This window comes from Trichosurus vulpecula, chromosome 6, assembly GCF_011100635.1.
Source record: "Trichosurus vulpecula isolate mTriVul1 chromosome 6, mTriVul1.pri, whole genome shotgun sequence".
Taxonomy (NCBI): domain Eukaryota; kingdom Metazoa; phylum Chordata; class Mammalia; order Diprotodontia; family Phalangeridae; genus Trichosurus; species Trichosurus vulpecula.
Window position 1 is genome coordinate 270,640,993 of NC_050578.1, and position 71,635 is coordinate 270,712,627.

At 44.1% G+C, this 71,635-nt stretch overlaps 3 protein-coding genes across 3 annotated transcripts in view; all 3 read left to right on the top strand.

The window, feature by feature from the left end:
* Positions 1–278, top strand: part of MS4A13 (membrane spanning 4-domains A13) — a gene marked incomplete at its 3' end in the record, with an annotated part of 10,473 nt that extends 10,195 nt beyond the window's left edge. Inside the window, exon 6 of the mRNA XM_036762660.1 lies at positions 120–278. Coding sequence (XP_036618555.1) covers positions 120–278 — 159 coding nt within the window. The remainder of the gene's footprint in view (positions 1–119) is intronic.
* A 28,042-nt stretch (positions 279–28,320) lies between these two features.
* Positions 28,321–46,267, top strand: LOC118852701 (membrane-spanning 4-domains subfamily A member 8-like). The gene is made up of 7 exons (XM_036762384.1): positions 28,321–28,361; positions 30,593–30,804; positions 36,918–37,040; positions 38,507–38,566; positions 43,550–43,690; positions 45,435–45,548; positions 45,693–46,267. Exons 2-7 carry the CDS (start codon positions 30,604–30,606, stop codon positions 45,852–45,854), a joined length of 801 nt encoding a protein of 266 aa, XP_036618279.1. The 5' UTR covers positions 28,321–28,361; positions 30,593–30,603; the 3' UTR covers positions 45,855–46,267.
* Positions 46,268–49,057: 2,790 nt separating this feature from the next.
* LOC118852943 (membrane-spanning 4-domains subfamily A member 18-like) lies at positions 49,058–54,907 on the top strand. The gene is made up of 3 exons (XM_036762694.1): positions 49,058–49,085; positions 51,089–51,592; positions 54,617–54,907. The coding sequence occupies exons 2-3, from the start codon at positions 51,101–51,103 to the stop codon at positions 54,701–54,703; spliced, it is 579 nt and encodes a 192-aa protein (XP_036618589.1). The 5' UTR covers positions 49,058–49,085; positions 51,089–51,100; the 3' UTR covers positions 54,704–54,907.
* The last annotated feature ends 16,728 nt before the right edge of the window (positions 54,908–71,635 follow it).

A 71,635-nucleotide genomic window follows, 5' to 3' on the forward strand; every position in this document is an offset into this window, starting at 1 on the left:
GCCACCAAGAGTGCCCTGCAGCCTTGGCTGGGAGGCCTGTGGGCCCCATTGGCCACAGGCCTCTTGGACTTTTCTTTTGCCTGTGCTCAACTCTGATAGGCCCTTGCCTTTTTTCCTAGGATAGCCTCATGAAAGAGAACACAGCAGAGATGGGCACGCACTTTGATGTCAAAGAGCTAGAATATGGTGAGGAAGTGAAGGAGGAAGAAGAGGAGAAAGAAGAGGAGGAGGAGGAAGAAGATGATGATGAAAATAAGGAGATAATGGAGGAGGAGGAGGAGGAGGTAGCAAAGGACAGAAAGAAAAAAGGAGTGAAAAAGAGGTGGCCTTTTAAAGAGCTTGGCCTTGTGGGGAATCCCATGCTCACAGACAGGACCACAGGAGTGGCCAGTGTGATGCCTCCTCCAGAAGAAAATGCAAACTCTTCCATTTAGCCATAGGTGCCCAGGAAGCCCAGGCTTCGAGGTGGCAAATTGGCACCCAGCCACGGCTCTGGTGTGTCTACAAAAGCCTGTCACTGTACAGCCCTAGACAGAAAAAGGCAGTTCTCAAAGGGTCTGACTGACCCCCAGGTCTTCTGGCAGAACACTGGGCAGGCGTGGCCTTCCAAAATTTCTCCCCCGTCAAGCCCCTCACTCTGGTCCTGGATCCACCCCCAAAGTGGATCAGGCTGGGAGTCTGTGAAATGTCACCCACCCTGACCTCACTGGGTCTTCTGCTATGAAGGTTTCACTTCTGCTGGTCCCATTCCCCTCATTCCTCAATCACCTGTTTCATTGGTCTTAGAGCAGCCAATTCATTACTTCTCCCATGGATCTGGGCTCAGTTTAGATGGTTCCCCGTCCCTCTGAATGGCTCAGTCCCCCAGGAAGCCTTGGGTCAGGCACATAAATCATGTTAATGGGCTCACCTCACTGGCTGATTGTGCTTTCTCCTTCCTCGTTATTTCTTCCTTTCTTCTGGCTCTCTCCCGGTGGCAGAATGGGGCAGCAGATAGTCCTGGATCTGGATGGAGGCAGCAAGGCCTGCTTCCAGTCACACCTCAGACCCAAACAAGCTCTGGGGGCTCTCTGTGCCTCAGTTTTCCCATCTGTAAAATAACAAGGTTAAGACCCGATCACCTCTAAAGTCCTGTCTGACTCCAAAACCTCACGATTGCTGAGGCTACCAGTGAAGCTCTCTCAGTTCTAAACAACGCTGTTTTCAGCTAGAGCTAAAAGGGACTTTTGAGGCCACCTAGTCACGGGTCATCGAGCTAGACCTCCCATGGACCTCAGAAGTCCTCTCTAGTCCAACCCTCTCTTCTCTTAGATGGGAAAACCAAGATCCGAGTTCCCAAAGAAAGTGTGACTTGAACTCAAGGACTGACTCCAGAGTCAATGGTTTTGGTTTCTTTGCTTTTCCCTATGTACTACACCTTCTGTATATTATAGATGAAGGAAATAGACCCTAGAGTGGAGAAATGGACCATCCAGGGTCACACAGGCAAGACCGCAGGCCTTCTGACTCCCGCCACCTGCCCTGATTAGCTCTTGGAAATTCAAAACCACCTCGGCCCTCATTCTTCTCAGCATCATTCCCCATTTCCTCTGTGGTCAAATCGCTCCACAAACATTGAAGGCATTGTGTTTATTTAATCCATTAATAGAAAAAGCACATGACTAGTGAATAAGATATCTAAGGTTACTGGGACAGTGGGTGCTCCACAGGCTGTTGGACATTAGGAAACACAAATACAAGGTAATGTGAGGAGAAGAGAGCCATGGGGAGGGGGAAGGGAAGGACTCTGAGGAGCAGGGGGAGGACCTTCCAGACACTGGGGAGAAGGACTGGAGTGGCCAAAAACAGTTCAGAGTTCAGGAATTGTAGAAGATAATACTATGTCCCAGACACCGTGCCAAGCAAGATAATCACCTCTTTCAAGGAGCTCAGAATGGAATGGGGAGACAACATGCAAATAATTAGGTAGCAACAAGCTATAGAGGGGATAAATTGGAAACTAACCGAGGGAAAGCACTGGAATTAAGAGGGTTTGGGGAAGGCTTCCTAGAAGGTGGGATTGTAGTTGGGACTTAAAGGAAGCCAGTAGTCAGGTCAGTAGTTGGAGCTGAGGAGGCATGAGGACAGCCAAGGAGTTGGAGGGTCTTGTTCTTGAAACAGCTAGGAGGCCAGGGGAGGTCACTGGATTGAAGGGTATATTTGGGGAGTAAGAGGGAAGAAGACTGGGAAGCTTGGAGGGGGCTAGGTTATAAAGGGCTTTGAATGCCAAGCAAAGGATTCTGTTTGAGGCAATAGGAAGCCACTGGAGTTTGGGGGGGGGGGAGGGGTGGGGGGAGGAGTGACATCAGACTTGCACGTTAGGAAAATCATATTGGTGAATTAGAGTGGGGAGGGACTTGAGGCAGACAGGACCCCGCCCCCCCCAGCAGCTTTTGCAGTAGTCCCTGCGTGAGGTAAGGATGGGTCTGGGGGAGTGGGGTGACAGAGGAGAGGAGGAGTGTTTGGGTGATGCTGCAGGAGAAATCCACAAGAGATGTTGCAAAGGTTGCTTGGACAGGGCTTGGCAACACTCTGGATATAGGCGTTAAGAGAGCTCGGGGGTCCAGGATTACTCCTAGAATTGAATCTGAGGGATTGGGAGAATAGCATTGCTTTCTACAGTAAATAGGGAAGGTAGGAGTGGGGAAACAGAGGGAAACATACTGAATTCTGTTTTGGACTTAAGGACTTTAGGCAGTTGGAAATTCAAGGTTGGAGGTCAGCAGAGGTTGGAGCAAGAAAGGTGTATTTGGGAATCATCGGCTCAGATATGATAATTAAATCCATGGGAGCTGGCGAGAGCACCGAGTGAAGTGGTAGAGAGGGAGAAACCAGGACCAAACCCTGAGGGACACCTAGAGGAAGCAGCAAAGGAAACGGAGGAGCAGAGAGGGAGGAGAGAAGGGTGGGTGCCCAGAAAACAAAGACAAGAGAGTATCCAGGAGGAGAGAGTGATGAAGTGTCAGAGGCTGCAGAGACGAGAATGCGAATGAGGGTTTTGAAAAGCCGCTGGATTGGACAATAAAAGATGATTAGTAACTTTGGAGAAAGCAGTTTCTGTAGAATGATGAGGTCAGAAGCCAGACTAAGGATTTATGCAGAGTGTGAGAGGAGAGAAAGTGAAGGCACTTTTTCAAGAAGTATACTTTCAAAGAAAGGACAGAAGAGAGGAGATTAGCGGGGGTGGAACGCATAGGATTAGAATAACAGATTGGAGCCAGACGGTAGAGTGTTTTACAATCTAAACTAAGGAGTTTGCCGTTTGTCCAAGATGCAGTAGTATGTGACTCCTTAAAATGAGAAGGGGCGTGGTCAGAAGCCCTGGGCTGAGATAAATGGGTGGGATGTTCTAGGCAGCCTGAGGACTTTCCAGAAGAGCAGGGGCTGAGCCAGGCCCTGGGGGCAGTGGCTCCCTAGTCAGCTAGGGCTTGCGGAGGTTTCCATTGAACAGATTTTTAGACTTTGAAGCAATCTCAGAAATTCAACACCCTTAATTTTACAGATACGAAAATTAAAACCTGGGCCAACCTGAAGCCACAAGGATAGGAAGAGGCAGAATTGGAATCCAGATTCCGCAGGACTCAGTCGTCCTCCGTGCCTGCTGCTAACTCCACGTGGCGCTATTAGAGGGCTGCAGGGGGGATGCCAAGTGTTAGTAAGACCTGGCTCGGGTGAGAGCCCCCAGAGAGGTGTGCACTTGTCCCTGCCTGGGCCGAGGAGCGGGGAGCGGGTGCAGACAGCTCCCCAGATCACCCAGGACCCTGAGGCGTCACATCACCTGTCATTGGGTGGGCGCTCTTGGCTTGGTGGAGCCCCTCCCCACCCGGCGCTCCCACGAGGGATGTGCTCGCGCTCTCCTTGCGTTCCGGGGTTTCCTGCGGGACTTTGTGGTGATGGTGGCGGTTGGTTAGTGGGGCAGCGTTAACACCCCCCACCTCCCCGCCCCGTCCCAGGCTTTGCCCCGAGGGATTTTTTAGCTCCCGGACTAACGTGGAGACTCTGGGACAGGGAACAAGCAGGGTGCCCCCAAATTCCTGATAACTGGCTCTGAACATCTTTGATTCTCTTCCATCCTGCCCCCCCCGTTGGGTCCCCGCTAAGGCAGTCTGGTCCGCCTCCTCATTTTACAGAAGCGGAAACTGAGACCTAGAGAGGTTGTGACTTGCCTGGGGTCACACAGGTGTTAATTTGAACTCAGGTCTGCTGACTTCTTTATCCATTTCAACATTTTGACTATAGGACCGGATGACAGCGTTTAGAGCTGGACGGGAACCTTAGAGATAATCTAGAGCAGTCTCGGTCACACTGCTAGTGTCTGATTCGAAACCTGAGTCACGATTATGCCCGAAGCAGTGGACCACCCAGCTGGCCGGAAGAGCCGCAGGATATGCCCCAGGCTGTTTATGGAGCCCTCCACTTGCCCAGAGCCAAACATCCTCTTCTTCCTTATTTTTTGGAGGGGGGAAGGCAAGGCAATCGGGGTTAAGTGACTTGTCACACAGCTAGTGTCAAGAGGCAGAGGTCGCATTTGAACTCGGGTCCTCCTAACTCCTCGCTGCCCCCCAAACACTCTCTTCTCAAAGGCTCATCTTTCTTTCCTTTCAGGTCCCAGTCTTTGAAAACCAGCCGAAGGTTACGATGCCAAACGGATCAAAGCATTCCCCTTTGAAGTCCTTCTTGGTTTTGGTTGGGGTCCCAGTAGAAGCTGTCTCCATTCCGGATGCGTGGATACACAGGAAGTCTAAAGGACAGACCTCAGGCTAGAGCACCCAGGTTTTCCCTGCGCTCTGTGTAGCCCCAACGTGGTAAGGTATGAATTGTTGAAGGAAGGCCAGACTTCACTAACCCCCTGTTTATTCTTGATTTGGGTGGATCTTCATCCTTAAAATAATATTCACGTTATGCCATGTTGCATTTCAAATTGTGTTTCTGCTCAGTAAAAACACTTTGGACATTATCTGATCAATTTTGAGACTGGCTTTGAATTTAAGGACCCATTTTTTGTAATGCCTCTTTCAGGCAGATTGTTTTGGGTTCCTCTAGAATGGCCTAGAATCCACTTTCCAAATTTACTCCCCCCACCCCAACCCAGGTTCGGTCTGGATATTTCCTTGGATGCCCAAAGTCTCTGGTTTAAGGGCAAGGACTATTCTTTTTTTTTTTTTTATCTTTGTATTCTTCCTTTCTGGCAATGGAGTTTTGCCCCCTTATTTATTTATGTAATTACATATGTATGTATGTATTTGTTTGTTTGTTTTTACTGGACCCACTAATTTCACTGAAGTAGGGAACACCTCCCAGTGAGTCATTATCAGTGCTATCTTTGCTCCTTTATTAGAGAGTTGCTCCCCCAGGGAACACCTCTTGTTAGCCATAGTGGCCCTTAAAAGTAAGAGAACCACATTCTCTTTTCTGAAATCCAAGTGTTAATCATTCTGGAATTTCACTTCCCACTTCACCTTCCTTACCACCTCAACACCTAATTAATCATAATTAATTTGTGATGCTTGACTATATAAGGGATACCCTGGCATGGTATTGTGGACAAAGAGCTGGCCTTGGAGTCAGACAGACTGGGGTCACTTCCTGCCTCAGTCACATGCTGGCTTCGAGAACCTGGGCGAGTCTCTTCCCCTAGCAATGACCATCAACTCCCTAAGACTACAAATTGCAGAATGGATGTTGACCTGCATTGGCTTTACCCGTAGCAGTTCTTCACTGACTTTGCCCTCAGGTTTAGTCCTAAAACAAATCAAAAGTACATGCTATCCAGCATACAGGCAGCCAATGTGTGAACAGTGGATGTTTAAGCTGAAAAAGAGAAGTCTGGAGTGGGGAGTGGGGGACAGGAGAGCTGCTTTCAGATGTCCCGGGGTTTCTCATGCAGATGGACAGGGAAGCTGCCTTCAGGTATCCAGAGGCCTATGATGTGGATGAGCAGGAGAGCTGCATTCAGATATCCGAGGATTTCTCATGCAGATGGACAGGTGAGTTGTCTTCAGATATCCAGAGGCCTATGATATGGCAGAGGCTTTTTCTGCTCTGGTAAAACTGGAAGCAGATTTCAGCTCAAATTTTCATTGTAATTCAGCAAAGCAGACATTTAAATGCCTCCTCTGTGTTTGTCAGGAAGCTAGACAGAACTGCCCCCTCCCCCACCCTGTTCCCAGAGTTCTCAGAAGAAGCCTGGAGTTAGGAAAGGTCTGGAGCTGAACCTCCAAGGTAGGGAGGGCTTTTCAGGAATGGTGCAGAGGCAAAGGTGGGAGATTGCATAGTGATCACTGCAATGCTCAGAGTTCTGGGCCTGAAGTCAGGAAGACCTGAGTTCAAACGGTGACACTACCTGTGTAAGTGAGCAAGTCACTTAATCACTAGACTCATTTTCACTGTTGACTCATTTTTAGTCATGTCTGACTCTTCGTGACCCCATTCGGGGTTTTCTTGGCAAAGATACTAGAGTGGTTCGCCACTTCCTTTTCCAGCTCATTTTACAAATGAGGAAACTGAGGCAAACAGGGTGAAGTGACTTGCCCAAGGCCACACATCTAGGAAGTTTCCGAGGCCAGATTTGAACTCAGGTCCTCTTCACTCCAGGACCAGCACTCTATCCATTGCACCACCTAGATGCCCCTAGCTGCCTCAGTTTCTTCAAATGTAAAATGGAGATGGTAACAGCACCTGCCTTGCAGAGCTGTTGAGATGATTGAATGAGATAATATTTTTAAAAAGCACTTAGCTCAGTGCTTGGCACCTAGTAGGCACTTTCTTATCCCTCTCTGGTGTTTAGGGAATATGAAAGAGGCTCATGGGCTAGAAGGTAGCATGTGTGTGTGAGAGAGTAATCCCTAAAGTTGTCAGTGGAAAGAGAAGAGTTTGAGGAGCAGGACTTTCCTGGGAACTGCCTACAGGTACAAAGTGGGGAGAAAGAAAGGGAGAGAGAGAAGGCAAGGGTGGGGGGAGAGAGAGAGAGAGAGAGAGAGAGAGAGAGATTGAGAGACAGAAGGAAGAAGCCTCTAGAAACAGGAAGCGTAATGTCAGGAAATCAAGCAGGCAAGCCATGCACAGGAGATACAAAAATAAAATCGTTCCTGCCCTCAAGGAGCTCACCTTTCAATCACAGGAAAGGTGAGGTGCATAGACCATGCAACACAATGTGTGGCACAGATTTACCAATTAAAGAATTAAAGCAGAGGCATCTCAAGGTGAAAGTAGAAAGGACCTTTTATTATGATTCCCGCAGGAAAGGGCAACTCAGGCACCAAGGGTCCTCTCAGTGTCAGAGCGCACTGGACACAGAAAATTTGGGTGTTTATATAGGTCCCTAACTGCAATTCCCCCTCCCAACCTCCTTCCTCTCAGCTTGAAGACACAAGCTTTGAGGGTACAATCTGGATGCGATAAATCTATCCAGTGACGATGGCAAAGAACAAATAGTATGGTTATTTTTGACAAGCAGGTGACACACCATTCTTACATCTCAAGTGATAAATCTACCTCAGTGACAGTGACAATGAACAAATGGTTTATCTGTGACAAGCAGATTGTTGGTTACCTCATCTTCACATCTGTGGCAAACTAGCCTTCCCTACCATTCTTGCCTCTGCAATGGATGCCGTCCATCAACCTTACGTCTGTGACGGATATCCCCCAGCACCCTTGCATTTGTTTCTCATCATTCTTACACCTAACTGGTCTTTCCAACCAGGTCTTACACGGCTACACTGCACCTGGCTTTCCAGCTTTTCATCTATTCTTCTTCTGAGCCGTGGGTCCCTCATCCTGGGGTCAATACACAGGAGGTGAGCATCCTGTGTCCTTATTCTCAGAGGATTTTATGGTTGCTGACTTATTATATTAGGAAGGCAGAATTTATGATTTCAAAGAGAATCTCATATGTGCCTAAAAGGTCCGGAGCCGTAGGATATAAGGAATTCTCTAGCCAGAAGGGAGGAGAACTAAAGCATGTATTTACACTCCACAATAACAAGCCCACAAACCAGCGTCCCCATTTTGATATTTTCATCAAAAGCTTCCAGGCCCAATAAGTCCGCCTCACAAGGGCAACCAGGAGGCCACAGAGAAGCGAGATGGTATAAGGCAAAATCGTATACATGCTTCCCCTCTACGGTAAGAAGATTACCCACTAGCCTCCAGTCAGCTCTGCTACCGGCAGCTCAGCTTCGGCTGTAGGCGTCTCTGGCTCCAACCGGAAAAGGAAAGGAGGATCTTCAAGCTGTCCTCTCCCCTCTTATAGAGTTTTTGACATCATCAAGCGCCACCTGAACAACCAGGGCCTATTGGTTCTTGACTTGGCCCCTCCCCCAGCGTAGACCACGTTAACACAACTCCCCTCAGCCAGCGCCACGACTCATCACACAGGAAGCTCTGGTCCTGCCCCGGAAGAGCAAGCCCCAGCGTCCAGGGAAGCTCAACGAGGTGAGCTGAGTCATTCAAAGAAAACAAAGTCCATTCTGGCTACACTTATTCACCTCTACCCTTCTTTCTTTCGGGCCTCTCGCCCTTAGGTAAATACACAGGATGTGACCATCCTGTGTCCTATTTTTATTCTCGTGGGATCCTACAGTTACTAACTTGTCTTCCCGTGGTCACTAACTTGTCTCACAGAAAAAGCTTAAGTAGAAAGCTGAAATTTAGATTTCATGAGAGGCCTTACTATCTTACTTATTCCTATTTATTCAATTTGTCCTTTTTATGAGAAGTCTTCACTCGTTCCACTCAAGAACAGCCTAAGTATCTAGTTTATATAGAGCTCCTACCAGACCAGGCACCAGAAGAAATATTAAGTTTGGATAAGACAGCGTTGCACCTGCCCTCATGAGATTTACAATCTATTTAGGGAAACAAGAAACCAATAAAGGTAACTATAAGAAATGCCAGTGGCCAAGCACAGTCAGCCCGTGACTGTGGGAAACGGCTGGCAAAGATCTCAGCTTCCAGGAGGAGGCTTTGATAACTATTTCAATACAATTGGCTTCCTTTGTCTCCCTACGTATTTTATTGGATGTATTTAAAGACATGATTCTGAGAAGGGGCACTGGGGCCAACAAATATTAAGAACCCCTGCTTTACAGGACAGATAAGAATTCATCAGTCCAGGAGAGGAACAGGAGAGAGGAGTGGTTTCTAGGAAACAGGATCGAGTCAGAGACTGTTTAGGAATCCATTTTTCCATTCTGAAAGCATTTGTTGAACCTATGTATAAGGCACAGTGTTGGGAGGACTCTCGCAAAGGTCAAGATGAGGGAGGACAGTGGGATTTGGCCAAGGGGAATTCAGCAGAACCCTCAGAGTGATGTCAGGGGATTGGCACAAAAGCCAGTTTGAAGCGAATTCAAAGATGGTGAAAACTGGGGGCGGGGGGGGGGGGCACAGAAATGGACGGTAGCGATAGAATTCTCAGTATTTTGCCTAGAATTGTCCAGAATTCAGGACTTTGTTTATTCTAACACATCTGTTCAGTTGCTGCTTAAAAAAAAAGAGTGCTTATTCTGCTTGGAACTTAATGTATGTAATACATGGCAAATGTTTTGATTTAAAATGTGCTTTACTAGTTTCAATCCAGTGAAAAACGTCAGTTACATTGCTCCATTTCAGTCACTGTCCTTCTCTCCTGCTTTCCTTGCTTCTCAGATTCAGCGGAAGCTTGTAACTACATCGATATAAAAGAAGAAAGTCGGATTTTGGGGGTAAGTGAGGACAAAGATCTTGTGATGATTGTGCCCAGGATGGAGGAGGTGGAGGGCAGAGTCAAGGCCTTCAGAACATTCATGACTTCCAAAAGCATTTAGAGTGCCTGGTGTCCCTGGCTGGCTGATGGAAATGGGAAATGCCTTTTGTAGCTTATGGCTAAAATAGACAGGCTGTACAGACATATATACAATACATACATGAATGTATACATATACATGTGCATACCTATAAAGAAATATATACCTATGTGTGTGTAACACACAAAAATATTCTAAGAAAATCAGACAGGTAGTCTCTATGGGGTCTGTCATCCTAGGAAAAGCCCTCATGGTTGTGTTATGTATTTGAAAAGGAAAAAAAATGGGTTGAGATCCCCTCCCTGTTCCCAGGGAAAATTTATGCTGGAAAAGAGACTGATTTTACTATATGTCATTTATCCTGGGATGGGGATGGGTAGCAAAAGGAAAATCTTAGAAAATAGGTTTTAGAAATAGAGAGAAACTTGGAGCTTACCAGTCCAAGGCTTCTTAATCTGAAGTCCGTGACCTTGCTTTATTTATGTGTGTGTACATATATACATACACACACATATACACAGCTAAATATATATATTAAAATATATAAATACAGCTATCAAATATATGTACGTATAAATGTGTATATATGTATGTGTGTATATATGTATTTACTAAATACTATATATATATATACTATACAGATATACTAGTGTATATTTGATAGCTGTATTTCAAAATAATTGGCTTCCTTTGGAATCTTACGTATTTTACTTTTATCCACTTTAAACCTCATTCTGTGAAGGGCTGCCAAGAGGCCAGCGACACACACCAAAGCATTTCAACCCCGGCTCCCTCCCTCCGCCTCCACACAGCCACCTCACTCTACAGGTGAGGAAAGGCCAGAAGGCCTTGGTTTGTTCAGCAGATCCTGGTCCCATTCAGGATCACAAGCAACATGGCCAACCCTACCCACTGCCCCACCGCCAGCAGATCCTGGGGGCTAGTGTCCTCCCTACTCCAATCACCTTGTGTATAATCATAGGTTTGTGTCATCTCTTTGATAGGCTAGGTTCCTGGAGCGGGGGGGGGGGGGGGGGGGGGGGGGGGGGCGGGGGGGAAGGGAACCAGCATTGATTATACCCCTACTGTGTGCCTTTACCCATGTAATCTGTCCCCATCCTCATGACAACTCTGCGCAGTAGGTGCCATTATCGTCTCCATCTTACAGTTGAAGACACTGAGGCACAGAGGTGAAGTGATTTGCCCAGTGTCAAACAGTCAGTAAACATTGATTAAGCCCCTGCTGTATGCTGGGCACCATACTAATCACTGGGATTACAAATATGAAAAAAAAGAAAGACAGTCCGTGCCTGCAAAGAGCTTCAGATCTAATGGGGGAAGGCCAAGGGCAAAAGGAAACTGAAAGAGGGGACAGGAAAAGCCCCTGATCCTAGGGCAAAGCGGAGAACTCCAGGGTGTGCCAGAGGGGCACAGCCAGGTGAGAATAAGAAGTCCCAAACTGGGCTCTCTCCTGAAAGGGAGGTTTGGGATCGGAGAGGCAGAGAGGAGTGAGGAGGTGCACTATCGAGGCTGGTGGGACCGCATGGGGTGAGGAGGCTTTCCTTAATGAGCTTCCTGTGTCTGAAGCTGGATTGGAACTCGGGTCTTTCTGACTCCAGGGCCAACGCTGCACTGGTAGTTCTTCAGATCCTCCTTTGTGCAACGAGAGCACTGAGGCTGATGGTCTCTACTGCCATCCCATACTGCTCTCCAGGTCCAGCATCCTCTGAAGTCCATGCCCTTTCCACGCCCCTAAAGAACAAGTACGCATCCAAGGTTGTGGAAGGAGGACAGAATCTCTGAGCGGGGAGGGACCTTCCAGTTCACAGGCCATCTGGCCCAGGCAGCACCTGTGAGAAAAATACTTAGCCTAGGAATAAACAATACTCGTTGGAAAACCAGGAAGGTTCTCATTATATTTTACGTTTATTCTCTCCAAATGAATGGGTGCATCCCGTATGGAGAGTACAGGAGAGTACAATTTGTTCAGACAAACGCCAGTCTTTTTATACTATTGGAAATTCCTGCCTGCCTCTTATTGGTTAGGTGCACTTAAGAGTTCACAATCTGAAAAATACCCAGACCCCACCCCCCACCCCCACGTGGGTCTCCACTCCTGTTTACTTTTAGATTTCTTCAAAGGAATCCCCCAGTGGGTAAGAGGCCCATCCAGGAGGTTTCAGACTTCCTTGGTCATTAACATAAGAAGAGGAAAGAAATTCTCCTCTGGCCTTTGTGGTGGATTTTGTCCAAAGCACAAAGCAGGAGTTGTTTGCCTATAGATACGCGAATAACCATACCCACATCCTCCACATCACCTTCCAAGACTTCCTAATCCATTCACTTTCCTGCCTTCCCCAACAAACACAAGATTTTCTGGTCTAGGACACTTTCTGTGGAAACAAAAGCTCAATTGGTCTCTTACACACCTGATCAGTTACCCCAGAGACAACAACCTTGGCAAATGGCCCTCAGACCTTGGCGGTGGAGCCCCCTTGAAGAATGAAGGAACAGACCCACCTTTATGGAAAGGGCAGCCCACACAGTGGCCCCTCCCTGTCCACCCTTGGGCTATCTTCTTTCTCTCTGAGCTGGGCCAGCATCCTGGCCTTCTGGCCCAGACTGATGACTGATTCTTTTCCCACAGGCTCTCCAAATCAACATCGGCGTATTTCACCTGCTCTTGGGCAGCCTGTGGTACCACATCCAATTGACCCAGTTAATGGGTGTTTATCGAAGTTACAAAACTTTTATTTTGAATCCATTAATTTCAGCACTTATTGTGAGTAGCCCAAGTCCTTGATGTTATCAACAGATGCTTGGTTAGACCATAATGGTTCTATCTCTAGGGGAAGAACTTGGCAAGCCCCCAGAAAAAGAGGGACTAGATTTGTTCTCCTTGACCCAGGTCACAGAACTATGAATAAGGAGTACAGGTTGCAAAAATGTTGGCTCAGTGTCAGAAAGAACTTCCTAATACCGAGAGCTATCTGGGGGAAAATGGGACAGCCTGCCTCTGGAGGTTGCACGTCCCTGAAGGTCTTGAAGCCAAAGCCGAATGATGGCTTGTCGGGAGCAATATAAAAGACGTGCTTGTTCAGGGGCAGTGTGGGGTGGTCGAGAGCCATTTTGGAAGCCAAGAAGGCCTACCTTCCAGGGCAACCTGAGTTCAAAGGCTGCCTCTGGGTGACCCTGGCAAGTGAGTTCACTGGTCATCACTCTGAGCAGCTCTGTGAGGTTAGAAATTGCAAAGAAGGTCGAGACCAGTAGAGGGAGTTTATTCAGCTGGGGTTTCCCAGTACCAGTGAGATCACAGGTCCAGAGCAGAGCCTGGTCCTGTTCTCCTGGAAGGTAGTCATGAAATTCTCTTATTCTGGGCCGTCAGAAGCCTGGTGTCCAGATCCCAGCTCTGACACTTACCAGCTGTGTGACACCGGGAAAGTCACTTCATCTCTGTGTCAGTCTCCTGACATGTGACATAAGGATAAATAATAGCACCTCCCTCCCAGGGTGGTTGTGAGTCTCAAATGATATAAGATTTGCAAAAAACACCTGTTGTTAGTTCTAGTAGGCATTGTATAAATGCTCACACCTCCCACCCTCCAGCCTCACACCTTGGTCTCTCCCTTTATTTTTTTTTTTTAACAAAAACAGCAAATCTGATTTTCCCATGTCCTTGGAGCCCCCTTGGAAAAGATCTGCTCCAAAGCAGTGACCCTCCCCCCAACCTGTGAAAGAGGCATCTCTTAAGCTGTGTGAACCCAAAACTTCTAGTGCCTGAGCTACAAACTGGATTCCAAGTTACTGTGGGCCGTGTCCTGGCTTCCAAAACTCAATCAATTTGACAAGCATTTGTGCATGGGCTCAGGATTCAGAAGATCTGGATTTAAATCTCTCCTATAAATAAAACCAATATGACCCTGAACCTTGGACCTTGGATCCTCTGTGAAAATGTTGGGTCTGACCTAGATGACCTCTGAGGTCCCTTAGAGCACTTGATAGATGGTCCTTTTCTCCTTTGAACATTTGTCTATGTCCCTACTAAGCCTACTAGCTGGCCAGGCATTGGGCCAGGCTCTGGGGATTCAGAAAAAGAATCCCCCCTCCCTCAAAAAAGAAAAGTTTGCCTTCAAAAAAGCATAAAGCCACTGGTGAGTTAAGGCTGAGTCACTGAAAGTTCTCAGGCTTCTGTTCTGAGTTCCCCTTGCACACTGGGGATGCATCCTACCCCTCTCCCACAACAGTATTTCCCATGGCAACTAAAAAGAATTGTTGTTTTGTGTGTTCTTTTTTAATGTGGGCTGGCTTTATTAGGTGTGCAGACTAGCAAGGGCCTAGATCTGGATTCAGGGACTGAATCCTAGCTCACCTACCTGCTACCTGTATGACCTAGAACATGCTACTTTTCTTCTCTGGGCCTCAGTTTCCTCACCTGTAAAATTAAGGAGTTGGCCCAAATGACCTCTAAGATCTTATATGGCTCTAAACCCTCCAGTCCAGTGAATTTTGCATTGCCCCTTCCCATGCCATAATGTGCCTGCCTTCGGTAAAGACAAGTGAAGAAGGAAAATCTACAGGTGACACATGCATGTGCCTCTGTGTGTATGTGTGTGTGTGCTCACACGCGCACACACACACATGCACATGTATGTTTTCTACCTAGCACTTCATTTCGGGAACCTTTGCCATAATCACAGAGAAAAGGCGACAGTGTTCTCTGGTAAGTCCAGATGTTTATCCTTAAAAAGCCCTTCTCCGCCCAGCTCTGACCTACACCTCTGGGAGGGAGACCCGCCTCCAGGGCAGTTGTGGGAAAAGCCAGCTGCTGATGAGTCTGAAGTCTCCAAGAGGGGAGAGTCTCTTCTCGAAAGGCTGAGAAGGCTGGGCAGGGGCTGCCCCAAAGCCACTCATGCCCCCCATGGTCAATGTCCCCTTTGTCATATCTGTTTCAGGCAAAGGTCACAGTGGGGATTAACATCATTGGCATCATTTATTCCATCTACGGGCTGATCACGCTAGTCATGGTGTTTCTTAGTTATGATTCTGAGAGTTGGCCTGAGGTAAGTAAGCTGGTAAACTGGGCAGGCCTCCATTTCTGAAGATGTGTTTGAAGATGGAATGAGCCTGGCAGGTGGCTATCTACCCCAGGGAGCCCACCAGGGGGATTTCCTCTGCTTAGTTAGTTTAGTTTCTGGGCTCTCCTCCTTCCTAAGGATCTAGGTTCATTTGACGCTCACTTCTGGGAGGAATAGTGACAAAGAAAGTAGGAATGGCTTGTGGGCCACCGGACCTCTGAGCTCTTCCTGCCCATTGGGAATTTGAACTCATTACTCCTAGGACTGTCCTGGAGGTCAAGCATAACGAATCTTCTTCTTGCGTGGGGTAGCCCTGGATACAGCTATCCTGTTCCCCACCCTACCCCTGAACCCCAAGTCTTTTCTGCTCCAAGATAAACATCCCTGGTTCTTTCTATGGATTCTCATATGATATGAGCTCCAGCACTTTCAGAATCCTGGTGATGGTGACTGTCTCCAACGAATCAAAATCCTTTCACGAACAGAGTGCCCAGGACTGAACCTGATACTCCCACTGTGGTCTGGTGAGGTCAGAGGGCAGCGGGACTATCACCTTCCTAGTCAATCTATCAAACAAGCATTGCTGGGCTTGGCGCTAAAGACCTAAACCCCAAAGACTGCCCTGCTCCTCCTCCTCATGGAGTTTCCATCCTCTGAGGGCAGACGCCATGTCCACATATAGGTGTGTGGAGAATAAATGTAAGGGAGTTAAGGAGGGTGGGGGAAGAAGCAAGGGGGAAGGGGAAGTACCTACATGGAAGGGCTGCTTGATTATTCCTCTACGGAATCCAGAGATCCCATTCCTTTTCACAAATGCCATTCCACAAGCCTGACTCCTAGTATGTTTAGAGTCCATGAGGACCCTGGCTCCTTTTTTCAGACAAACTGCCTCTTCGTGAAGTTGGTTGTTTGCACCCAAGTCCAGTGTTCTAAATTCATCCCTCCCAACCCTTACCCCCTTTGGCCCAGCACTCCATCAGGATTCCTGACCCTATTCTTCAGCACATCAACTATCCTTCTTGGCTTTGGATCACCTGCAGAACTTGATAAGCATGCCTCCACCCACCAGGGAAAAGTGGAAGGGTAAACAGTACCTAGGTGGCACCACAGTGCAGAGAATGCTGGGTCTGGAATCAGGAAGACTTGAGTTCAAATCCAGTCTCAAGACATTTATTAGCTGGGTGATCCTGGGTAAAATGAGATAATCATAGCACCTACCTCCCAGGGTGATTGTGGGGATCACCTGAGATCACATTTGTCAACAGTACTTCTCGAAGCACCTGGGATGTGGTAGCTGCTTATTCCCTGTCTCCCTTCCCTTCCCTTCCCCCTTAAAAAAAAGAAACCCCTCATTTTCGGAAACTGATTAGAGTTCTCGCATAACATCTTATCAAAAATATTTTTTAAACCCGTATTTCTCTGTCATTCCAAGACTCACAGTGGTTCCCTGTTGCCTGTGATATCAGAGGCCCTGGGCACACAGAAAAGAAAGATGTGGATTATGTGGCAAGTGTCCAGAGGACAATGACCAGCCTGGTGAAGGGCCCCAAGCTCATGCCATAGGAGGGTGGCCCAGAGGAACTGGGAACTTGTAGGGTGACGTGATGGCTGCCCCCAAATACCAGAAGGGCTGGTGCAAGAAAGAGATTGGTCCTGTTTGGCTCCAGAGGGGAAGGAGAGGAGCAGGGGGCGGACGTGGAAAAGACAGTCATTTTCTGATTCTCCAAGTGTCACTTCTGTTACTGACTGTGTGGCCTTGGAAAAGTCACTTGCCCTCTCCACTTGCCCCAGTCTCCTCATCAGTAAAGCCTCTGGGGTTGGTTCCCCCCCCTTGACCTGTGACCTGAGAGATCCCAAGTCCTCCAGTGAGGCGGTCTGGCACAGTAGAAGAAGCACTGGCTTGCCTCTGTCCTTCCCGGCAAGTAGGAAGTGCTTAATCGATTCTGTCTCTGATTTCTCACACGACTTGTGTGATCTTGGGGAAAATAAGTGAATTTCTCTGGGCCTCAGTTTAACCATTTGTAAAATTAGGGGATTCACCCAGTGAATCATGCGCAGGGACACAGAGACTCAGACCTGGTTATCCTGGAGCGGATGGTCCAATCTGGGAGACAAAACATAAACATGTCAACAGACAGGTGGTGACCGGAGGGGCAGGTTTGCTAAAGATGGTGGTTCCGGAGAGCTGTCCAGCCATGCTCCCCAGTGGCTCCCCATTGGCTCCGTAAGACAAGACGCTCGGGTCACCAACGTGCCTTCCAGCTTGGCCGCCCTGGCCAACAGGCCGAAGGCACTCTGCCAGCCCTTGGTGATCACTGAGCAATGTACAGACACTTACAAGAAATGTGTTCTTTCTTTCCATTTTTCAGAGCTCCAGTAAGTTACTTTCAGAATATCTGTTCATCTACAGCGTCTTCTATGTCCTCGTCTCATGGACCATCCTCAGATGGAACCACAAAGCCATCTTTTACTCCTTACATTGAATGAATGTGTCATCCCTCTCTGGCAAGTAAGGTTGGGGGAAGAGCAGGGAGAGAGAAACGGTCAAGGCTCCTTCTTGGGGTAAAGCAGATGGAATTGGTGCTCTGCCAGGGTTCTTTCAAAGACAAGCTCATGGCCCTTACCTCTAGACTCCCCTCTGCCACGGAATGCCAGAGCTTAGAGGGCCCATCAGAGGCTACCTAGTCAAAGTACATTGTTTTTCAGTGGGGGAAACTGAGACCCCAGAAAGTTAAGTGATTTAGCCAAGGTCACACAGGGTTTTTGTAGCAGAGCTGGGGCTTGAACCCAAGCCACCTACTTAGGAAGCTCTGGCCCACTTTCTACTGATCCATAATACAGCCATAAAAGGGAATCCTGGACAAGTCCTGGGGTGCCAAACTTTCTTTAGTGAAAAAGGAGGGAGGGTGCTGCTATTTCTGGTCCAGAACTAAATGAAAAAAAAAAAAACCCGTGAGGTTCCTATATAACAAATGCAATCTACTACGCAGTCACTGACTAGCTTCAAGCCTCAGTTTCCTTTTTGCAAAACAGGAAATAACAATGACTTATTCAGAAGGGTCGATGCAATGTAATTCCACAGACTTTTGTTAATTGTTCTTGAAGGTTCCTAGGCTAGCTGGGAGGGGCCTTGGGAGTCATCTAATTCAGTTCCCATTTTATGGAGGTGAAAGCTGAGGTTCAGATACTAAAAGGATTTGCCCCAGGCCATGCAGCTAGGAGGGAGCCAGGGTGGTACCGAGGGAAGGGTTCTCACCTTAGAGTCACAAGACCTGAGATCGAATCCTCCAACGAGATCACACGTGTGACCCTGGGTACATCATGGAACCTCTCCCTTTGCTGAGGTGTCCTTCTCTGTAAAATGGAAGGATTGAACTAAGTGACCTCGAAGGTCCCGTCCATTTCAAGCTCCATGATCCTAAGCAACCGAGCAGGGTTCAAACCCACTGTCCTGGGCCGCCTCCCGCTTACATAATGGGGTCAGGGGCCCTGGGAGAGCATGTGCTGGACGATGATGAGGAATCTCCCCGTCCTGCCCTCCCAGACCCATCTCCCACGTGTCCAGATCAGCTTGGGAGAAGGGATGGAGTCCGAGGCCTACTCTGCAGTCACAGTGGCCACCACCCTCTCCGTCCAAGGCTTGTCAGGTGACCTCAGCTTGTGGCCAGGACGCAGCAAAGAAAACCATCGGGACTCCCAATAAAGAGTGAGCGGGGAGCTGAGCACGGGCAGCTGTTTGAAAATGGTAACGGCATCTTTTCTAAATGTGGCTTTTTCCTGTTTCTCCAATAAAGATGAAATGAAGACGGTTTGCTTTCTTTGGTGATCTTTAACGAGAAGAAGATGGGTGAATAGTAATAACCTCTACGTAGCAGTTACTCTGTGCCAGGCACCATGCCAAGCTTTTTGTAATTACCTCCTTTGATACTCCCAACAAGCCTGGGAGGTAGGTGCTATTATTATCCCCATTTTTTACAGAGAGGGAGACTGAGACAAACAGGGGTAGAGTGACTTGCCCAGGGTCACACAGCTAGTAAGTATCTGAAGCCAGATTTCAATGCCATTCTTCCTAACTCCGGGACTCTCTCTACTGAGCCCCCTAGCCATCCAAATTCGAATCAGATTACATTAGAATCAGAAGCTTTCTCGGTGTGTACAGGTTAGTACTTTGTGATTCTAAGTGACTCCCTTAGGTTGGGGAAAGGGAAGAGCCTGAATGAAATTAAGGAAGCTTTCATGCCATCCTCCCCACATACACACCGGCCTTGGATAGAGAGCTGGGCATGGAATCAGGTGGCTCTTGGTTCAAATTCTGCCTCTGACCCTGACTAGCTTGGTGCCCATGGACGAGTCACTTTTTACTTCTCAGAGCCTCCATTTCTTCCTCTGTAAAATAAGAATAACGGTCCTTAGACTATCTGCCTCTCGGGATTTCCATAAGAACATTTCTTTCTACAAAGCGGTAACCATGAAAAAAAAAATTCTGGTACTGGCCGAGAAATAGAGTTTAATAAATGACAGATTAGTACATTTGCAATTAGTAACACTATTAGTAAATATGACCATAGTAATCTAATGTTTGATAAACCCACAGATTCAAGCTTTGGGGGCAAGAACTCGCCATTTAACAAAAATTGCTGGGAAAATTGGAAAGCAGTTCCAAGTAGGCATAGAGTTAAACCAACATTTCACACTGTAAACCAAGATAAAGTCAAAATGGGTGAATGCTTCTGACATAAAGGGTGATATAAGTAAATTAGGGGAGCATGAAACAATGTACCTGGACGTTCTATGGCAAAAGAAAGAGTTTATGACCAAACATTTTACTTTATGGGAAGTAAAATGGATAATTTTGATTACGTGAAATTAAAAAGCTTTTGTACAAACAAAACCAATGCAGCTAAAATTAGAAGAAAAACAGGAAACTGGTGTAAGGGCAAGCAAAATGGGACTTTTTTATTGTTTTTTTTTCCTTTGGAGTGCTCAGCACTAAAGCAATCAAGTGCCTTTGATTGAGTCTTGCCTTTTGAGGCCACACCTTTTTGCTATTTAGGTCACGAGAGGTATGAAACACTGTGACCCTGAAGAGGTGTATACATACTCTGAGGTTAGCATTTTGTTTGGGCCTCACTCATTGGAAGAGTGTTGGTGTGGAGACTCTGGGCAGCCATGAAGGAGATCCCCCCTCCCCACTTTGAAAACCCAGATGTTGCTGCTTCTCTCTCTGGTGCGTGAGTAAGTATGTGTTGCTATGGTCAGACAGATAGAAGCCTGTGTGTTGATTTGTGTTATTTTGCTCTGTATATAATTTCTGCTGTAATTTCTGTTTGTGTTTTCTCTGAAGTTCAAGGTGCTGACTTTTTTCCCCTGAACTAAGTGAATGATATATGTGTGTTTAATTAAAGCAAGATTGTAAACCCCTTAAAGTTGCTTTCCTTAGAAAAGCAGATCAAAGAACCTGTGCTAGCAGCCCTCCTGTGTGCTGGTGTTGTTGGTCTTACACAGTCACAGTAGCTGCAACTAACATTTGCTATCCACTTCCAGAGAGAAAACTAATGAATTCTGAGTACAGACTGAAGCAGACTTCTTTTACTTTCTTTTATCGGTGTGTGTGTGTGTGTGTGTGTGTGTTTTGCAACTCGACTAATATGGAAATATGTTTTGCATTACTTCACATGGATGATAGAAATCCTATTGCTTACCTTCTTAAGAGGAAGAGGAGGAACAGAAGGGAGGGAGAGAATTTAGAACTCAAAATTTTCAAAAATGAATGTTAAATTTTTACATGTAAGTAGAAAATAATTAAAGAAATAGAAAAGATCGATAGAATAGATTACATAAGCAAAGCATAACAGTAGCACAGTAGCCCAGTGTTTAATAAATTAAAGAGTACAAAATAATGGAGAAAAAACACTCTAGTCAATAAGAAATACTGGGAAAACTGGAAAGTACTTTGACAAAAAAAAGAGGTTTAGACCAGCATGTTTATCATATTTGACAAAAAATTCCAGATACAGAGATGATTAGAATATTAAAAGGTCATTTTTTAAAAGAAGAAAATGGAAGATTTCATCTTTTTAAAAATTATTTTAAATTTAAATACAAAACTTAAATATATAATAAGAAAAGAAAAAGGAACATATTATAAACTTAAATACTAACACTTAAATAGAAAATAAGAAAAGAAAAAAGCATTTCCATGTGCACAGCAGAACATAAGAGAAGATTCAAATTATAAAACAATAAATTTCCACTTCAAGAAAGCCTATGTAATAAATACTACACATTGTGTTCCAGGCTATCCATCTTCCTTGTTAGTTTTCTATTGTTCTCTGCTGTGCAGTTTTTACTTTGTTCTTTTTCCCCCCACCCCACCCCCAGAAGGCTACAATTAAGCATGGATATATTTGTGTGTATATATGTATATATCTGTACATACACAATAAACATATGCACACAAACATATATACATGCATAAGCATATACACACATACACTTACATATCCATACATATATTTAGCTATCTATAATCACACTCACGTATAGATATATACATTCATATGTATCTACGTAAGACCGTACTACACTTGTCTGTCCTCTGTTTCTCTGAGGGTGGATAATGTCTTCCTTCATATGTCCAAGTCTTTCCCTATTTTTATAAGTCCACCGACTCATCATTTCCTACACCACAGGAATATTCCGACCTCATACTGTCTAGTTATTTTAAATCATCCAAAACACCATTGATTAATATAGCTGCCATATAGTGCAATTTCCCTATTTCCCTCTTCTGATTAAATCTATTTTAGTTTAAACTTTGTCTGAGATCATCCTGCTTTTTTCCCCTAATAAACTCTACTCCTGATCTTTATGTTTGTGTGTATCTCCTATTTCCTATCCCTCCTTACTCCTCTACTTTACTTCTACTCACTACCTTGCCCTCCTATTACTTAACATACCGCCCCCACCAGAGATCCATCCCTTATCCTCTCCCCCTCCCTATTCACTAAGCTTTTTATTTCTTTCTGAATTTAGAAGACTTTTATGCCCTTCTAGATATGTGTATTGTTCCCTCTTTAACACATTCTCAATGAGAGTAGGGTTCCAGAACTACCAGCCCTCCTTTCCCGTCTAATTCCTCTGTGTCAGTTCTTCCTCTTGCACCTTGTTTATAGTAGATAATTACTCTTTTTATCTTTTCCTAGAAGGTTTGCTTTTTAGTGTCACATCATACTCAGCTCTACCCCAATCTTTCTTTCCAATTACTAATAACAATCTTGGCTGTACAATTTACATTTCCTCATATAAAAAGTGAATAGTCTGTCCTTATTGAGTCCCTTATAGTTAGTCTTTGATGTTTATCTTATGTTTCTCTTGGATCTCATATGTCAAATTTTCTATTGATTTCAGGTTTTTTTGCAATAAAATCCTGAAAATCTGACAACTCACTGAATGTCCTTTTATTTTGTTCAGGATTATACTTAGCTTTGCAGGGTATGATATTTTCAGCCACAACCCTAGTTCTTTTGCTCTCCTATCTATTTATATCTATCTATCTATATCTATATCTGTATCTATATCTATATCTATATCTATATCTATATCTATATCTATATCGTGTTCCAAGAAATGCGGTATTTTATTGTAGCTGCTGTTAGGTCCCATGTGATTCTAATTGTGGCTTCACTGTATTTGAATTGTTTTTTTCTTGTTGTTCATAATATATTCTCCTAGCTATGATATTCCTGTAGGTTTTCCTCATGGGATTTCTTTCAGGTGGTAATCAGTGGATTTTTTCTATTTCTACTTTCCTCTCTTGTTGTAATACTTCAGGACAACTTACTTTAATTATTTTTTTTGTTTTATTGCATCAAGATTCATTTTTTTGATCATAGCGTTCAGACAGTCTGATTATTCTTAGTTTTCTCTTTTTGATCTGTTCTCCAGATCAGTTGTTTTTCTTATGAGTTATTTCACTTTTTCTTCAATTTTTCTCCTTCTTTATATTTTGTTTTGTTATTACTTAGTCTTTTATAGCTTCACTGGCTTCGCCTTGCCCAGTTTTAATTTTCAAAGACTCATTCTCTTCCTTAAGATTCTGGATCTCCTTCTTCCACTTGGTTGACTTTCTTTTCATAATCTTCTTATTTTTCTTGGATTGTTCTTATTTCTCTTTAATTTTTCCTCATCTCTCATTTGATTTTTAAAGTCTGTTTTAAGTTCTTCTATGAATTATTTTTGGGCAGGTGACTGCCCAAAATTCCCCTGGGCAGGTACTCTTTGGGGTAGGAGAGGCTTTTTTTTGCTTCAATATTCTCCTCTATAGATGAACCCCAGTCTTCTCTATTCCCATAGTTACTTTTTATGGTTAGGTTCTTTATTTTTTGCCTGTTCATTTTTTTATTTATTTATAGCAATGGTGTCTCTGGCCTCAGATGCTCATTCAGTTCTCTCTTCTGGCCTGGGACAGAAACCAAGAACTTTGCCCTCCTGTAAGTGCCCACAGCCAGCAGAGTCCCCGCCCTGCTGTTTCTGCACTCACCAGGTGTGTGCTGGTTCCTTCTCATCCAGGGCTGCCTCTCAGCAGCACAGCCGGGGCTGGTGTTTCTTGTCAGCAGAGGTTTCTTCAATCCTCCCCACTCAGAAGCCCAAATTCCCACACTGTCCAGGAGGTGAAAGTTTCTATGGCTGGTGCCAAGATTACCTCCCAACCCAGCTAACCCCAGGACTTGCCGTTTATTGTTTCAGAAGAACTAGCCTGGAGGTATTTACTCTTCACAGGGACCAAACTTCTGTCCTGGGATTTTTCTTCTGATTATCCCAGGAGGGCTACTGTTCTGCCCCAACTCTTTTTACACACACACACACACACACACACACACACACACACACACACACACACACACACACACACACCCTGGTTTTGGCTTGTTTATGGGGGAAATCTGGAAAGCTTGGAATTTTCTGACCTACTCCACCATCTTCCCAGAATCCTCTCCAACAGTCCATCTTTTAAAACTATGATGGGGGGAGGGAGATTAATTACCCAACAAAACATTTTGTAGATTATAAAATAACATAGACAATTTTATTTACATAAAAGTTGAAAACTTTTGCCTAAGAAAAGTTAATGCAGCTAGAATAAAGAAGTTGAGAAATGAGACAGGGAAAAATAAATCTTTGCAATTCCCCAACAAATGTCAAAAGGATCTGAACAATTTTCAAAAAAAGAAATGCATAGTCTGAAGAGCCATGTGAGAAATTCTCCAAATCACTATTAATAAGAGAAATGAGAATTAAAACAACTGTAAGAAGTCACCTTATACCATCAAATTGGTGAAAATGATAGAAGACAAAAATAGTGTCTCCAATAACCCTGAGCTATTCCCTGACACAAAACCCTACCTATCAATCAAAATGATTTTCTTTTGGGAATATGCATGTACAAAATTGCTGTTGGAGAGTTACCAATTGGTTCTAGAAAACAATTTGGAATTATGCAAGGAGACTTTCTAAACTATTCACACTGTTTGACCCAATGAACTTAGTACTATTAGCAACACATGGAAGCAAATGGGTACACACGTACCCCAAGGAGGTCAATAACAGAAAGTGGTACTTTTTATAGTAGCAAAAAAATGGGTAAAATTATGTGCCTATCAATTAGGAAATGTTTGAACAAATTGAGGCATAAGTATCCTAAGGAATGAAAACATAAAGAATTTAGATATAGGAAAACTCAAGTTAACTGGTGCTGAGAGAAGAAAACAAACCCAGGAGAATTATATCTATGATGACTACAATAACATAAATGATGACAACCCTAAAGAACAAGTGAAAACAAGAGTCAAGACCAATATTAGTTCTAGGGGAATCATTTTGGTGCGTACATCTCTTTATGACCCTGAAGGAAAAGGGCTAAGACCAGCTTTTTACCACCTGTTATTGAGTCTGCTACACAGCCCAAATCTCTTAGGGTCTAGGGTACCTGGGATCTTTCAGGCCTTAAACGTTGAGCACCTAGAAATAATCCTGCCAAACAAAGATGGCTTTCCTCTGGCTAGAGAAGTATTTAATGATGATGATAAATCCCATGGATGATCAGCTCCTAGGACACATCCCAGCACTTAAAGGACACTTATTAATGCTTGACCAGGGGAATTCTGAAATCCACAGCAAATGGACTACCCATGGATCCAAAGCTGCAATTATTAGCTCAACAATATACAAATCTACCAACAATGACTTCTAGGTAATAGAACTGGGATCCTTCATGATAAATCTTTAAAAAAATAAAAGGATGCAACTATTCCCAGAAAGAGAATGGATGCATTGGATTACCTCTCTTGGGCTCAGGTGGGCATACTTGTATGTGAAGTACAAGGACCTTCCTAACACCTAGCACAGAGAGGAGGGAAGGGGAACAGGAGAGGGATGGGAAGAAAGAGAGGGGTAGGAAGGGAGGGGACCAGGAAAGTGGAGAGGGAAGGGAGTAGGGGAAAGAGGGAAGGAGGTGGGGCAGGGAACTAGAGGCAAGAAGAGGGGAGGAATTGGGGAGGGGAAGGAAAATGAAGAGGACAGAACTTAGAGGACCTATAGGAGTCACTTGCCCATGATCCCATGGATCACAAATAGCAGAACTAGGATTTGAAAATGGCTCTCTTGATTCCAGATTCCATGTTCATCCTACTATATGCCCAATACCTCTGCCCACCTTCCTGTGGATTTTTCTTCCTTTAGCTGTGACTCTGGAGCCTATACACACATTTCTATTTGTCTTTCTTTAAATAGACTTTTACGTTTGCGATCATTTGAACTTCAGAACTTAGTCAAAGGAGGAAGGAACTGGCTGACTTTTGTTTCAGCAATGATGTAGTGTCTCTCACAAGCTTGAGTCCCACCCTGGTGATAAAACACTGTAATTCTGGGTAGCTGGGAACCATAACCATTGACAAATGAAAGTTATAGATGGCACAAGGAGAAGGGAGAGACATAGGATGGGTGCCAAAAGATGGTATTATATATCTAATGGGGAAACATATTCAAAAAGTGCCATAAGGGGGTATCATCAAGGAAATGTATGGTTGGAAGAGACTTAGGTTAGGGATAACATATGGGGAGCCTGAGAGAAGCATTGGTACCAGGAAAGACACAAAAGATCACAAGGAAGACAGTATGGCATGCTGGAAAGAGAACTGGCTCCCAAGTCCACAGCACCAGGGTTCACATCTTACTGACTGTGTGACCTTGGTTTCAACCTCCCCAGGTCTTTCCTCATCTGGAAATGGAGGGGGTCAGACCAGATAGCATCTGAAGTCCCTCCTGGCTCCAGTGCTGTGGTCTTAACAACCTCTGTGAAAGTTTTGCTGGAAAACACGGACAAGAGAGGCACCTGGACAGGTTGCCATCTTTGCCAATGGAGGCATTACCCACATATATGTGTGATCACAGACACCCTGGAGTATTAGGGATTTTATACTCGCAAGCGAGAAGGTAGGTTCAATATAATGGGGCAAGAAAGGGGTGGGGCAGAATAATTCACTTTCTGAGGTTCCTGTATGGGGGGTATATAAGCCAAAAGAGGGAAGAAAACCCCCACAGCAGGATCATCTACATGCTTACATTCCCACCAATGGATTACAAACCCCTTGGGAATAGGGAGCATGTATTATTTCCTCTTCAGCTTCATCCCTCTGTAGGCTGGACCCCTGACTTGTCACAGGACTTTTCCTTCCCTACTGTAGAAACTTCTTTACCCTAAAAGATCACTCTACCCTGGATTCCCACAATGGAAGCACCTTCTGCCCCTTCTTGCTCTCCCTTGGATTGACTCATGTAACAACAATGTTGCTTGCCGCTATTGTGGCTGTGTAAGACCAACAACACAAGCACACAGGAGGGATGCTAGCACAGGTTCTTTGATCTGCTTTTCTAAGGAAATCAACTTTAAGGGGTTAACAATCTCACTTTAATCAAACACACATATATCATTCACTTAGTTCAGGGGAAAAAGCCAGCACCCTGAACTTCAGAGAAAATACAAACAGAAATTAGGAACAAAGACAATATAAACAGAGCAAACACACAGTTTTCAACAGACGGGCATCTAGCTGTCTGACCAAAGAATTACATAGTTACCAGAGAGAAAGGCACCAACATCTGGGTTTTCAAAGCCGTAGCGGGGTGGCCTCCAGAGGCTACCCAGAGTCTCATCTGGCCAAATCACAGGACATTCTTCCAGGGAATGAGAGCCCCAAACAACATGCTAATCTCTGAGTTTATATACCCTGTTCAGGGTCAAAGGGTATCACAACCATGCGACTCAAAACCGTGTGAACTAGGCTTTCCCTTGATGCAAGCAGGTCATCAAAGAAAGAAAGGCCAGACTCATCAAAGGCACTTGATTACAACAATGCTCCAAAAGAGAAAACTGTAAAAAAAAAAAAAAAAAAAAAGTCCCACCCTAATTACCAATACAACTCATTCTTCCCAGAACCTCGACTTTAAGGAGGCTGCTCAGACCAACCCACACCTTCATTTCTCTTGAACCCGCCCCTCTGCCTCTGCAGACTTTCTCTACCAACCCCCTTCATCTCTCCCCCGGTGTCCTCTTTTCTGTTTTCCTTTATGTGTTGTCTTCCCGCAATAGAATGTAAGCTCTATGAAGGCGGGGACCAGGTGGCACAGTAGATAGAGCACAGGCCATGGAGTCAGGAAGACCTGAGTTCAAATCTGGCTTCAGACACTTACTAGCTGTGTGACCCTGGGCAAGTTACTTCACTTTTACATCAATTTCCTCTTCTGTAAAATAATGTAAAATTAACAAATAATTAATAATAATGTCACCTACCTCCCAGAGTTATTAAGAGGGTTAAATGAGATCATATTTGTACGGCACTTGGGTGGCGAGGAGCAGGTGCTTAAAAAATGTTGTTGACTTGGCTTAAAACTAGCATCTGCAGGTTACTCATACCATACCACAAGGATCATAACCTCTGCTCCCCAGACAGATTTCAGGGGGTCAGTGAACTTGGATGGGAAAAATCTAATATCTTTATTTTCATGAACCTTTGATTTCCTATGGAATCTTATGTATTCTATTTTATGCATTGAAAAGCAAAAACATTCTTCTGACAAGGGGTTTTAATTTCTTATTCAATCCTATGTATTTGTTTTATTTATGTTAATTTGTTATTTTATGTATGTATGTTGATTTAAGGTAGCTGCTGTCCATTCATACAGGTAAAGGGATATGGGCAGGGAAAACTTAGTTTGTGGCAGGTTGCTGACAATAGAGGAAAGGGGAAGTAGACTTTGGATTTTCCTTAAATGCGTAAGCTCTTTATGAGCTCTTCAGACTCTGGAAGTTCATTGCTCCAGTAAACACACTCTGAAGGCAGCGAGGGAGACCCAGAGCGGGTGAGGGAAGAGAGAGAGCAGCCAGCAGCGATAGAACACAGTGAGTATTGTTTATCTAACTATGGCTTCTGTGCATGATCCAAGGTAATGGTGGCGAAGAAGAGGATGATGACCGGGGTGGGGGCGGGGGAGGGGGGGGGCCGGGTCATGGCAAAGTCGGTGGCTCGTCCTCTTCTCTAGTAGTCAGGCCCCAGGAGAACCCAAGGAGAGATCCTTCGGGCACCTAGTGGACACTGCCTGGGGTCTGGTGAAGTAAATTATTTACCAAGGCATTAAAAGAGGCAAATGCAGAAGGAAGTGAATTATGACCAAAGATTGCCTGGAAGCCAGACACATAGTTTCTAGGTCTGATTCTGTCTGTTACTGTCTGTGTACCCTCAGCCATGTCAGTTCCTCTCTGTGGACTTCAGTTCCTCCACTGTGTCATGAGAGGCTGGGACTAATTGATCTCTCAGCTTGAAGATTCTAGCTTGTTTAAATATTCTTGCAAACTAGGCTTAGAACTAAGGACAGATAAATTCAGCACGCTTTCAATGCAGTGTCTTAGGGCATAACCCCATCCTGGCCAGGTTATAAAGCTTTGAGAACCTCACAAATCTTTCTATAGTTTGGAGAGAAAGAGCATCATTTTCTGAAAAGGTATTTATTGAATAGGGACGTAGAAAAACGAGTCATTTAGGCAGACCTCAAATCCCAGGACCATAATGAAAAATAATCTAGGAAGATCTAATTTAATTTTTCAAAAATCCTCTTTGATTTGGGTAGAATTTGGTTGAAGTATTTTTACAGATGAGGAAACTGAGGATCAAGGGAAGTTAGACAAGTCACCCGTGCTCAAAACAGTGAGTAAATGTCAGAGGTGAAATTTGGACCCAGTGCTCTCCAAACTTCATGTAACAGTTCTCTTTCCTTTATGTTGTATTAGCCCTTATTTCTCTTACTTTCACACGATGCAACTTACGGTCTGCTATTGAAGTGAGGACTCTAAATGAGGAATATTTTTTCCTTTCCTAATGATACAAAAGACTCCACAACCAGGCTAGGGTTTCCAATTTCATCTGGATTGAGAAAAGGAGAGGATAAAAGGCACTGGAACAATTTTTTTTTCTTTTCTTTTTAAGCCTTCCTCTTCCTGATCACTCAACTCCTCTCCTATGCAAAGAGATATTGACACATGACCGCTTCTCCAGCTACCTCTCCTTTTAAATTTATTGTCTTCCTTTTCCTGGTTCTTTATTTGACTAGTCTTGCCCCATTCCACCTCCACAGAGGACATAGTTTACTCAGCAGGTCATTGCTTCGACAGCAGAAATGTCCCAGGCTGACTCAGTGTATCAGTGATTCAGAGGAAGGAGATGAAATTGGTCACTTCTGGTCTATGGGCTGATGGCTCTTAGGATGATGAAGAAACAGACCAAAGATGGGGAACCAGAAAGGACCTCAAAGGTCATCTAGGAAGAAATTGAATCCTCTTATTTTACAGAAAAAGAAACAAACCCAGGGAAGTTCAGATAAATAGTAGATGCATACATCAGAAGTGGGATTGAAACTTCTCTGGTCAACTTGGGATTTGCTTTGAAAACTTATATCTGTTTAGAAAGCAGGGCCTCAGAAGCATAGAATACCAGAGCTAGAAGGCAACTTGGTAGCCCTCCAGTCCAAACCATATCCAAAAAGATTACCACTACAACATACTTGGAAAGTGGTCTCCCCTACTCAACCACATCCACTGGCTCCCTATTGCCTCTAAAATCAGATATAAATCATTGTTTAGCTTTCAAAGTTCTACACAACCTAAGGCCAACCTCCTTTTCCATCGTCACTGGAAATTGCTCACCCTCCCACACCCAGCCAAACTGGGATCCCTTCTGTCCCGCAAGACTAATTCCATCTCCTACCTTCCATGCCTGGAATGCACATCATTCTTGCCTCCTCCTCACAAATTTCTTCTTTTCCTTTAAGATGCAGAAGTAGCATCTTCTACATGAAGCTTTTCCTGACCCCCCCCCCATATTGAATTACTTTGTATTTAATTGCCTTGTATATCTAGGTAGCAATACATGAATGTATTTATTCCCTTTATAATTATACTGTATCTATTTCTATATGCCCTGGCTGACTCCCCCATTAGGATATAATATATGCACAACTCTATAACAAATTTGGGTTTTCAATTAGTCACAGAATTGTACATATAGGTCAAATACATTTTAAATTGATGACCCACTTCATTTCTCCCTGAGCAAAATGACCTTTGTTGTATTTTTCTAGAATTTGATACAATGAGTTCATCAGCCCCCGAACTGAACACCGTCTTTGTGGTGCCTCCCAAAGTCGTCTCTCCTCTGCCACCTCCTCCACCTCCGTACCCTAGTAACCATCCTCAAGTTCTTCTATATCCTGGGTACCAAACCCAAGTGGCCTTACCTTATGAGCAAGAAAATATGGTACACAAGATCTGGAAAGAAGGCAAAGTATTAGGGGTGAGTTGAATTTCTCTTTGAATATCAGTGACCACATTTGTCATTTTTGTTGTTCAGTTGTTTTAGGTGTGTTTAACTCTTCATGACCTCAGTTTGGGTTTTCTGGGCAAAGATGCTGGAGTGGTTTGCCATTTCCTTCTCCTGATCATTTGGATCATTGAGGAACTTGGGAAATCAGTTTAGTGACTTGCCCAGGGTCACAAAGTTAGTATCTGAGGCCAGAACTGAACTCAGGAAAATGAGTCTTCCTGACTTCAGGCCTGGTGTTTTATGCACCACCTAGCTGCCATCGGTGAATACACACTGTTGATCATTTGGGGCACACAAAATCGGGCATTTAGGTCAATGGTTTCAAAACTGCCGATGGACAGCTCACCTGGGAACATAAAAGTGAGAGATGTACCATTCATATGGCAGAAGCTGTGAGAGCTGGGTGCCACAGTTGATGGCACATGCCTGCTGGTACGACTGCTCCATCAACCAGCAGGCAAAGGAATACCAGGATACCACAATCTCAGAGTTGGAAGGTACCACTCAAACCATCTGGTGGAGCCCAAACCTGGGTGAGAAGTCTCCAAATGACACTCCCAAGAATAAGTCTTGAAAACTCCTGAGGCAGCTGTGGATTACAAACTGCATACAACTCCCTTCATCTTGGTGAACTGAACACAGTTCCTTCTATCTTGTATTAAGCTTTGGTTCACCAATCAGAGACCCTTCTGGCCAAACTCCCCACTCTGTGATCCCTCCACAAGAACACCCTGTTGTAATATCATCTGTTCTGGGAGACTGCAAAGGTTCCCCGATTCTGGAAACCAGCTTGACCACTTAAGTCATGTGTATCTTTTCTAATCAGCCAGCTTTTGCAACATCCTCTCTTGAACCCCCTTTGCCTGAACCTTTCCCCTTCTTTGTTATTTAAGTATCTAAAAGCCCCATGTAAACTCACTTTGGAGAGTCTTTGCCAGTGAAGATGGGGCTCCCTTTGCCAGTGAAGATAGCTAACTCAATAAACCCCAAGAAAATTCTGTCCAGATTTTTTCCACTTCTGACCAAGACAAGCTTGATACTCACTGGAGCCTCATTATTGCTCTGCCACCCACACAACCCATCTTACTTTTCCTCTAACTGTGAAAAAGTCTTTCCTGCCATCAGGCGAAAATCTGCCTCTGAAATTTCCCCTTACTGATCCTAGTTCAGCACCTTAGAACTGTCCATGTAATAGCTGCTGCTAGAGAGAAGCCTGAAGGGCCATCCAAAGACCAGCTGCCTGCTGCCTGCTCCTTCAAAGGCAGTAAAACTGAGGCTAAACTACTTTGGCAGAGTTCAGTCAAGGCTAGACTTCTGGGCCAGACTGGCCAACTCCTTGCAAGAGTAGAGCCCATATAGCTGTGGGAGCCTTTGCTACACCAGCTTCATTGTAGGGTATTTGGCCATAATCAGTTTCGGTGCTATTCTGCTCAGTTTATAAATGAGAAAACTAATGGTGAAGAAGGTTAAGTGATTCTCCCAGGGCCACACAACTAGTCAGTTTTTAAGATAGGATTTAAACGCAGGTCTCTCCTGACTCCAGATCAAGGGCTTCTTTTATTATAAACCTCACTGCTTCCTCCCATAACCACCTACCATTTTTCTGTCTTGCACAGATCAGGAAATTCATCCTGTGGACCAGACAGTTTTCTTTTCAGGACTGTAATTCAGGGCAAAACCCAGGGACATACAGGAGAAACTGGAGCTGACTGGAGCTCCAGAAGAGGTAGAAACCTACAGGTTTCACTTTTGCTAGTATGAAGCTTACTGAGAGGCTGGTGAGTCATCCCCAACCCTGCATTCTCCCACACCACCCATAGAGAATTAGTTTCCAAGTCTTGTAAGCTCCACCTCCGTAGCATTTCTCAACTCTGTCCCCCTTCTTTCTCATCAGAAGGCCACTACCCTGTCACCTCCCATCTTGTTGCAGTAGTCTCCAAACTAGTGTCTCTATCTGCAATTTCAACCCTCTTCAATCTATCATTCATATAGCTGTTGAATTGATGTTCCTGAAGTAAAGGATGGGCCGTGTCACTCCCTTACTCAATAAACCTCTAGGATCAAATACAGACTGCTGTGTTTGGCATTTAAAGCCTTTCACGCTCTGGTTACAACCTACCTTTCCAGGATGATTCAGTCTGACTAAACTGGATTTCTTGCTGTTCCTCACACATAAAACTCAATGTCCTATCTTCATTAGCACAGGCTGTCTGTATGCCTGGAATGCACTCTCTCCTCACCCCCACCTCTAAGAATCCTTAATTTTGACCAAAGCTCAGCCCAAGCTCCACCTCCTAGGTCATTTCCTGGTCTTCCCAACCTCTAATGCCTCATTCACAAAATCACCTTATATTTATTTTTAAAGTGTTTGTATATACTCATATACATGCATGCTGTCTTTTTTTATAAAAGACAAACTCCTTCATGACAAATACTGTTTAATTTTTATCTTTGTATTCTCAGTGCCTGACAGAGTCCCCACTATATAATAGGTTCTTAATAAATTCTTCTTGATTAATTGTTTGAGGAAAAGTTGTCTGACAGGAAAGTGGCAATATTCAACTTCCTTTGTTATTTTGTTGTTGAATCATTCATTTGTGTCCAACTCTTCATGACCTTGAGGACCATAGCACATCAGGCCTTTCTGTCCTCCACTATCTCTCAAATTCTGCCCAAATTCACATTCATTATCTCCATGAAACTATCTATCCATCTTACCCCTGCCATCCCCTTTTTCTTTTGTCTTCAATCTTTCCCAGTAGAAGGGTCTCTTCCAATGAGTCCTGTTTTCTCATTATGTGGCCAAAGTACTTACACATCAGCTTCAGTATTTGACATTCCAATGAATAGCCTGAATTAATTTCTTTTTAAAAATTAATTAATTTATTTATTTTTAGTTTTCACCATTCACTTCCATAAGATTTTGAGTTCCAAATTTCCTCCCCATCTCTCCCCTCTCCCCACCCCAAGATAGTGCATTCTGCTACAGGCTCTATATATACACTGAAATAATTTCTTTAGCATTGACTGCTTTGATCTCCTTGACTCTCAGAAGTCTTCTCCAATACAATTTTAAAGCATTAATTCTGTGATGCTTAGCTTTCCTGATAGTCCTATTCTCATAGCCATACATTTACCACTGGAAGAACCACAGCTTTGACTAAATGGACCTTTGATGGCAAGGTGATGTCTCTACTTTTTTAGCATGCTGTCCAGATTTGTCATAGCTTTCCTTCCAAGGAGCAAATGTCTTAATTTCATGGCTACAGTCACTGTCTGCAAGCATCTCTGAGCCCAAGAATATAAAATCTGACACTGCTTCCATTTCTTCTACCTCTATTTGCCAGAAGTGTTGGGACCAGTTGCCAAGATCTTAGAGTTTTTTTGATGTTAAGCTTCAAACTAGCTTTTATAATCCCCTTTCAGCCTTATCAATAGGCTTCTTAATCCTCTTCACTTTCTGCCATCAGAGTGTATTGTCTGTATATTTGAGATTGTTGATATTTCTCCCAGCAACTTTAATTCTAGTTTTGATTCATCCAGCCTGGCATTTCATATGATGTACTCTGTGTATAAGTTAAATAATAAATTGATAGTATACCTCGTCATACTCCTTTTACAATTTTAATCCAATCAGTTGTTCCATGTTCAGATCTAACTTATGCTTCTTGGCCCGAATATAAGTTCCTCAAGAGACAAGTAAGATGATCTGGCACTCCCATCTCTTTGAGGTCTTGCCACATTTTGTTGTGATCCACACAGTCAAAGGCTTTAGAGTAGTCAAGGAAGCAGAAGTAGATATTTTGGTTTTTTGGAACTCCCTTGATTTCTCCATAATGCAGTAAATGCTGACAATTTGGTCTCTAGTTCCTCTGCCTCTTTGAAAACAAGCCTACTCCTATGGTAATTCTTGGTTCACATATTGCTGAAGCAATGAATGAGTACAACTGTTCAGTAATTTGAACATCCTTTGGCCTTGCCCTTCTTTAGGACTATGACATAAATTTTTCTTTCTTCATCCATCGGCCACTGTTGAGTTTACCAAATTTGCTACATATTGAGTTTGGCACTTTAGCAGCAGTATTTTTTAGAATTTTAAATAGCTCAGCTGGAATGCCATCCCCTCCACCAGCCTTATTATTAGCAATGCTTCTCAAGGCCTACTTGACTTCATTCTCCAGGATGTCTAGCTCTAGATCAGTAACCGCACCATTGTGCTTATCAGTGTTGTTAAGAGGTTATCAGTGATGTTAAGATCTTTCTGGAATAGTTCTTCTGTGTATTCTCGACATCTCTTATTAACCTCCTCTGCTTCTGTTAAATCCCTACCATTTTGCCTTTTATCATCCCGGTTGTTGCATGAAATGTTTCCTTGATATCTCTGATTTCTTAAAGAGATCTCGCTCCCATTCTATTGTTTTCTTTTACTTCTTTGCATTGCTCATTTAAGAAAACCTCCTTATCTCTCCTTGCTATTCTCTGGAATTCCATATTTAGTTGGGCATATCTTTCCCATTCTCCTTTATCTTTTGTTTTCCTTCTTTCCTCAGCTATTTGTAAAGCCTCATCAGACAGCCATTTTGCTTTCTCGCTCTTCTTTTTCTTTGGAATTTTTTTGGTTGTTGTTGCTGCCTTCTGTACAATATTGTGAACTTCTGTCCATGGTTCTTCAGGCTCTTTATCTACCAGATCTAATCCTTTAAATGTATTTATCACCTCCACTTCATATTCATAAGGGATGTTACTTAGGTCACACCTATATGATCTGATGGTTTTCCCTACTTTCTTCACTTTAAGTCTAAATTTTGCAATAAGAAGTTCATGATCTGAATCACAGTAAGCTTCAAGTCTTGTTTTAACTGACTGTATAGAGCAGGAGTGGGGAACCTGTGGCCTCGAGGCCACATGTGGCCCTCTAGGTCCTCAAGTGCAGCTTTTTGACTGAATCCAAACTTCACAGAACAAGTCTCCTTAACAAAAAGTCCTCTGCTCTTCCCCAGTAGCATATTGGACACCTTCCGACCTGAGGGGCTCATCTTCTGATGTCATCCCTTATCATTTTAGTACTGTCCATGGGATTTTGTTGGCAAAGATACTGGAGTGATTTGCCATTTCCTTCTCCAGTGGATCAGAATTCTCCACTATGACCTGGCCATCTTGGGTTATCCTGCAAGCCTTATGTCATACTTTCATTGAGCTACCCAAGCCCCTCCACCAAAACAAGGCAGTGATCCAGGGGGGAACAATAAACATTTATTCAGAGCCTTTTATGTGTTAGGCACTGTGCTAAGTGCTAAGGATACAAATAAGAAAAAGAAAGAGTCTTCTGCCCTCAAGAAGCTTACAATCTAATGGGAGAAGACTGCACACAAAAGGACACAGGCAAGCAAGGTGGGGACACCAGGGGGTACCTGGCATGGGGGCATCTTGTTCCATGGAGTTAAAGCAAAGCAGAAGAGCAGATGCAAAGTGGAATGATCTGAAAGTCCAATGTCTGCCTCCTATAAAGGAAGGCTTTGGGAGGAATTTGATATTGCACCCTCTAGCTCTAGGGTCTCAGGAAAGAAGAGGCTGAAGGACAAGCCCAGGCTTGAGTTAGCAGCATCATGATGAGATTAGAAGTGACGAGCTTATCTTGGCAGGGCTATCTTGTTCCATGGAGTAGAAACCAGGCAGAATTGTAGATGCAAACTAGAAATATGGGGCTAGAGTCCTGGAGATATATTAAGACTGAATATGTGCTTAACTAAAGTTTACTAAATTGGTGTAGTTATTAATGGATTCCAAGAATGGAATGCCTCCTTTCAGAAATAAAGGGACAAAAAAGAATGAAAGAGGTCATAAAATGGTGCACAACCAAACTTCCTCAAAGAAAGCCTCATTAAAAGTCAGTGGGAAAAGTGGGAGTTGAAGAACACAAGAGTTTAGATTCCCTCCTTTGCAAAAATCTGTGTCCTTTGAAAATGGTGGCAAATGGTTTGCATAGGGCGGGGGGAGGCAATGTGTGGAAGGGGGGCATCCAAGACCTAAGAGGTTAAATTCATCTGAATGAAATCTGTCTTAATTGTGTTCTCCCCTGACAGGCCATCCAGATCTTGATTGGACTGATACACATTGGCTTTGGGGCTGTTCTAGTAATTACGATGACTTGGGGATACTTTTCAATCTCTGTTGTGGGAGGGTATCCCTTCTGGGGAGGACTTTCAGTAAGTAAATTGCTATTTACTATTGCTATTAATATTAACAAATATCAACAAATTGAAAGCATTCTTGTAAATAAAATTATTGTCAAATGCAAGAATTGTATACTAATAGACCCCTACGAAAGCTACAGGGCACAGAAAAACTTAATGAGGGCAAGAATGGAGGGAGGATGCCAGTCAGGTCCCAGGTAATGTAACAATGAAGGATATTTTAGGAGGCAGAACTATCTGTGTATCCTCAGAGCGCCCTGCACTGCACAGCTATTTAATAAATGTTTGTCAAATGGATTTAAATTCCTTTCTCATCTCACTGCCCATCCTTCCATCTTCAGTTTTCTCCTTGTCTCTGTCTCTGTCTCTCCCCCAACCCTTTTCCTTCTCTATTCCCATCCTTAACCTTTCCTCTTCTTATTGTCACATGATAAAATTTCATTGAACACACATTTTGAAGCACTTAGCACTGCCAGAGAGGCTGGGCATATAGAGAAACCCAGCACATGCCCTCAGGGTGCTTACGTTCCGGCTGGGTCATGGGTTAAAAGATATAGAGCTGAAGGATTCTTAGAGTCCATTTAGTCCTGTGGGGAAAACTGAGAACCAGTGAGATTAAGTAATATCCAAGGTCATCCATGTAGTAAGCGATAGAACTGGATTCAAACAGAGATCCTCTGATTCCTGAGACAGTGCTCTTAGCCCTTGGTCAGGGAGGACGACAAAGCTGAAGAGAAAAGTAGCAGTGAGTAGCTGAAGAGGTTACCCTATATCTATGGAAACGTTTGGATAAAAAATGAACAAGAAGCCAGTCGTTCCTCCAGACGTTTCCAAATACCCTGAAGCAGACAAAATGTGAGTTAAAATCCCATTGCCCCTTCAAGTAGGTATTTTGGGGCCAGGTAGGCACAAATAGCACTCCTCATGCCACAGTGGGGCAGGGCGTGCAAGGAGTAGCCAGGGAGGAATGAAGTCACCATAGTGTATAGACTGCTGGACCTGAAGTCAAGAAAACTCAGCTTCCTGAGTTTAAACCCAGCCTCAGACACTAGTTGTGTGGCCCTGGGCAAGTCACTTCACCCTGTTTGCCTCAGTTTCCTCATCTGTCAAATGAGCTGAAGAAGGAAATGGCAAACCAGTATCTTTGCAAAGAAAATCCCAAATGGGACCACAAAGGGTCAGACTCAACTGAAAAACAACTCAACAACAACCTCCTCCCCTGGAGAAGGAATGGAATGGGCTGGGGTGGGGGGAGGATATTCACTGAAGGAGCACCTAGTCCACCTCTCCCTGTCCTATGTGCTAAGGAACTGGGATCATTCCAACTGTGTGTCTTCCTAGGTGGATGAAGAGAAAGGATTATAATAAGGATTATAAGAGAAAGGATTATAATAGAGATGACCCCTCCACCTCCAGTCCTGCGCCATCAGACCTGCTCTCTGACCTCTTGCTAACACACCCTCTTTCCTTTGTGCCAGTTTATCATTTCTGGATCTTTTTCTGTGTCAGCCCAGAAGGCACCAGTCACTCGATGCCAAGTAAGTAGGACCAGCTGAGCTCATCTTGGGATCAATGGGCTGCAGCAAAGGCTGGGGGATAGATACGTGGACTGAGAAGAGGGCTGTGGGGAAAGGGAGGGGGTACTCTGTGTGTGTGTGTGTGTGTGTGCATACACTCACTGGGCATGGTGCCTGGCACAGAGAAGGTATTTAACAAATACTTTTTAATTCATTCAGCCACTCACTTGTGTAGAATGTGTGTAGGTGTATGTGTGGGTGTGCATATGTTAGTATGCGTATACATGTGAGTCACTATGAAAGATCATGTGCACTTGACAATGAGACACACATACACAGATACATACATATTTGAGTTTTAAATGCCTACCATGTGCCAAGAGCTATGCTAGGCACTGAGGGTATGAAGACAAATCCAGAATTGTTCCTATCCTTAAGAAGCTTCCATTCCCCTCAGAAGTGTCTCCTACTCAGCCTAGAATTGCAGACTCTCTTTTGAAAGGGACCTTTCATTCAACTCAATTCAATAAAGATTTTGTTAAAACGTCTACTCTGTGGAAGGCGCTAAGAGAGGTGCTGGGAACAGAAAAACATTCTCTCACACACACATACATGTCCTACACGTGTTCTCATACACACGCACACGTCCTACACGTGTTCTCATACACACGCACACGTCCTACACGTGTTCTCATACACACGCACACGTCCTACACGTGTTCTCATACACACGCACACGTCCTACACGTGTTCTCATACACACGCACACGTCCTACACGTGTTCTCATACACATGTCTTTATACAAACACATTCATTTATACACACTCACATATACTATCCTGTAGTATTGACAAGCCTCACTTGTACACACACCTGCACACTGCCCACTCAAATGGTCACATACACACCCTCCGTGATGCCCACATCCTCTCACACATTCTCTCCAACACTAATACAAATGCACACTCCCCCACTGAAGCTTGAGCAGCATCCCATGACTTTCCTCCCTTGAGAATGGCATGGCTTCAGGGCTAGGAGCACTTGGGTAGTTCAGCTGGTCCAAGGTAGACTCAACCAGGGAATCTTATCTACAGCCTCCCCAACAAGGATTATCCAGTCTCTACCTGGAGGTCTTGAGGGAACTTCTCAAGGCAGTGCATTCAATTGTGAGGGACTTCTTTTTTTTTTAAGTATCTACATTTTTTTTATTTAATATTTTTAATTTTCAGCATTGATTTCCACAAGATTTTGAATTACAAATTTTCTCCCCATTTCTACCATCCCCCCATTCTAAGATGGCATATGTTCTGATTGCCCCATTCCACAGTCAGCCCTCCCTTCTGTCACCCCACTCCCTTCCCCATCCCCTTTTCCCTTACTTTCTTGTAGGGCAAGAGAGATTTCTGTGCCTCACTGCCTGTACATTTTATTTACCAGTTGCATGCAAAAACATCTTTTTTTTTTTGAACATCTGCTTTTAAAACTTTGAGTTCCAAATTCTCTTCGCTCTTCCCTCCCCACCTACCCTCCCTAAGAAGGCAAGCAATCCAACATAGGCCACACATTTATCATTATGTAAAACCCTTCCACAATACTCATGTTGTGAAAGACTAACTATATTTTGCTCCCTTCTATCCTATCCCCCTTTATTCAATTTTTTCCCTTGACCCTGTCCCTTTTTGAAAGTGTTTGCTTTTGATTACCTCCTCCCCCTATCTATGCTCGCTTCTATCTTCCCTTCTTTTTATCCTCTTCCTCCTTCTTTCCTGTGGGGTAAGATACTCAACTGAGTGTGTATGTTACTCCCTCCTCAAATCTGATGAGAGCAAGATTCACTCATTCCCCCTCACCTGCTCCCTCTTCTCTCCCAACCAATTGCTTTTTCTTACCACTTTTTTTGTGAGATAATTTACCCCATTCTATCTCTCCCTTTCTCCCTCTCTCAATATATTCCTCTCTCATCCTTTAATTTTATCTTTTTAGATATCATCCCTCCATATTCAACTGACCCTGTGCCCTCTGTCTATGTATATATATATATATATATATATATATATATATATACACACACACACACACATATATATATATATATATATATGTATGTATGTATATTCCCCTCAGCTACCCTGATACTGAGGTCTCATGAATCATACACATCATCTTTCCATGTAGGAATGTAAACAAAACAGTTCAACTTTAGTAAGTCCCTTAGGATTTCTCTTTCTTGTTTACCTTTTCATGCTTCCCTTGATTCTTGTGTTTGAAAGTCAAATTTTGTATTCAGCTCTGGTCTTTTCACTGAGACAGCTTGAAAGTCCTCTTATTGAAAAATCTGTATTTTGCCTTGGAGCATGATACTCAGTTTTGCTGGGTAGGTGATTCTTGGTTTTGATCCTAGCTCCATTGACCTCCTGAATATCATATTCCAAGCCCTTCAATCCCCTAATGTGGGAGCTGCTAGATCTTGTATTATTCTGATTTTGTTTCCACAATACTCAAATTATTTCTTTCTGGCTGCTTGAAATACTTTCTTCTTGATCTGGGGGCTCTGGAATTTGGCAACAATATTCCTAGGAGTTTTCTTTTGGGGATCTTTTTCAGGAGGTGATCAGTGGATTCTTTCAATTTCTATTTTACCCTCTGGCTCTAGAATATCAGGGCAGTTCTCTTTGATAATTTCTTGAAAGATGACATCTAGGCTCTTTTTTTGATCGTGGCTTTCAGGTAGTCCAATAATTTTTAAATTATCTCTCCTGGATCTATTCTCCAGGTCAGCGGTTTTTCCAAGGAGATATTTCACATTGTCTTCCATGTTTTCATTCCTTTGGTTCTGTTTTATAATATCTTGGTTTCTCATAAAGTCATTAGCTTCCAATTGCTCCAATCTAATTTTTAAGGTAGTATTTTCTTCAGTGGCCTCTTGGACCTCCTTTTCCATTTGGCTAATTCTGCCTTTCAAGGCATTCTTCTCCTCATTGGCTTTTTGGAGCTCTTTTGTCATTTGAGTTAGTCTATTTTTTAAGGCGTTATTTTCTTTAGTATTTTTTGGGTCTCCTTTAGCAAGTCATTGACTTGTTTTTCATGGTTTTCTCCCATCACTCTCATTTCTCTTCCCAATTTTTCCTCTACTTCTCTTACTTGCTTCTCCAAATCCTTTTTGAGCTCTTCCATGGCCTGAGATCAATTTATATTTTCCTCGGAGGCTTTTGATGTTGGCTCTTTCACTTTGTTGACTTCTGTTTTGCTCTTCTTTGTCACCAAAAAATGATTCCAGAGTCTGAATCTGAGGCCGTTTTCACTGCCTGTCCATGCTCCCAGCCAACTACTTAACCCTTGGGTTTTTTGTCAGGGTATGACTGCTTGTAGAGAGTGCTTTGTCCCAAGCTTGAGGGGCTGCGCTGCTATTTTCAGAGCTACTTCTACATGGCAAGCTCTGCCATACCAGTGCTCCTTCTCCCCCAAGAACCACCAACCAGGATTGTGGCCCAGATTCAGGCTGGGCAAAGCAGGCTTTGCACTCCTGCTGTATCTGCTACTTAATTCCTCCCACCAGGTGGGCTTGGGGCCAAAAGCAACTGCAGCTGTAGCTCTGGAAGCAGCCTCAGAGCTGCACCACCTCTGCCACCCCTGAGCCAGTGGCCAAATGCAAACTCTTTTCACTCTGTCCTAGCAGCTTTTCCCACTAACCTGCTCTGTTGTCTTTGGCGTTTGTGGGTTGAGAAGTCTGGTAACTGCCACAGCTCACTGATTCAGGGTGCTAGGGCCTGTTCCACCCAGCTCCCAGTCTGGTTGGTCCTGGCACAGTGCAGGCTGGGCTGTGCTCCACTCCGCTCCCAGCTCTGTGCAATAGACCCTTCCCAGCGACCATCCAGGCTCTCCTGGGCTGGAACCCTGCTTCCCTTTGCTATTTTGTGGGTTCTGCAGCTCCAGAATTTGTTCAGAGACATTTTTTATAGGTGTTTGGAGCATCCTTGTGGGTTAGCTGATGCAAGTCGCTGCTTTCCAGCCTCCATCTTGGCTCCCCACCCTGTGAGGGACTTCTGCTTGTTAGGAAATTTTTCTTTGAATTGAGCCAAGGCTTCCCTCCGCACAGTGGCATCTGTTCCTCCTCACTTTGCCCTCTAGAGACAGGCAGGACAAGATCACTCTGGCTTGCCCATGTGAGCTCTTCAAATACATGACATCTGTATTGTCCCGCCTAAGCCTTCTCTTCTCCAGATGAGAGTTCCTCCAACCACTTGTCATATGACACCATCTTCAGTTCCAACATCATGGTGGCTACTCTTCTCCAGACCTACTGAAATTTCTCAATGCCTTCCTAGCCCTTCACACTGCAGAGCAAGGGCTATCTCCAGTCACCCCGATCTAGGAATGGCCACTGGACCCAGATGGCTCCAGAGGAAAAAGTGAGGCTGGTGACTTTGGCCCTGCCTCACTTAAATCCAATTCACTGGCATGTCATGGTCCTCTTCAAGAATGCAGGATAACAACAACAGCGCTTCAGACCCCAGAGAAGACAGCTTGGGCACCATCATCTTCCTCCTGGAAATGGCCCCTCTCAGCACAGCCTAACATCAGCATTGGCACTTGGGGCTCCAGCCAAACCCCCGGCTCTTCTTCATATGGGCTATTATGAACCTGAGTCTTCCCCATCCTAGCCTTTTTTCTGAAAACTGTGTCTTACCCGGGTTGGAAATGCAGCCTGATCCTACTGCTGACTTGGAAGGAAATTTGGACCTGCTCCGTTCCCCACCTGGGCTGATTCAAGCCTCCTTAGGTGGCTGGTCCTCCCCACCCCCTCCCCAGCTCTGAGGGCTCACCATATTGGATTTAAGAGGGGCGTCTGATTGGCTTTAGCCCTGCTGCAGTACACGCACTCACGTACACATAAACATACACAAACACATATACACACACTAACACACAAACACAATCACTGCGCCTCTCCTCCCATCCATACCAATTCCCCTTTCCCATGACCCTCCTTGTGTCTTTTTCAGGTAAATGGAAGCGTGGGAATGAATATTGTCAGCGCCATCTTCTCAGTTATAGGTATCATCCTTCTCATCACAGAGCTAAGTAACTTGTGGGGAAAAGATCTCTATGATGAGCCTCACCACTACTACTACTACAGCGGTGTGGTGAGTATCAAGATTTTCCTGAGTCCCTACAGCCTCAAGTGGAACTCGTGGTCCTTTGGTTCATCAGGATGAATGGTTCCCTTGCACCCTTGCACCAAAGTGAACTAGCACATGACAAGAGTGATTTCTGAACTGCTTCTTTTCCAAAAATCAGAACTGTCACTGAACAGCTTCCAAATCATACTATTCAGGGTGCTACTTGACTCCCCCTTCTGCAATCCTCCTATTGTGACTTTCTGTGTTCTCTCTTCTAGTTGAATTTAGAATGATAGAATGTCTAAGGGAAGGGCCTTTAGAACAAAGAGCATATAATATTGGAGCTGGGAGGGGCCCTAGACCAGAGGATGTCAGAGCTGGGATGGGGCCTTAGAACAGGGATGTCAGAGCTGGGAGGGGCCTTAGAACAGGGAATGTCAGAGCTAGGAGGGGCCTTAGAACAAAGGATGTCAGAGCTGGGAGAGATCTGACCTTCCAAGTCTTCTAGTCCAATCCCCTCGTTTTGTAGATGGCAACACTGTGTCCCAGGAGGGGTGACTTAACCAAGCTGACATGGCTGACCAGTAACTGAGCCACAGGACAGACAAGGCCTACTGTCTGACCCCCATCTAAGCCACCATGCCCTGTTCCAGGGTCACCTCTGATTTACCCAGAGATAGAAGGTTTCCTGTTAGGGAGCAATGGAGGGGCCCATTCCCGAGAGAGCAGCCAGCTTAGAACCACCAGCAGGGGCTTCCTTAGGGGCCAGCTGCACTATCCACCTGGGGAAGGGCCAACATTCAATGCCAATTCCCAGGAAAGCCTCTGCCCCCATAGATAGAAGAGCTGGGGAGAGAAAGGCCAAGAGCCCCCAAAGACTTGGTGGCCAAGCTTCTCTCCCTCCTCAAACTATCTTATGATTCAAGGACTGCAGATTTCAAGCTTAGAGGGGCCTTAGAAGGCAGCCTGCCTAACCCCCCTTAATCATCATGATATCTGGCATTTACTTAGCACCAGGAGGTTTGCAAAGCACTTCACAAATATTCTCATTCGATCCTCACAACAATCCTGTAGAGTAGGTGCTGTTATTGTACCCCTTTTACAGATGGGGAAACTGAGGCACAGAAAGGTTAAATGTCCAAGATCATGCAGGCAGTATCTGAGGTAGGATCTGAACTCAGATCTTCGTGGCTACAAGTCCAACACTCCATGCACGGTGCCACCTAGCTGCCTCATTCTCCAAAAATGAAGGCCCAGACCAAGGAGGGATCAGACTCACCCACATGGTAAAAGAGCCCATATTCAATCACACAAGCCCTGTGACTCCAAATCTAGCCCTCTTTCTATTTGCTCTACCAGGGGTTCTCAACCTGAGACCCATGAACTTTTTAAAAATATTTCATTGATCATTAAAATATTTAATTAATAATTAATAGCTTAATTCCAATATGATTGGTTTCCTCTATAATCCTATGTATTTGGGGAATTTAGAGGAATTTAAAGATTTGGTCTTGAGAAGGAGCCCATGGAATAAAAATGGTGAAGAATTGCTGAACTCTACCATCATCCCCTCGATTTACAGATAAAGAAACAGACCTACTATGACCCGTGTGATCCCAAGCAAGTCCCTGCCTTTCTCTGGGCCTCCATTTCCTCCTTTGTAAAATGAGAGGGGTCAGAGAGGGGTAATGCTTGTCTCTCTGGAGATCAAAGTTGCATGTATCAAACGCCTCCAGAGAGGATGTCCCCTATTTTTTTCTGCTTTTAGTCTACAGGAAGAGGGATTTCCTCCATGTTGCTCCTCTTTTCCATCCTGGAGTTTGTCATCACCTCCATGATCTCCCATTCTGGATGCCGAATGGCTTGCTGCCAGACCAACCAGGTGAGGCCCGGGATTCTCTCCATCTCAGGAGTCAATGACTTCTCCTCCTTCTCTTGGTCCAGAGATCAACCAAGACATAGCCTCAAGATGGTCCCAGGGAGTGAAGGAGACCCCCCGGCATCCTTTCTCTTCTCTCTGTTTCAGGTGCCTCCAGTTGCAACCCCGGCTCAAATAGTACATCCGGTGATCATCCCTCAACAAGGAGTTGATCCTCCATTTTATTCAAACGTGTCATTGGTCAACAATAATCCAGCCCAAGGAGGAACTTTGCCTGGGGAGGAAATGATACCATACCAGCTCTCCTGAATTTCCTTAGCCAATTTCCATCTTTCTTGGTGCATCCTGGTTGTGGTCTCTCAGTCCGGCCCTTGGACCAAGGGCCAAAGACGAGCCAAGATTGAATGGATCCATGGGCAGCGCTCCCTCCCTCTCCTCTTCCACTAAGTCCTTGTGCAAACCTTCCATGTCTTATTTCTTCCATAAAAATGGGGAAACGAGTCAATGTGACTCGGAGCATCCTTTACTGGCTCTGGGAAGGCCTCTCCAGGGGTGCACAGTCTGCACGCGCACATATTCCAAGGGTAGAGGACGCTGATCTGAGACGTGGTTTCTAGGAGATTTCTTCTTTTGTTTGGCTTTGGCTGTGGCTCAAAAAATAGCTCATTTATTATACACCTTTTGATTTGAAAAATAAATTTTGTTGATCTGTTTTATTACTATATTACTTCCCAATGTATTCTTCCCCTTCCCTTCTCTTCCTCTGCCTCCCAGAAAACAATCCCTTGTAATAAAGAATAAAAAAAAAGAGAGGGAAAACAACTTCATTTTGCAGGAATGGGGGAAGGGGTGGATCATGGGTACCATCACATCGGACTTTTTTCCAATGTATTGGTCATTTTTGTTGGGTTTTTCCTCTCCTCCCCCTTTGTATTTTTCTTTTAAAAAATTCTTGGTTAATGGGATGACACTAAGTGAAGGGATACTGGAGAAAGTTATGGTATTTTGACCCTAACTCTGAACAAAATATAGCAATACAATTTATTTAAAAGAATAGTCTGACAAAACTAAAAAACATATCAAAAAAATCTGACACAATATGTAGTGTTCCACCCCAATAGCCACCCACCTCTACAAAGAAGGGAGGAGAAAGGGCCTTCTTCTCTTTTTTGGCCAATTTAATTATATCATTTGATTTCACTGGTTCCGTCGTTAATCCAGCCATTTATGTTGTAGAAGTCACTGTGTGTGTTTTTCTGGCCCTACTTTATTTCATTCTCTATCAGCCCCTATGTCTTTCCATGCTTCTCTGTACTTATCAAATCCGTAATTTCTTACAGCACAGTAAGATGTCATTACATTCAAGTACCACAATTTGTTTAGATATTCCCTAGTTGATGGGCATCTGCTCTCTTTCCTGGGAAACCCCAGTGGAGTCAACCACCCTCAAAGGGCAGCAGAGAATCTCACACACTAAGTCTCTCCACAGGCTTCTGTTCTCTCCACTTTGCAGCCAGAAAAACTGAGGATGAAGAAAGCCAAGTGGCATTCCTGGGCCACGACAGGGATGGGGTGCTACCTGTGGAGAATGGCAGGATCTTGAATGGCCTTTCCTAGAGTTATCCTATAAATCAAATCCCTTTGTGGTGGAAAAAAATATCTACCACAAAGCTATCCAAGAACCAAGCAGTGATCTATGAATTTCAAGGCACATTCAATAGAGTAAAATTCTAAGGCAGCCAAAACTACCTTGGGATTTGCTGTAATCGAATCCAATCAGTTTGGTGGCACAGTGGATAGAGTTCTGGGGCCTGGAGTCAGGAAAATGCATCTTCCTGGCCTCAGACACTTGCTAGCTGTATGACCTTGAGAAAGTCACTCCATCCTGTCTGCCTCAGTTTCCTCATCTGTAAAATGAGCTGGAGAAGGAAACGGCAAAACCACTGCATTATCTCTGCCAAGAAAACTCCAAATGGGGTTGCCAAGAGTCAGAAGTGACTGAACAACAATAGCTGGTGTTCTTTGTGTCATTACCTTCATTCACGGAGCGCCTGTCATGTGCAGAATAATGTTCTAAATTCCAGAGTCAAAGAAGTATGAGATATGGCCCTGTCCATATTCAAGAGTGAATCCAAGCTGGCTCCACCCTCCCCTCTCTCTCCCTTATGCATTCAATGCTCTCCGTTCTCCGTATGGGACAGTGGAAAGAGTTCTAGATTCTGAGTCAGATGACCTGGGGTCAAGTCTGAGCTCTATCATTTGTTACCTGTGGGACTTATCCCCTTTGGGTCTCAGTGCACGATCTAAGCTGGAGGAGGGGGGAAGGTGTTGAACTGGGGTCCCTCATCTTATTAACACAGCCCTCCCCCATCTTCCTCCGCACCTTTGCTCCTACTGCTCCCTGTGTGAGGCACACCATCCTTACGGCCTCCGTAGAACTTGGCTCCGATGCTTCTCAGGCACTCTGGTTGGTTGGCTCTGTATAATGTATCCTGTTCAGCCTTACCTTATGCTGTGCCACCCAACTGCCCCCAGGGCACGAGGAGTGGAGATGATGCTCCCAGAGACCAGGGAAGCATTTTGTAAAGGCCCCATGGAAACGAAAGTTAATAGCAATTGCTAATGTTTATTTGACCATCACAAAGCACTAGACAACACACAAACTCTTCTCAGTAGCCAAGTGAGATGGGTGCTCTTCTCATCCCCATATTACAAATGAGGAAACCGAGTCTGTGAGAGGTTAAGCGTCTCCCAGAGTCACACAGCGAGTCAACAGCAGATGTGGGATTCCAATCCACACTCAGAATTAGTACAGGACAGTGGGAATGGAGCTGAACTGAGAGGCGGACCTGGGTTCAAACTGTGGCTCTGCTACTTACCGCTAGTGTGGCCTTGGGTAAATCGTTAAACTTCTGGAGGCCTCATTTTCCTCATCTATAAAGTGAAGGGGGTTGCACTGGATGACTTTTGAGATTCCATCCAGCTCTAAATATGTTCTTTCCTCTTAGAGGACAAGGGGAGGCTTTAGGGGAACAAGAGACAGGTCGTGCAGTGGATAGAGTGCTGGGCCTGGAGTCGGGAAGATTTGAGCTCAAATCCAGCTTCAGATACTTGATAGCTGTGTAACCCTGGGTAAGTCACTTTACCTCTCCAAAATGGGGGAGAATGATGGCACCTCCCTCCCAGGGATACTATCTATAATTATTATTATAGCTAATAATGGTCGAGAAAATCTGACAATATCACTCGGTCTGCCTTCGAAACTCTCCATTTTTATTGTAGAGAGACGTTCCCACTTCTGATCGCTGACCATTGACCCAAACCCACCCGGAAGGTGTCTATTAATACTTTGGAAAGTGAAAGAAAACCAATTTGGAAATCCGATAAGGAGTTTATTGGCAAAGAATGAAACCATTGGGAGGACTTTGGAATTTCAGAGATGTTCTTCTTGTCCTATCACCGTGAGTTTCTGGGTTAGCCCCAGAGGTCCCCAGATCCCTGAAGGTGCCAGACCCGAGCTGCTGGAGCTGGAGCAGGGTGGTGAGTCACATCGTTCTTTCTGCTGGGTTGGGGGCAGGGGGCTGCTCTGAGTCTCCACAGCAGCGATCGCAGAGATGATATACTCCTCTTCTGATTCCTGTCTGTTAGCGGATGGGAGGGCATTGTTTTTCCAAGCCCCATGCTGGAGGGAAGGCAGCATTATGGGACAACGCATGGAAGTTACCAAGAGGCATATCTGGGCTTGATGTAGGGGAGAACTTCCTGACTGATAGAGCAGGGGTTCTTCACCAAGGGTCCAGAGATTCACCCTGGGGTCCACTCAGTCCTGGCTCAGCAGCAAATCAAAGGCTTTTCTTCACTATTCACTAATTGTCACAGAATGCCTGCATGGACTCTGAACATGGGAGTGGGACCTCTCCAGAAGTAACCTTGGCAACCTCTCAACTTTAGGTTGCTACATAAACCTTCATTACTATTATCATTATCCATAAATATTTCTTGATTGGCCAATTATCTGGCCACATTTTCCTCATCCTGAAGTGGGTTATGTATGATAGGCTGAGTTGCAGTTAAGGTTGGATAGAAATATTTATTTAAAGAAATACACACTTACACACATACATACATACATGCAGACACACAAACCCATATACAAACACTTGCAAATATGTATACATAAACATATACATACATACCTGCATCTGCATGTACATACATATATACATACATACATACACACACACATATCTTTTTCTAAGCCCCAGAAAGTGGTATCTCTGGAATTACCACAAAGACTTAATGAAACAGAGCCCGTGGCTTCTGGACCTTGACCCTGAAAGTTTAACTGGCCCAGATAAAGTAGCAGACGTACAAACAATCTGCAGAATGCACAGCATGTGTGGGACGTGGTAATGGGAATGTATCATATTCATAATAATCCCAGCAGCTAGGGGGTGGCTTCCCTGATCACCTCCATTCCTTTAGAGGAGAAACGGGGGTTGCTGGAATAGAGCCAGTATAGATGGTGAGTGTTGGGAGAAAGGTGTTAGCCTGGGAAACAGAAGACCTCTCTCTCATTCCCTACTCCTTTACTAAGTAAACTTCCCTCTTTTTTTGTTCTGTTTCCACGGTTTGTGAAAAAGCAGAGTTGACCGAAGGGTACTTCAGTCCAGCATTTAAATCATCATTGTTACTCAGTCGTGCCCACCTTTGGGATCCCGTTGATGGGGTACTTGGGCACTAGACCTAAGCTTACAGGGACATGATTTTAGGGCTGGGGCCTGAGCACCTCATCGTTGTTTGGGGTTCTCTTGGCAGATACTAGAGTGGTCTGTCATTTCCTTCTCTAGCTCATTTTACAGATGAGGAAACTGAGGCAAAAAGAGTGAAGTGACTTGCCCAGGGTCACACAGCTAATAAAGCTGGATTTGAACTCATGAAGCTGAGTCTTCTTGACTCCAGGTCCCAAACTCTCCACTGTGTCACCTAGCTGTCCCTCACAAATAGTAAGTGTTTTAATAAATGCTTGCTGACTTGATAGAAACTCCCCCAACTAGAACACAGAATTAACAACAGTAACTCACATTTATATAGCACTTCAAGTCTTGAAAAGCCCTTTACAAACAATATCTCATTTTATCCTTATAACAAACCTGGGTGGCAGGTGCTATAATTATCCCCATTTTACCAGATAGGGAAACTGAGCCTGGGAGAGGTTAAGTGACTTGCCCAAGGTCATGAAGCTGATGCATCTAAAACTGGACTTGCACACAGGGCTTCCTGATCCCAGGCCCAGAACAGCCCTACCTAGGCATTTGTATGTTTGTAGAACAGAGTCGTCCCACGTTGTAGAGCAAGAAAGAACAGAATTGAATCAAACTGAATTGAACTGCAGGGGTCTTTTGGTTTGTAGACTCCTTTGGACAGAAGGTAAGTTAGCACCAGTATCTGTGTCTTTTAATGAAGATGCTGGAAACCAAAAGAAATATAAAGATGATTCTTCTTCCAGAGGAAAATGTATTTCCTTAATTTGTATCTTTCAGCAACAGGTAAACATGGCGTCCCCAAGGTTTGAAGTCAGTGGAACATCTGCGGCTGTCATCTCAGACAACATGCACGTCACCCGAGCCAATCACCCTGTAGTTTCCGGAGGCTATGGACAAGACACAGGAGTCACAGGCTTACAGGTCCCAGCCAGTGTGATGCAGCCTGTTAGAGGAGCCCCAAGCTCCCCCCGTGTATCCATAGGGTTCCAGAATCCACCCGGAATGTCACACTTGTCAAAGGCACCTGCTGGGATTCAGAATCCTTCGGTGGTGATCCAGAATCCCGTTGGAATGGTGAATTCCCAGACTCCGCCCACAGGGGCTCTGAATGTAACAGGAACAACCACCCCACAGGACGCACCCATGGTGAACCAGAATCCCACCATGCTTTCTCCAGGAACCACATACACTGCAGACCAACCTCCTTGGTCCATATCATTTGGACACGTTACTTCATTTGACTTGAAGAAATTCGTGAATGAAGAGGTCAAGCCATTAGGGGTGAGCATGGTTTTGAATTTTTTTTTTCTCTTCAGTTGATGTATTCTCCTAGTAGGGGCTGAGAGTCACACTTAGATAAAGGAAAAGGAGGAATTTTCAAAAGAGAAATCCACTCAAAAGGGGGCACTTGGGCAGAGCTCTTTTGATCCTAACACTCTGAAGAAGCCTTTTTCAAGTATAATATGCCTGTGTCTTTTTTTCACAAAGGATTATTTATTTCGGAAGGTATAATTACAAACACACAAACTTACTCTGCCCCGCCCTCCCATGCAGGAGGCATAATCCCTGTGAAATGCAAATCAAAACAATCATGTTGGAAAGTAATTTGGTTCAAAGAGAATAGATAGTTTAGTCACTTTATTTGCATAATTCCCAATTGCTTTCTAAAATGGCTGTATCACTTCACAGATCCACCAACAATGTATCAGTGTCTCTATCATTCCATAGCCCCTCCGACAATGACTATTATAATTTTGTGGTCATTTTTGTCCATTTGCAGGTTGGGAGGTAAAACCTCAAAATTTCACATTTGCATTTCTCTTACTATTAGGGACTTGGAGCATTCTTTCATGTGGTTGTGAATACTTTGCAATTTTTTTTTTTTGAGAACTGTTAATATCCTTCAGGCAGCTAGGTGGTACCATAGTGCATAGAGTGCTGGGCCTGGAGTCAAGAAGACCCATCTTCCTGAGTTCAGATCTGGCCTCGGACACTTCCTAGCTGTGTGACCCTGGGCAAGTCACTTCACCTTGTTGGCCTCAGTTTCCCAATCCCTCAAACAAGCTGGAGAAGGAAAAGGCAAACCACTCCAGTATCTTTGCCAAGGAAATCCCAAATGGCATTGCAAAGGGTTGGACATGACAGAAAAATGAGTCCGCAACAATATCCTTTGATCACTTATCAATTAGGGAATGGCTATTTATCTTACATATGTATTGATTATAGATAGATATTTAGATAGATATAGCTGTATATAGATGTGGGTATATATGTATATATTTGTGCATATATGTGTGTCTATACATATGTTTATATGTGTGTATATATGTCTATATGTATGTATATATTGGATACCAAACCCTTGTCAGAAAGATTGGATACAAAGAGAGACTGGCCTTTGAAGAGCTACCAAATGGATCCTTAGTGCCTAGAATCAAGAAAACGTCATACTAGGGGAGAGAGGTTTTCTGGGAAGAGGGTGGAGTAGGTCAGAAATTTCCAGGCTCTCCACATTTCCTTCACAAACAGAAAACTGCCATGAAATGAACGTAGAGAATGGGTAAAGCAGCTGTCCTAAGATAACTTGAGAGGACCTCAGAAAAGACGGGGCCTCCAGGGGCTGAGCGAAGTGTAGACACCTCCAGCCAACTCCACAGAATCAACAAAGAGCCCACCCTGAGGGCAGCTCTGTAGGGAAGCAGACCTCAACTTTTACCTCAGGGAACATAAAATACTAAATATAAAGGAAATATGCTGCCTGGAAGTAAGACAGGATGGCCAGACGCCCAATGTTCCTTAGAAACAATGGCTATTACTTAGAGGCCTGAAAATGTTCATGTGGTTTCCCTCTGCTCTCTCATCCCAAAGAGGATCTTGCCAATCAGGAAATCCCTGTCTCTCTCCAAAAGCCCATCTAGATTTCAGGCATCCTCCTCTCCTCCTCAAGGAGACAGGGCCTGGACCTCTTGATGCCTCTGAAGCTGATGCTGCCTAGGAAATTCCTCCTTCCCTATCCAGAAGTCTGGGGGTTGGGGAAGGCTCACAGCTTGAACCACGCCTGCTCCATGTTGATGAGATCCTATACCTGTCCCTTTAGCACTGAGAGTCCAGGGACTCAGCCACGGAACTCTGAAAGCTCTGCCCTGGATCCTGCCATCTTTTTGGCTTAGGGGGAGGAGATGAGGTTCAGTCAGTTGGTCCTTGGGGCCCTCTGCCAATGCACTGGCACTCCCAGGTAGCAGGGTCAGTTCTCAGGTCTCTGATCTCTGGTAGTGCCTCAAAAAGGAAAAAAAAAAAAAAAGGAGAAAAGGGTACTGTCAACCAGTCAGTCAACAAGCATTTATTTACCACTTACTATATACCAGGCACTGTGCTAATCACTGGAGATCCAGAGAATGGTCTGAATTGAAGACTCCCTTTGACAGAGTGGCCCAAAAGGAGTGAATCTTGGCCAGGACAGACAGCTCAACCAAAGCTTCCCAGATGCCCAGCAGACATCCTCAGTCCCTTCCCAAGGTTGCCCCTGGGCCTGCCCTACAGCCTCCAGAAAGAGAAACAACCAAGCCTGGACAAATCACATCCCTTGAACCCTAGAAGCTTTTGAAATCCAGGAGACAGGAGAGTTCAGTGGGAAGAGCCCAGTCTCTGGAGTCCAGGTCACATTTCAGCTCTGCCACTTCCTAGTGACCTTGGACAAGTCACCTAACTCTTCTGGGCCTCCGTTTCCTCCTCTAAAATGAGGTGGTCAGATTGGTGACCCTTCTGGCTCTATGTCTATGATTTTATGAAACTACTGATTAACTCCCTACACACCCTATCTCCACTTCACTCCACACCCTGCCAGAAAAGCCAGAATCTGAAAACAGGGTCAGAGTCCCAGCTCCTCCCAGCTCTTCACCTGACAAGCTATGGGACCCTGAGCCAGTCTCTCAATCTCTCTAATAAATCTGAATTAAATTCTTATCTCTTCATCTGTAAAATGGGGGGAGGGGGTAGGGGGTGGTCCAGATGAGCCCTAAGGCCCTTCCTATCTCAACACCCTACTATCCAGAATTCCTCCAGGTCATCTAGGAGATGGTGAGAAAGGATTCAAGTGTGAGCTGGGGTTCTATGCTGATCCATGGGACAATTTCCAAAACTTAAGAGCTAGATGGCGGGGCTTGGAACACTTTTCTTGGCTGGTTTAAAGCATTATCATTCAATCTCAAGGCAAAAAAAAAAAATGAGGGTATACTCTTTAAAGAAAAAACCATTGATTTTTAAACTGGATTTTCACATTTATTAAAAATTTTATTCCTCCTCCAGCAATCCATCTCTTGTAACAAATGTTCCAAGGGAAAGAGGAGTGGTGAGCCCCATGCGTGGAGAAGGGGCTCTCATTGTGCAGCTTAGATGGAAGAAGAGACATCCCTAGCCTATTCTCTCTCCACCCTTCTCCAAGGGACACTTTCATTCCTTCCAGGAGGGAAGCAGGAAGTCGAGGCCAGAGAAAGGGGGGCACCAGGCTAGAAGCAGATCTATCTTCAATATTGTTCATCTATGATCGGTTATGATTGGTTTCCATCTAAGTTTTGATTGTTTTGTCATTTGGGGGGAAGGAGGACTCCAAATTCCATATCCAAGGCTTGACCCCTTTACCACTAAATACCAGTTCCACAATGAACATGCAGAGAGAAAAGAAACCCATCTATTGAATCCTAGCAAAAGAGACATCAGAAAAGGCACACGTAGGAGAATATATACCAGATACTTTAGACACTCCCAGTACAACCACAAGAGAAAGTCCTGGATCTCACAGAGAGGGAAACTGCCCAAGTCTTTACTGTAGCAACTGGAAATGGGGACATGATGAAACTTCTCTCATATCTTCCCAAGTCTAGTGGGGTTAGCTTCTTCCATCTTCTATCTCAAAGCCGGAAGCCAGAAGCCCCCAAAGCCACTTGACCCTGGAAGAATCCTAAAGAAGACTCGAAACCAATGAGGCTCCAAAGAGGATTGGCCCTGATGAATCCTAAAGAGGGTTAAAGTTCTCTGGACTCTTGCCAACTCTCACCCACCCCTAAGCAGGGTAGGGCATTCATCTCCACCAATAAGGAAAGAGTCCCATACCGATGGACTTTGGGACAAGGATTACTGGAAGAATAAAAAGAAATAAAGAAAATAAACAGAAAGGGCTGGGAGAGGGATCAATTCTATACAATTGACTAATATATGAGTCAAGTCTGAAAGTATATGCAAAGTTCAAAATCCAACCTCAGCAAAGGGGGAGGGAGCAGGGTCACATTTTCTTATCTCTTTCCCAGTGCTAAATTTGGTTTCTACAATTTCACAGTGTTCAATTTGGGGGGTGGGATGGGGTGTTTCTTGTAAATCTGAGAATATTCTCAAGATCTCTTTTCCTAAGCATGGCCAAAGAAAAGGTATGGGAAGACACATTCTTTGACTCCTTTGCAGAAATGAGAGGCCTATGGCTATAGACTATTGCATAGATTTTCAGTTATTTTTAGATGTGTTGATATATTTGCCAATTTTTCTCTCTCTTTTTATTTTATTTAAAAAAAAAACTTTGGCTATATGCAGGGGTATACTGGAGTCAACTCAAACCTGAGGTGGTTACTAAATTTTCAGTGTGAACATTTACTTAGAGATTGGCAAATGCTATAAATCGGGGCTTGATTCATTGTTTTGTTCACTATCTAGACTGACAGGTAGAGAAAATATTAATAATACAGTTTGGACTTAAAAGTATATCCTATATACATATATTTTTGGAGAGCCAGTTGTTAAACATTTATCAGCACATCCCTGGTCATATGAGATAGTTCTCTGGGAGAGAAGAGAAGGAATAGAGGTAGAAGTCTAGACTATGTAACAACAAAAGATATAGATGGAATTTATTCTTTTAACAATCTCTTGTTGTGATGAGACAGTTCCTAACATTTTAGTCTTGGGCTCCTTGGAACCATGAAGTGATGTTTTAGAAGCAGAAGTCAAAGGTCTGGGGGAAGGAATGGGACTGAGGCCAGGAGAAAGGAAGCCAGGGAAAGAAACCAGAGAGATTAAGCTAAAGGGGCTGATTTTGCAAAAGAAATAAACAGAGGGTTGAATTTGGATCTGGATAGGACCGGAGGGCTCAGTTAGCCCAACTGCCCCATTTGATTTTTGGGTTGGGTTTGGTTTTTTGTTTGTTTTGGTGAGGCAGTCTGGGTTAAGTGACTTGCCCAGGGTCACACAGCTAGTAAGTGTCTGAGGCCAGTTTTGAACTCAGGTCCTCTTGACTCCAAGGCCGGTGCTCTATCCATTGCACCACCTAGCTACCTCCAACTGCCCTGTTTGAAAGAGGAGGAAATTAACTGCCAGAGAGAGGTAGTGCCTTGAATAGGCTCCCATTGGTAGGAAGTGGCAGAGCTAGTATTGAAACCCAGATCTTCTGACTATGGTGTCAGGGTTCTTTTCTCCCCTAACATATGAAGTCAAACCAGGACCACTGGAACAAAAACAGCCATAAAGCCTTAATCTAACCAGAAGGCACAATGGAGGGAGGTTGGTCCATACTTAGGACTTCATCCATGTGGGGAACTCATAACACAAAAGCTTCTTTCACCAACGCAAATCAACAGTTTGTGGGTAAAATCTTTAGAGAGTTACGTGGGGGAACAGAGTGGTCACATGACTTGTTTAGGGTCAAATAGTCAGTATACACTGGAAATAGAACTTGAACCCAGGTCTCCTGACCCTTTATCCACTACACCTTGCCACCTGGACAATAGCCTGTAATCACACCAACAGCAACAATAATAAGTGACATCTCTATACTTTTACCAAGCACTTCCATCAAGGAGACAGTCAACTGGGGGAAAACATATTTGTAGCATGTTTCTCTGATAAAGGTCTCATTCCTATTAAATTTGTAAGAATAAGAACCATTCTTTAATTGACTTACAGTCAAAGGTTAGGAATAGCAGTTTCCAAAGGAAGACACATCCAAGCTATTAACAACCATATGAAAAAATGCTCCAGATCACTAATAATTTCAAAAATGCAAATTCAAGTAGCTCTGATTTTCCACCTCACACCCATCAGATTGGCAACGTTGACAAAAGTTGGAAAGGCTGTGGGAAAACAGGCACATTTAATTCACTACTGATGGAGACACGAATTGATCCAGCCATTCTGGAAAGCAAGTTGGAACTATGCCACAAAAGTCAATAAACTGTGCATGCCCCTCTGATCAATGATAATACATGTAGTGTCTTTTGCCCAAAGATATCAAAGAAAAAGGAAAAGGATTGATACCTTCAAAATATTTATAGCAGCACTACTGTGGTGGCAAATAACTGGAAACTAAGGAGATGCCCATAATTTGGGGGATAGCTAAACACATTGTGATATAAAAGTAATAGAAAACTATTGTGCCATAAGAAATGGCAAAAGGCACAGTTTCAGAGGAACCTGGGGAAGACCTGTGTGAACTGATACAGTGTGAAGTAAATACAACCAGGAGAATAATTTATACAAAATATTATAAAGACTTTAGAACTCTGATCCACACAATGGCCAACCAGGATTGCAGAAGACTAATGCTACCTAGCTCCCGACAGAGATGATGGACTCAAGTTGCAGGATAAGACATATGTTTTTGGACATGCACAATGTGGGGATTTGTTTTGCATATCATGCTAATATACTATGGATGTTTGCTTTAAGAAATTTCTTTTTCTTGCTCAGTGGGGGGTGAGGTAGGAGAAGGAGAAAATGAATGCTTGTTCATTTTAATTTTTTTTTAAAAAGAATATTGTTCATCATGGAAACCCTGGGTGGCTGGTAATGTAAGTATTACTTGTCCTCACTTTCAGGATGAGGACACTGAGGCTCAGTGAGGCTGAGAGTCTTGTACAAAGTCACACAGCTAGTAGTAAGTGGTTTAGGCAGAACTCAAATACAAATCTCCTGGTTCCAACAAAAAGGTAATACCTTGTACCAGTCACTTTCATTCTCAGCTGCCTCAATTTCCTTCTCTGTAAAATGAGGAGGTAGGGTTGGATGAAACCTGAGGTCCCTTCCAGCTCTAAAATCCTCTGATCCTGTGACCTCTCTGGGGGCTTTATTCACTCCCTCCACCAAGCTTCTAATGACCAGGAGTTTCCACTGTGTCTGGGCAGCCCTATGAGGAATGTGACTGTTAGGAGAAGGTAGCTTTTCTCTAACCCTTGTGGTCCCATGACAAAAAAAAAATAGAGATGTCTCTAGTCACTCCCTAGTCAGAGGATTCTTAACCCCTCTAGATCAGAGGGAACCTTGCTCTTGTCTAATGGCTTCTTCTGTCCCAATAGGTCGTACAAATCATGACTGGCCTGATACATATCTTCCTTGGCTCTGTCGTCTGGTATGAACAAGGAGATCAAAAAACGCTAGGCTATACGGGATATCCGTACTGGGGAGGATTGTCGGTAAGTAGAACAAAGCCACGTGGTCTTCAGAGTGTGGCCTGGGAAGAGAAGGAGGCTAGGAGGAAGAGGAATAAGAGGAAGACAAAGAGAAGGCAAGGAGAAGGAGGAAGAGGAAGGGAAGGAAAGGGAAAGAAAGAAGAGAAAGAGAAGGAAGAGGAAGAAGCATCCCATGACACCCCTAGAGCATGCCATCAGGTCATTTCTATGTGTTCCTCTGTTTCTTCTTTTCTAAGATGGAAATCCTAAGGATTATCCCTCATTATCATCATTATTCATCAAAATACCTTAACAATATTAATTGTCAGGATGTTAATGGGGGCAGTACGTCCTAGTAGACAATGAAGACCAGCCTTGGGGTCAGCAAGACCTGACTTTAAGTTCTACCTCTGACATATTTGGTTGTGGAATCCTTAGCAAGTTCCCACCTCTCTGTACCCCAGGCAATTCTCTAAGAACATAAATCCCAGAATAATTTGCTAATTTTCATTGGTAGAAGGAGTCTTCTCGCTGAGAATTTTCTATTCCAATGAAATCACAAATCAAGATAAAAACTAACAAACGTTATTCAGTCATTTTCAGTCATGTCTGATTCTCTATGACCCCATTTGGGGTTTTCTTGGCTAAGATACTAGAGGAGTTTGCCACTTCCTTCTCCAGCTCATTTGACAGATGGAAACTGAGGCCAACAGGTTAAGTGACTTGCCCAAGGTCACATAGCTAGTAAGTGTCCAAGGCCAGATTTGAACTCAGGAAGATGAATCTTCCTGACTCCAGGCCCAGTGCTGTGTGCATTATGGTGACACCTAGCTGCCTTAAGCAAGGAGGGGTATATCTCAAGGTAAGCTTGGCAAGGGAGAGAGGTGCCAAGGTATAGAAAGTATCAAATGCCAACAAAATAAACTTTACTCAAAGTATTGGAAAAGAAGCATAACCTGAACAGGGTTCTAATTAGGTAGATGGCTTGGGGCTCTTCATGGCATAAATGGTTCTCCCTTTTTACCTACAGTTCATTGTTTCTGGATCTCTCTCAATAATAGCTGCAAAGCACCCAGTGCTGTGCATGGTAAGTTACCAGTTTTACATACAAAGAGTTCAATTTGACATCTAGAACCTCCTCAGGATTCATGTGGTCTTCTAGGTAAGATCACCCACTCTTTCCAGTACTTTTGGCAACTTTTGATGGCATCCAAGATGGATGTACAAGATGAAAGTTACTGTGGAGAAGGTGGATGAACCTGCATTCTGTGAGTCTGGAGGAGACATCTGGGCCCCAGATAAAGTAACCTCTGACACTAAGAAAACAGAATTGCAACGTTTCTACTTTACTTCCCTTTCTATTGGAAACAGTATGAACAAGAATAATTCCATTTAATTTTTTTTCATTTTTTTGTTTTTGTTTTTCTTTAATATTTTTAGTTTTCAGCATTGATTTTCAGAAGTTTGAATGACAAATTTTCTCCCCATTTCTACCCTCCCCCCCACACCAAGATGGCATATATTCTGATTGCCCCGTTCCCTAGTCAGCCCTCCCTTCTGTCACCCCACTCCCCCCACCATCCCCTTTTCCCTTACTTTCTTGTAGGGCAAGATAGATTTCTATGCCCCATTGCCTGTATATCTTATTTCCTAGTTGCATGCAAAAACGTTTTGAACACCTGTTTTTAAAACTTTGAGTCCAAATTCTCTCCCCTCTTCCCTTCCCACCCACCCTCCTTAAGAAGGCAAGCAATAAAACATAGGCCACATGTGTATCATTATGTAAAACCCTTCCATAATACTCACGTTGTGAAAGACTAACTATATTTTGCTCCCTTCTATCCTATCCCCCTTTATTCAATTTTCTCCCTTGACCCTGTCCCTTTTTGAAAGTTTTTGCTTTTGATTACCTCCTCCCCCTATCTGCCCTCCCTTCTATCATTCCCCCTTTTTTATCTCCTTCCTCCTTCTTTCCTGTGGGGTAAGATACCCAATTGAGTGTTTATGTTATTCCCTCCTCAGGTCAAATCCAATGAGAGCAAGATTCACTCATTCCCCCTCACTTGGCCCCTCTTCCCTTCCTACAGAACTGCTTTTTCTTGCCACTTTTATGTGAGATAATTTACCCCATTCTATCTCTCCCTTTCTCCATCTCTCAATATATTCCTCTCTCATCCCTTAATTTTATTTTCTTTTTTAGGCATCGTCCCTTCATATTCAACCCACCCTGTGCCCTCTGTCTGTCTGTCTCTCTCTGTATATGTATATATACATATATGTGTGCGTGTGTATATATATACATATATATATGTGTGTGTAAATACACACACACACACACACACACACACACACACACATATGTACATTCCCTTCAGCTACCCTAACACCAAGGTCTCATGAATCATACACATCATCTTTCCATGTAGGAATGTAAACAAAACAGTTCAACTTTAGTAAGTCCCTTAGGATTTGTCTTTCTTGTTTACCTTTTCATGTTTCTGTTGATTCTTGTGTTTGAAAGTCAAATTTTCTATTCAGCTCTGGTCTTTTCACAGAAAGCTTGGAAGTCTTCTATTTTATTGAAAATCCATATTTTGCCTGGGAGCATGATACTCAGTTTTGCTGGGTAGGTGATTCTTGATTTTAATCCTAGCTCCATTGACCTCCGCAACATCATATTCCAAGCCCTTCGATTCCTTAATGTAGAAGCTGCTAGATCTTGTGTTGTCCTGATTGTGTTTCCACAATACTCAAATCGTTTCTTTCTGGCTGCTTGCAGAATTTTCTCCTTGATCTGGGAGCTCTGGAATTTGGCAACAATATTCCTAGGAGTTTTCTTTTTGGGATCTCTTTCAGGAGGCCATCAGTAGATTCTTTCAATTTCTGTTTTACCCTCTGGCTCTAGAATATCAGGAAGTTCTCCTTGATAATTTCTTGAAAGATGTTATCTAGGCTCTTTTTTTGATCATGGCTTTCAGGTAGTCCAATAATTTTTAAATTATCTCTCCTGGATCTATTTTCCAGGTCATTGGTTTTTCCAATGAGATATTTCACATTTTCTTACATTTTTTCATTCCTTTGGCTCTGTTTTATAATATCTTGAATTCTCATAAAGTCATTAACTTCCACTTGCTCCAATCTAATTTTTAAGGTAGTATTTTCTTCAGTGGTCTTTTGGACCTCCTTTTCCATTTGGCTAATTCTGCCTTTCAAGGCATTCTTCTCCTTGTTGGCTTTTTGGAGCTCTTTTGTCATTTGAGTTAGTCTATTTTTTAAGGCATTATTTTCTTCAGTATTTTTGGGGTCTCCTTTAGCAAGTCATTGACTTATTTTTCATGGTTTTCTCACATCACTCTCATTTCTCTTCCCAATTTTTCCTCTACTTCTCTAACTTGCTTTTCCAAATCCTTTTTGAGCTCTTCCATGGCCTGAGACCAATCCATAATTTTCTGGAGGCATTTGATGTAGGCTCTTTGACTTTGTTGACTTCTTCTGGCTATATGTTTTGGCCTTCTTTGCACCAAAGAAAGATTCCAAAGTCTGAGTCTGAATCTCAGTCCTTTCGTGCTGCCTGGCCATGTTCCCAGCCAACTACTTGACCCTTGATTTTTTTTTTTGTCGGGGTATGACTGCCTGTAGAGTAGAGAGTACTTTGTCCCAAGCTTGAGTGGCTGTGCTGTTGTTGTCAGAGCTGTTTCTACACAGCAAGCTCTGCCACACCAGCGCTCCTCCTCCCCCAGGAACCACCACCCTGGACTTCGACTCAGATCTGAGCAGGTTCTGGACTCCTGCTCTGATCTGCCACTTAATTCCTCCCACCAGGTGGGCTTGGGGCCAGAAGCAACTGCAGCTATAGCTCTGTAGCTGCACCACCTCTGCTGCCCCCAGGTGGTGGCTGTCCACAAACTCCTTTCACTCTGTCCCTGCAGTTTTTCCCCACTAACCTGCTCTGTTGTCTTTGGTATTTTTGGGTTGAGAAGTCTGATAACTGCCACAGCTCACTGATTCAGGGCGCTAGGGCCTGTTCTGCCCAGCTCCCAGTCTGGTTGGTCCGGGCGCAGCCCACACTGGGCTCTGCTCTGCTCCCAGCTCCAGGCGATAGACCTTACCCAGTGACCATCCAGGCTGTCATGGGCTGGAGGCCTGCTTCCCTCTACTATTTTGTGGGTTCTGCAGTTCTATAATTTGTTCAGAGCCATTTTTACAGGTGTTTGGAAGGTCCTGGGGTAAAGCTTTAGGCATGTCAAATAATTCCATTTTAAAAGAGGCTTAGAGATGGGAATTTAATGCATTTCCTACAGGAATGATCCTGACCTTCAGCAACTCTTTTGACCCCAAGGTTTGCCCATTTCCCTATTCCCATTTCTCTGTGTATTGTGGTAGGCCTAAATAGTCATAAATGCCCCATTTGTACCCTAAGGAGCTGAAGCTTCAATCAAGGAGCAGTCTTCCATAGTGCACAATTAAATTTGCTTTTCCTCTTCATTTGGTTACTCACTTTTTGAGCCTATCTTACAGACACGACGGTGGCTAAGAGTCTTACTGGGATCTCAAAGAATCCAGGCTAGGAAACTCCCACAACAGCATTTATAACCATGGGTTTGAAAGTTGAGTCATCATTGGAATGACTACTATTTCCAGTTTAAAGAGGTAGTCTATAAGCCTACAGTCTTAAAACTCACAATTCCCCACCAGTGACCTATCCCTCAATAGCTGACAGTAGACAAAACTAGCTCAAAGCAAAGGCATTTACTAATTTAGTAAGAACAGCAGTAAAAAGAAAATTCCCACATAAACCTGGGGTATACTCTCCCTCAAATACACACAGCATCAGTGAGGAGAGTGAGTAGAAGCTTAAGGTATACTAGGAGTAAGGCACACATGTAGTGAACTCAGGCTTCTAAAACTGCAGGGTCCTGATGTCCTTCCTCTTCTCGTGGCATCCTTTTGCTGCTTTCCTCCTCGGTGAAGTGTCTCTGCCCAGTGGGCTACTTAGCTGGGTTCCCTGGGTCTGCTTGTCCCCACAGCTCCAAGGATGACTGACAAGGCTAACTCTCTTTTGAATCCATATTTAGTTCTCTCCTCTTTCAGCAAAGGTTTTGTTCCTTGAATGCTTCTTCTCTGTGTCTCGGTTTAACTAGAGACTGTGTGTCTTTAGTTCCTGCCCAATTATCCCTCAATGATGTGTGTCTCCTACTGGGCAAGGAGTTCTACTATCCAGTGCCATGGCCAGTGGGGTGGGGATAAGAGAAAATCTCCTCTCCCACCACCACCACTGCCCTCCTATAGGGGTACAGGAGGTCCTACTCCACAAAGATGCTGCCTGTCTCAAAAGCCTAGAACACTTGGACTGGTTGATTATCAAAGGCTTAGTAGAGTGAGCTTTTAAAAGGAGAAAGGGAAGATTTTTTTCCTAGTCAACGGCCAAGCTTCCCTTACAATTCAATCAGAGAAAAGGGATGTAAGGGGAGAATAGGCATTGCATTTCATTAGCATATTAATATCTCACTCTTATGTTATTTGTATTTTATCTTCTGTATTTAATTATCTGGGGAGGGGAAATAAATCTTCTCCTCCTCCCCTCCCTGCCCCCCCACTACATGTGAAGGATGCTCCAGGACATAGCAGGTCACGGTAGAGTGATCTCACAAGGGGTTTGACCAGGCTGCTTCCAGACGGCTACTCTGTCACTGAAGGACAAGCTAAGAGACCACATGTTGGGGTTGCTAAAGAAGGAATTTCTGCTCTGCTACAGCTTGAAATCAGCTCTGAATTCTCTTCTAACTCTGGACTACTCCAGTTTCTACAGTAGGCCTATTAGTGATAGTCACTCACCCATTCTTCAACAAGAGTCCTTCTTGCCCAATAGAGAAACTCCCAACACCACTTCCACTCCTCCACAGGCTCACAGAGTTCCTTTGGGCCCAACATTCCTCAATTATGAGTCTCATCTCCCTACTCTGTAGCATCTAGGCTTGTCTGAAAATCAGTTTTTTTGAAGTTATTTGAACATTTACAAGAAATCCATCTTCTAACCAGGAAGATAAGGGGCTTTCAAACTCTAAACTAGCATGATGGCTATAGAATGTGGGAGCTGCAACCTGGATTCAAATTAATAAATGCCTTTGCTTCGAACTAATTTTGTCTACTGGCCAACTATTGAGGGATAGCTCACCAGTGGGGACTTGTGAGTTTTAAGACTGTAGGCTTATAGGCTACCTCTTTAAACTGGAAATAGTCGTCATTCCAATGATGACTCAATCTTCAAATCCATGGTTATAAGTGTTGTTGGGGGAGTTTCCTAGCCTGGATTCCTTGAGATCTCAGTAAGACTCTTAGCCACCATCATGTCTATAAATAGCAATCCTGCTATTTACTAGATGTGGAACTGTCTGGAGCCTCAGTTTCCCTACCTATAATACAAGAGTTCTCATGAAGCTCCAATCAGAGAATGTCTTGTGATGTGCCTTATAAATGTTGATTATTATTCACCCAAACAGGTGATGGTTTGGTTTCTCTTCCAGGCGAGGTGCAGTGTTGGAATGAATATTGTGAGTGCCGTCTTCTCCATTGGTGGAATAATAGCTATTATCATTCACCTGGTAGTTGTAAAAATGATGGTGAGTGTCTCCAAAGAGGAGTCCCTTAGGATGACCCCCCCAGAGGGTTGTGGACCGACCCCCAGGAGTTTGTGATCAACCAATCAAAGGGTGGGAATATGGGTCCAATTCTACCCCCTCCTTGCAATCGCCGTGGATGCACTCCCCCAGGGCTCCGTCCTGAACACTCTTCTCATTTTTCGATACGTGTCCTCATTCTCTACATTTAATTATTATCTCTGTATAGATGACTCCTTGATCTACATATCCAACCCTAACCCGAAACTACACCAATCGCTTATTGAACATTTGGAATTTATGGTCCCTTAGTCACATAACAACAATGACAAATAACATTTGTCTGGTGCTTACTATGGGCCAGATACTGTCTCAAGTGCTTTACGATTATTATCTCATTCGGCCCTCATAACAACTTGGAGAGAGAGGTCTATTATGTTTCCCATTTGACAGATGAGGAAAGTGAGGAAACAGAGGTTAAGGAACTTGCCTAGGACCACCCAGTGAGTAAGCAGCTAAAGCCGGACATCATATCTTCCTGACTCCAGGCCCAGTGCTCTGTCTACAACACCACACAGCTTCCTCTAAATTAACATGATTTCATTAACATTTCATGAAAAACAGAATTCATTACCTTTTGCCCAAAACTCAACCCTCTTCCCAAAATTCCAGTTTCTGTTGATGGCACCTCCATCCTTCTAACAACCCAGCTTTGCAATGTCGGCGTCGCTCATGACACTCTCCTCCCCTTGACCCCGCCTGTCCAATTTGTTACCAAATCTAGTCACACACAATTTCTTGAATCTTTCCCCTTCTGTCTACCTCACAAAGCGACCATCCCAGTCCGGGCCCTCATCCTCTTGTTCCTGTACATCCTCTACCTTACAGTGCTTACTAATCCATCTCCCTGCCTGGAACAGGCATCCTCCACCAAGCTTCCAAAGGGATTTTTCCTGAACTGCAGGTCTGACCATGCCCCACCCCTACCCAACAAGCTGCAGTGACTCCCTGTTGACTCAAGGCTCAAATATTATTTCACTTTTATCTTATTCTTTTTGAATTTTGATTTTTTGGTTATAATGCACATAATCATTAGCACAATTTATGTACAGCTCTGTGGTACGGTGCATAGTGTTGGACTTGGAATCAGAAAGACCTGAGTTCAAATCTTGTTCAGACATAACTTATCTGGATGACCCCGAACAAGTAATCTAACTTCTCTTAGCCTCAGTTTCCTCATCTGTAAAATGGAGACAGGGGTATTACAAAGATCAAGTGAGATCATCTATGTGAAGCACTTTGCCAAAGTGCTATATAAACACTGGCTATTTTAGGTAAATGAGTAAATCTACAAACACTGCAGCGGCATGCCTTTTTTTTTTTTTTTTTTTACTTTGGAGACCACTATGCTGGTCTAGCCTACCAGAAACTTTCAAATCCTCAAAAGAGGGAAAGAAAAACAAGAAGAAGGCATGAAATCAATATCAAGATACCTACTTAATAAGGTCTGCCTGGAGTGCCCCCGGAGGAAGGAGGACAGACCTTTCTGTGGCCCTCCGAGAGGCAGAATAGCACAGTAGAAAAGGCGTTGGACAGAGCTTTGTCACATTAGCTGTGTGGCCTTGGTCATGTCATTTCCCTTCTATGGATTTCAGTGTCTTCATCTCTAGTATGAGAACAATCATCCTTGCATTGCATGCCTCACAGCATCATTATGAGGAAAGTACTACAAAAGGCCACCAAGTATATAGAAATTTCAGGGTGTTTTGTTTCATTTTAAAAAAACAAACCATCTATTAAGCACTTCATGTATGCAGAATATGATGCAGAGCCCTGGAAGACATGTGAAATTAGAATGACACAGTCTCTGACTTCAAGGAGCTCACCACATAGTAAAATGTGAAGCCATAATGTTGGACTACTTGGGGTCAGAGCGTTTTGAACTGGGGAGGATCTCAGAGGTCATCTAGTCCAGCCCCTTTATTTTACAGTTGGGGAAACTGAGACCCAGAAAGGTTAGATTCCTGCCATGTGGGCTGTGCAGTTTTACAAAGAGATGAGGTTGATAATACTTTTTCTTTTCCTGTCTGGATTCAGGGCGTGAGTGCCTTTGCCGCCACTGTCCTCTTGTTCTTCAGTCTCCTGGAGTGCCTGATCACCTGTGTAGCTACACATTTTGGATGCGAGGCCATCGGGTGGGCCACCTGGGTGAGTGTTGGACAGCTTTCTGAAAATCAGGGCAGAGGAGGGGTGGGAGGAGGAGCACGATGTCTGGACATAGCAGCATAGAGGAGGGAAGGAAGGAGAAAAGCAGTATGGGGTGTTAGCTCCACCACAGACAGCGGACTCAGGAAGACCTAAGTTCAAATCTCACCTTGGACAATATAAAATCATTGAACCTCTCAGATCCTCAGTTACCTCGTCTGTAAAATGGGCTGCCCTGTGCAGTTGTTGTGAGGCTCAAATGAGAGCTTTGTCAAGCTTTAATGTGTGGGATAAATGCCAGCTGCCCTTATTAGAAGATGAGCTCAGAAGTTAGCGCCTTCCGGCTTCAGAATGCTGCTCATCATTCCCTCCCCATCATCTCAGCTCATCCCACCCCAACTCCTCTCGCCCCAGCCTGCTGCGCACAAACAGGATGGTATCTGAGAAAGAGGGTGGCCGTGACCTCGGGTCCTTTGCTTTTCAGTGGACAATGATCTTTCCAAACATGGTCATCACAAGCAACACTGCGGTCAACACCCCACAGCAAGGCTTCACATCCTCAGAGGGATACCCTGAGTCCCTGCCTTCAGAGGGAGAGAAGATTCCCCAGATGCCTGGCAGGGAGGAGCCAAGATCATAAGGCTGCTGATGCTGACTCAGCAGTCCCTGCCTTCCTCCAGAGAAGGGCAGTGGCCCCATATGCCCCTTTCCTCAGGGACCAATTTCCTTCCATTAGGCTTGGGACTCTAAGGACCATTTCTTCTTGAACAATTTACATTGTAGAGGCATCCATGGTCACGTAGCCATTGCCAGACTACATCCACCCATCTCTCTCCCTCCCTCCCTCTCTCTCTCCCTCCCTCCCTCTCTCTCTCTCCCTCCCTCCCTCTCTCTCTCTCCCTCCCTCCCTCTCTCTCTCTCCCTCCCTCCCTCCTCCCTTTTTCTCTCCCCAAAGGCTTTTGCTCTGTTATCATTAATGTTATTATTACCGTCATTAGGCTGCTAATGACTTTGTCTCTTGGGAGTTAACCACAAAGAGATTAGAGACAAGAGAAGCGGGTTCTGGCCCCAACTGTGCCAAACAGCACCTTAGGACAACTCTGCTGACACCCAAGTCAGTGTGTTTTCATCAACATCCCACAGCCTCTTAACTTGTCTTGACTCGTCTCTCAGAAAGCATTGCCAAATAGCTCTTGGCTTTTCCCCAAAAATCATAATTATAACCATAATAATCAATTAAAAACCCCTGGGTGATATATATATATATATATAAATCCAATAACATCCTTGGAAATTCAATAAATAAACTATCTTTGAACTGTAGAATTATCACAGATTGAATTTTTGCCCATGGTCATTCGTACACAACATTGATCCATAAAAACACGAGAAGAATCTTTTTTAATAGATGTCACCAAACCAAATACTAATCTCCAAACTACATGATGGAAAAACTTTCAAAATAGAGAGACATCCCAGAACCAATCAAAATTATGTAGGAACAGAGAAAAATCAGATAGATATAAAGACATTGCTACTGATGCATATTTATCATCCTCATTATCCTGTCTGCTATTGGAGCTGTCAAATTAGACCAAATGAGGCAAATGTAAAGTGTTTCCCAGACCTTAAAGTACTATATAAATGTCAGCTCATTATTATTGTCCCAAAGATGTTCTCAGTCAGTGGGGTCAAACTCAGACAGACCCAGGGGTGATTAAATCATACATAAGGATATTGATTTAGAAGAGCACATATTTATATGTCTATGTCTTACTGTGGTTTTATTTATTTTATTAAATATTTCCCAGTTACATTTTAATATGGCTCAGGCCACACTCAAGAGTGTTATGAGAGTGTTTTAGGCCACATGCTCCCACCTCTGTTCTCCAGAAGACGAAGGTATATCTAAATAATCTTACAGCTGGATGCTGATTAATGTGAATAATGAATCATGTAGAGTTATTGCTGAATTACTAATTAATTTATGGAATGATTAATTGTGACTAAGGGAATGGGACAACAAGGGGGACCCTCTGGGTCAAGCTCAGTTCCCCATACTCTTGCTGTGAAAGACCATGGCAGCAAGTAGGGATTGACATTTTAATAAGGCATAGAAAGTACAGAGACAGATGACATGGGGAGAGGGGTGGTACAGAGGGTTACGGCATAGGGACAGGAGATGGGGCGGTGGAGGGAGGGAGGCAATGTGGGGAAGAGAATGGGGAGGGGGAGAGGCACAGAGAGTCACTTACATAACCGTGGATTTGATTGGAGTTAGGAGCGCTTAGGCAGCATGGAACTGTAGCAGAGGAGTGCTAGGGAGCAGATGCCCCCATTTTTATAGGATTTTGGTGAGGGATGGACTAACTCTTATCTGTGCCTCCTTAGGGTTAGCTCATTAACATATCTACATCATCTCAACTTGTCCTAAGACTATTCCCAAGGGAACCTTACCAAAAAAGATGAGAAATGTCAGATAAGATTGCTGCTTCTACTACTAATTATTATTAATAATAATAATAAAGATTGTTCTTGAGTAAGCTGGTAGCCTCTTGGTCTCCAGCTATGCTCACCATTTTCCCCAACAGATACATGATGTCATACACACATATCTACTCCCTTGACTGATCCGGGCCACAGCCCATCCATACCCACCCATCCTAGGAGACCCTCATCCATGTCCTCTTATAAGTTCACCACAAGAGGTCCACCCTCCATGGTGGGGAGCCCCCCTCTAGATTTCTTGACATTAACATGGCAGGGATAGTAATGTCATGTTCCAGGCCACCCACTGATTAACTTTTGCTGTCACCATTGAACCAGTTCCAATCTTTTCTTTATCAGCCATAAACCTCTCAGATGGCGACCTTTGTGCCATTTCTCTGCAAGTCCTCATTTGTCACATGTTTCAGCCTGTTTGTACCCAACATGTACCTCTCCTTTGTAGATCTACCCACAATTGTCTATGTGTGTGGATAATCCCTGAAATGAGAGACCATGGGGGAGCATGAATTGCTATCAGTGGAAATATGACATTGTGGAGAGAGCGATGGCCTCAGAGCCAGAAAGGCCTGGATTCAAGTCCTACTTATGATATGTACAGGCTGTGCGACCCTGGACAAGTTACTTACCCTCTCAGTGCACTCAACTCTAAAAATATAAGTTGCAGGGAAGTGAACCCCTTCGGGGAATATCTGCACTCCCTGTTCAAGTCTCAAGTTATGTTTCAACAATTAGCAACCTTCCAAAGAAGCCTGCCAACTCTCCACAGGTGAGCCTCACTCAGTCAACTCAACTCCAACCCCTAAATATACCAAGTACTACCCTTCCTGAACTGTGGTCCCTCCCTCTCTTTAGCGCTGAATTTCTGCTTATCCTTTAAAGCCCAAATCGAAATCCTCCCCTGATTACTCCCAGTTGGCAGCAAGCATCCCTCTCGCCCTCCCATCACACTTTGCTCTGCACCTCTCTGATAGAAGTTCCATGTAATATTGTCTATTAGAATTATCTGTGTTAGTGTTTTATCCCATACTAGACTGTGATCTCTGTGAGGGCAGGGATTATATCATATGTTTCTCCCTTAGTAATCAGTATAAGGACTGTGCAAAATTGGTGACTAATAAATGTTTATTGAGTGGATGGGTGGGTGGGTGAGCTGAGTGATGGCAGTCAAGTCAAATGCTAACAAGCACTTATTAAGGGCCTACTATATGCCAGGCATTGCGCTAAGTACTAAGGATACAAAGAAAGGCTGAAAAATAACGTTTAAAAGTCCCTTGCCCTTGAGAAACTCACAGTCTAAAGGGGGAGACAACATGCCGACATCTATGGCCAAGCAAAATATAGACAGGATAGAAAGGAAAATGGGAAGGCTTCCCTGGTAGGCAAACTCAGGAACCCCAGAATCCCTGAAGTGACCGTAGCGGGTGGGAGGCTTCTCAGCTTTCAAGTGTTCCTCTAGGCTCTTTTGAAAATGTAAATTTCTCCCCAATTGAGAAATGATCAAAGGATATGAACAGGCAGTTTTCAGAGGAAGAAATTAAAGGTATCTATAGGCATATGAAAAAATGCTC

Coding starts and splice junctions, on each gene's coding strand:
- LOC118852943 (XM_036762694.1), top strand. CDS start 51,101: ATGGCGTCCCCAAGGTTTGAAGTCAGTGGAACATCTGCGGCTGTCATC. Junction 51,593..54,616: donor AAGAGGTCAAGCCATTAGGG/GTGAGCATGGTT, acceptor TTCCTCCTCCAG/CAATCCATCTCTTGTAACAA.
- LOC118852701 (XM_036762384.1), top strand. CDS start 30,604: ATGAGTTCATCAGCCCCCGAACTGAACACCGTCTTTGTGGTGCCTCCC. Junction 30,805..36,917: donor AAGAAGGCAAAGTATTAGGG/GTGAGTTGAATT, acceptor CTCCCCTGACAG/GCCATCCAGATCTTGATTGG. Junction 43,691..45,434: donor ACTACTACTACAGCGGTGTG/GTGAGTATCAAG, acceptor TTCTGCTTTTAG/TCTACAGGAAGAGGGATTTC.